This window comes from Pseudonaja textilis, chromosome Z, assembly GCF_049901715.1.
Source record: "Pseudonaja textilis isolate UNSWEBS1 chromosome Z, rPseTex1.2, whole genome shotgun sequence".
Taxonomy (NCBI): domain Eukaryota; kingdom Metazoa; phylum Chordata; class Lepidosauria; order Squamata; family Elapidae; genus Pseudonaja; species Pseudonaja textilis.
The window spans coordinates 113,419,950-113,492,038 of record NC_142008.1 but is presented as its reverse complement, the minus strand read 5'-3'; the positions used below and the strand labels follow the sequence as shown (position 1 = coordinate 113,492,038).

Below are 72,089 nucleotides of genomic sequence, written 5' to 3'. Positions count from 1 at the left end.
TTTGACATCCGAAAGATGCAAAGCAAAGGGAGAAAATCTTGAAGGCTGACATTCGGCCCTCCTGCAAATGAGACGTTAGTCCTATAAAAGATAAAAATGGAAGGTAACAGAAAATATACATGTAACACCATAATACTATTTTTTAGGGTTAATCAGGATATTTAGTACGAAATGCCTTGATGAGCTTAGGAGCTCTAACATCCTTCTCATTCACCCATTCAGACTGGGAAGGAGGAAAATGTTTCCAAACAATCAAATATTGGAGTTGACCCCTTTGTTTTCAAGAATCCAAAATTTCTTTAATTTCAAAATGTTGTTCACCTTCAATTAGCAATGGCACAGGGGGATCAACCTGAGTTGGTCTCAAGTCGGAGGTATGTTCAGGTTTTAATAAACTAACATGGAAAACAGGGTGGATCCATTGGAGGGTTTTAGGTAATTTCAGTTGGACTGCCACAGGGTTCACAATTCGTTCAATTGGGAAAGGTCCAACATATTTAGGTCCAAGCTTTTTTGACTTTTGTGTGGTCTGCAAATATCTGGTGGATAAAAAGATCTTGTCACCAACTTGCCTCTTCCGGTTTGTCAGGCTTCGGAGGCAGCAGGAATTTGCGTTTGTGCATGATCCCTGCTGTGCTCACTGCTGGAGTGCCTTCAATCCAACTGGATTAGGAGGCTATAGTTATCCTGTAGGGATAACTGAAGAGAGGGGAGATCCAGGCAGGGTTCAGGGGATATCGCACCCCCCCCTTCCCAGCTGGCTTAACTCCCTTTTCCAAAGGTGGTGGAGCAACGGTCAGCAATGGCCGTCACAAAGAGCCTCTCAGCCGGACAAGTTGTGTGCAGGAGGAAGTGAAGACAGAGAAAGCTTTTGGCTGAACCGGGATAACAATTAACATCTGAATACCCTGGAACTTTGGCTCTTTAAGTGATATATTGTTTCCCAAAAGATCATTAAGCTGCGGTGGAAAGTAAAGGGAAAGTTTTTTTCTCCTCACTTTCCTTCCCACAGAGACAGCAGATGGAAATCAGAAATACCCGCTTTGGCAGCAGAAGGTACTAACTTTCAAAACTGAAGCCAAGGGGACATTAGATTTCTAAACACTGATATTTAAAAATTAAAATCTTTTTGCTTTAAGTGGGAAGGAAGAGAAGTAAATGATTTATACTAACGTTTGTTGAAAGAGACTGCTTGGAGTTTTATAAGATTAGAGATTAAATCGCAATAAAACTTCCAAAAAATACCTTGGAATTGTGTAATTGAATTCTGCCCCAGGAAGAGAAAGTAGAAGAAAGTGAAACAGACTGTGCTGATTGAGCTGATTTTGATTGCTTGATGACTTTGGGACCTTAACTATCTTTTGAAAGACTAAGAAAACATTTGGATTGTTTAAAAAAAATTTTTTTTCTTTCACAATGGTATCTGTTGAAGAACTGAAAATGCAATTTGAAAAATTAAGAGAAGAGGAAGAAGAAGGCAAGGGTTCTTTTGGATCTATCCTTTGCTTTTTAGAAATGGCAATTTCTACTTATCAGGAAATGCAACAAGAAAAAGGCTGGGATGATGAAGAAGAAGCCATCTTTAATGGACATATGATTTTAAAAAAGGGTAAAAAGGAGAAGAAAGTGAAGAATTTAAGTTCTAATAAAACAACCAAGAAAGGGAAAAGTAAGGTGAAAAATCGATATAATGATAGAAAGCAACAGAAAAGAGGAATACAACAGAGAGGGGAGACTAAAAAGCTGGAGATTGAGAGACGGGGGTAAAAAGGTTAGATTTGACAAGGAAGGAAGGGAAAAAGTGAAGAAAAGTTATAAAGGCTTAAAACAAGATGTCAATAAACAATTTTTTTTCAGAGATAAAGGGTAAAACATAATCTAAAAAGAGATTCTGCAAAAGTACACAAGATTGTATTTTAGTATTTGTATTTGAAATATGTGTTAATAGAATACTGTAGGGAATGTGTAATTAATGTGTAATTAGTTTAATTAACTAATTTGTTATGGAACATTATTTTTAATATACTATAAGATCATTATGTTTTATATTTTAAAATGTTATGTAGAATGTACTAAGCAGAATCAGAATAGAAACTATGTATTATTTTAAGTGTTAAATTTGGGGGGGAAATAGAAAGGTGTCATACTTCAACCAGTCACTACAGGAAAAAGTTTGTGTTAAAGAGAAAGATAAATGGATAACTGAAAAAGAACGGACAAAAGATACAAGTATAATGATTTAAATTGAGATTAAATAAGTAAAATAGAATTCAGAGAGTGAAAAGAGGGGAGAAGATATATGGAAAATATAGAATTTTAAATAAGATATGAAATAGTATATAAGGTGAGCATGAATTTGATTTATGTCTGTACAAAAAGTTATAACCTGGGGTTAAGCCGCTTTCTAAAAAGAAGTTTTATGTTTTTATGTTATGTGTTTTGTTAGTTTATGTTTGTTTATTGAGGAGTAATGATGTTGGATAAGAACATATGAAATAGTAATAATATGAAATATAGTAATATGAAATACATGAAAGTATAAGTTTAATGAATAAAATTGAACAGAAATAAAGGAAGAAACAGTGAGAAGTTGGAAAACAGTAATAAGATATGAAGTTGAATATATAAGATGCATATTAAATTGTGTGTGGAAACGTGATAATTTAGAACTATGTTGTACTTAAATTAGATGTCTTATTTGTTTTGTTAAGCAGTTTTTAGAAAAGATGTTCTATGTTCTTATGTCTTATGTTTTGTTTGTCTATGTATTCTCTTTGAAAAGTAATAAAATTTGTTAAAAAAAAAGATCTTGTCACCAACTTGATATGGTTTTTGTGGACTTCTCTTTTTATCTGCAAATTTTTTATGGGTTTGATGAGCATCATCTAATGCTTTACGGGTAACCGGCCAGGTAAGATGGAGCTGTGTTATCCATTCATCTAATGACTGAATGTTAGGTTTCTCCTGTGGAAGCTTGGGTATGGGTACAAAGTCTTGTCCTGAAGCCACTTTAAATGGAGTAAACCCAGTACTACTATGTACTGAATTGTTATATGCCACCTCAGTGAATGGCAATAGGTCAGCCCAATATTGCTGATAATTTCTATAACATAAAATATACTGTTCCAATACTGAGTTAGTTCTCTCACAAGCCCCACTGGTTTGTGGGTGGTGGATGGAGCTTAAGCCCTGGGCAGAGCACAATAACTTCAGGAACTCCTTCCAAAAGTTTGAGGTAAACTGGACACTCCTGTCTGAGATTATGTGTTCAGGAACCCCATGTAACCTGTAGATATGTAAAATAAACAGTTTAGCCAATGTTTTCACAGATGGGATCTTTGGACAAGGTATGAAATGTGCCTGTTTGGAAAACAAATTGGTTACTACCCAAATAACTGTATTCCCCCCACTTTCAAGTAATTCCACTATAAAATCCACAGAAATTTCCTTCCATGGAGCAGTTGGTCTAGCCACATTTTGTAGTAAGCCTGCTGGTTTACCAGGAGGCCATTTGGCTGAGGCACAGATAGGACAGCTAGCCACATAAGTCTCAATGTCCTTTTTCAAGGTAGGCCACCAAAATTGCCTTTTAACCAAGTGTAAGGTCTTCATGAATCCAAAATGTCCAGCAGCTTTAGAGTCATGAGCTTGCTATAATATTTGGTTTCTCAGCTTTGCTGGCACATATAATTTGGCCTCCACCCATGCCAATCCATCTCTAACCGTACAGTTATTTGAGTGAGCAAGGAACCAATCATCAAGTTTTAGAGCTTCTTTTAATTGTGCAGTTAAATCGTTTGACAAATCAACTTCCTTCTTTTTCTGGGCTCTAGTAACCACTGGAGCTGCCAACTGTTTGGTTGGGACAATAGGCCACACCACTTCTTGGAGAGCACTATTATATTGAGGTAATCTAGATAAAGCATCCGCCATGAAGTTCTTCCCCCCTGGAATGTACTTCAATGAAAAATTAAAGCACTTAAAGTACTGCACGCAGCGAACTTGCTTGGGAGACAGCTTCCAAGGTGTTTTCAAAGCCTCCAAATTTTTATGATCCATCCACACCTCAAATGGGTGTTTTGCGCCTTCTAAGAAATGCCTCCAGGTTAACAGAGCCCAACAAATTGCAAAAGCTTCTTTTTCCCAGATGGCCCATCTTCTTTCGGTTTCAGTTAGTTTACAGGAAGTATATGCACATGGTTGCAGAGTCCCCATCTCGTTTGCTTGTAGTAACATTGTCCCAACTGCTATGTCACTTGCATCGGCTTGGATTACAAAAGGAGCATCCATGTCCAGGTGCTTGATTACTGGTTCAGCAGCAAATAGTCATTTCAGTTTCTCAAAAGTGGCTTGACATTCCATGGACCACTCCAGTGGTTTACTAGACTTCGGTTTCACCTCCCCTTTGGTTTTTAGGAGATTTGTGATAGGCATTGCAATCTTCACAAAAGCAGGGATAAATTGATGGTAAAAATTAGCAAATCCCAAGAAACTTTGAAGTTGTTTCTTGGTGTGGGGAAGGGCCCATTCCAAAATGGCACGAACTTTCCCCAGCTCCATTTCTATGCCATCATGTGATATGCAACAGCCTAAATAGTCAATTTTTCCCTGGTGGAATCCATACTTGGACAACTTTGCATACAGCTCAGCAGCTCGAAGTTTTTCCAGAACTGACCACACTAGTTTCACATGTTCATCACAAGTCTCCGTGTAGATAAGAATATCAAGATAAACCAACACCCCTTTGTATAAATGTTCATGCAACACCTGATTTATCATTTGCATGAATACTGCAGGTGCACCCTGTAGGCCAAATGGAAGAACGTTGAATTTTAACAGCCCATTGGGCAGCTAAAAGCAGTTTTCCATTCATCCCCTTCCTTAATTCGAACTCGGTAGTATGCTTCTCTGAGGTCGAGTTTCGTAAAAAATTTCCCTTTGGCCAAGTGGGCCAACATATCCTTCATCAAGAGGAGGGGGTACACGTTCTCCACCAAAATAGTGTTGAGGTTTCTATAGTCCACATATAAATGAAGAGAGCCATCTTTCTTCTCACAGAACAATACTGGGGCTGCTACTCGGGGTCTAGGAGGTTGGATGAAACCATGTTCCAAATTTTTATTGATAAATGACTGCAGCTCTTCTAGCTCCTGCGGTGTCATCGAGTACAGGTTTGGTTTTGGGAGTTTCACTTATGGCAAAATGTCAATGATGCAATCTGTTGAGCGATGGGAGGAAAGCTCATCCAAGGCCTTTTCACTGAACACCTCCTTTAAGTCCCAATATTCCTCTGGAATTTTCTCCTCCCCCCTCAGACTCTCAGTGCCAGTGGAGGCAAGCTCAGTGGGATTTTTGAGTTTTGGTTGAGATTGCCCCTCCCCTTCTGGGCGTTAGTCAGTATGTATGTGCAATGATCCCTTCCTCCAATCGACGTAGTGGTTCCATTTCTGGAGCCAGGGCAAACCCAGTATGAGGGGGTGCTCTATCCCAGGAGCCACAATAAAACACAAAGTCTCTCTATGCTTCCCCATCGTCATTTCTATTGGTTCCATTATGAAATGTGCAGAGCCACCCCCAGCTACTGATCCATCCAGTTGGCAAAAGGCTATGGGCGTTTTTAAAGTCTTTAGCCTTAAGCTAAAGCCTTTAGCCGTTTTTTACTACCTCTGAGCTGATTACGCACCTTATGCACCCAGAGTCTAACAAGGTCAACATTTCCCCTTTGGCTCCCAACGTGGGTACCCTTAATCTCACTGGAATGGTCATAGGGCCCTTGTTTGGATTTACCAGTGAGTCATCTTCCAATTCGGATTCACTCTTTTCCGAAGAGGTTGGAGTTCCCAGCTCCTCTCCTTTCAGAGGGGCGATCTCTCAACCTCCTCTGCTTTAAGTGCCATTTCATGAGGCTTTGCTGGGGGGGTTCAGGTTTTCTTCCTCCTCCTGGTGCCCCCTTTGGCTCTAGCTTGGCACAGCAGTCTGCAGCCCAATGACCTTCTTTCCCACTTCGGAAGCATGCAGTGGTCTTGGGTTTTGCTGCCATTCCTCCCTTTTGAGGTTTTAAGGTTTCTTGAGGGCTGGTGGGGGAGGACTTGCTCCAACCAAGACCCCCCATAGCATCTGTTTTGGGTCAGATCAATTTCCACCTCTGCTGCCAGCATGTACCACAGCTACAGCTCACTTGTGCCTCTTCTAGCAATACAGCTTTGATATACATCTTCATTCAACCCATCTTTTAAAGCTTCTATCAGGGCTCACTGGGGCCAGCCTCGAATATGACACGCCAGCTCTCTAAATTCCTGGGTGTAGTCAACCACTGATCTCCACCCCTGATTTATGGTCTTCATCCTAATTCTCGCCTTATGTTCAGCAAGTGGGTCTTCAAACCTGGCCCACAGTGCAGTCATGAACAGGTTATAATTCATCAGCTGGGGGGCATTATCATTATGCAAAGTCACCATCCGCTTTGCAGCTGTTCCCTCCAGAGCACTTGTAACATTTCTAAATTTGGCTGCTTCTGAGGAAAAATCCTCTCCATATTCCTCCATATGGCTCCAGACTTGTGCCAGGAAGAATCCTAACTCCTTGTGATGCCCCCCATATTTTACTTCCAACGAAGGTACCTTTGGAATTCTATGCTGTCTGGAAATTCTCCCCCCCCCCCACTGGGGGCCCCTGGGCTGCTGCTGCCTGTTGCACCAGCCCAGGTTGATTTATGGGGGTAGCTGCTCTGATTCTTCTGGCTGGGGCTGCCTCCCCCTCCTCTCCCTCATACCTTTGATCAATTTGAGGTTCTCCGATAGCTTCATTTAAAAGATGAATGGCTTGAGTTAGTAAAAAATTCTTTCTTTCCTTCTCTTGCCATGGCTCTTCTCTTCCACACCAATGGGTGGTGGTCACTCCTGGAGGAGGCTTTTCCTCAGGATCCTTCCAGCCGACTCCCAGGGACCATTTTAGTTTTACAGCTGGTTTTTTTGCCAAGATTTAATTCTGCTAACAAGTCAGCTTCCCCTGCTGCAGGGAATCTTGTGCTCCAGTCACCCCCAGATCTTCTTGGTTGCTGGCTGGATTTGACATTGTGTTCAGACCCCCTCGGAAATTTTTTTATTAATTCTTTGGGTGGGCTGGTAAATGGAGATTCAGAATAATGTCAGCTGGTGCTCCATTCAAAATCCAAGAAAGAAATACTTAGACTCCATTAATTAGAGAAAAGATATCTTTTACTGGAAATCAAGTGGTAGCAACAAAAGAATTCTGAATCTGAGAAAATGGGCATGTAAATCACATATATTAAAAATTGTGTATATCATTATGTGGGCATATCCAGGTGATGATGAGGCCTCTGTCCGTTGACCTTGACATATTTTGATAAAGAGTTGCAGCTGCGCATAGCATAGTATAGAAGACTAAGCAAGAATCATGCCCCCCAGCTTATACAGTTCTGTTTTGTAACACCTCCCACTCACTTCCCATAACCATATCCCCCCTCCTCCCCCCGTTACTTATGACAGCCAAAAGATGCAAAGCAAAGGGAGAAAATCTTGAAGGCTGACAGTTTCACTAAACCTGCCAAATCTAGGTTGGCTGCCTCAGTGCTATTCAAAGAAAAGAAAGATGGCGGCTTGATATTATGTGTAGAATTTAGAGGCGTGATCATCATGTGCATCAAAAACATGTACCCTCTCTCCCTCATGAAAGACTTATTAAACCACCTATCAAAAGGCGAGGTCTTCACCAAACTAGATCTGAGAGAAGCTTACTACCAAGTCCGCATAAAAGAGGGAGACGAATGGAAAAATCCCTTTAACTGCCCTTTGGGTAGTTTCCAATTCCGAGTCATGCCTTTTGGACTCCAAGGGTCCCCTGCAGTATTTATGCAACTCATCAATGAAGTGCTACATCCGCACCTGTACTAGGGGGTCCTCATCTACCTGAATGACATCCTTATATTCAGCGAAACCATCGAGGAAAACTTTAAATTGGTCAGACAAGTCCTGAAAAAACTTTTAGCTGCCAAATTATATGTAAAATTGTCAAAATGCGAATTCCACAAGGAGTTGCTGGATTACCTAGGCTAGCAAATATCCAACCAGGGAATTGAGATAGACCCTGGTAAAGTGAAAGCTGTGCTGGACTGGCAACCCCCCAAAACACAGCAACTTCAGAGTTTTTTGGGTTTTGCCAATTTCTATAGACAATTCATTCCTTCTGTAGGAAGTTAGCACTCACCCCTCTCCTAGAAAATTGAAATATCCTAGGAAATATTAAAAAGGCAGAATATTTCCCCTAAAAAGTGTAGAAACTCAGAAGCATTAACTCACCTCAGAAGCAGAAGCTCATCCCCACCTTTGTTAATGGGTGGGCCATTAAGGCCTGGGCCAGAATACTTTACATAACAAAGATCTCCAGGTAAAGCTATAGCAATTGCTCAAAAGCCCTTTCAGTGCATCATCATCCAGCAAGGCTCAACCAAGCCTGGAACTCAGGACAGCCTACAGAGTTGCCCCCACATGGCCTCATGGGAGTCTGACAACCAATCAAAATACAAGCTCCAATTCAAATCCCAACAAAGATTATAAAACCCAGGCACACTCAGTACCTCAGCCCTTTCTTTATCTCTTCCTTCACCTTGAAGTATGTGATAATCCTTCCTTTTCACTCTGGAGCTCCAGGCCATGTGGTCCTGTCCACCATTAAACCTTCCAAACAGCCTTCATGTTTCCAGTGTCTTTTTCCCACGTGGAACTGAACCCAGAAGGATATTTCTTCCAACACTTCTTTTGCTGAGGTTGCCCTCCTTTTGACAGAGTTATTAAAAATGGGGCCTTCACCCATGAAACCAAAGCCCAGCCACCCCTTGCTTGGACAATGGACTTTCAGAAAGCTATTGAAACCTGAAAATGTCTCTTTGCAGCTGACCCCATTCTCCAGCACCCAGACCTGACCAGACTCTTTATAGTCCAAGCTGATGCTAGTGATGTGGCAGTAGCGGCCATTCTTCTCCAAAAGGACTCTCAAAACCAACTGATGTCTTGTGCTTATGTATCCAAAAAGATGCAGAGAAAAGATGGGCAGTCTGGGAGAAAGAAGCATTTGCAGTACGATGGGATTTGTTGACTTGGAGGCATTTCCTTGAAGGGGTGAAGGAGCCATTTGAGGTGTGAACTGATCAAAAGAACCTCGAAGCTCTAAAGACACGTCAGAGGCTATCACCTAAACAAGTCTGCTGGGCTCAATATTTCAAGCGGTTCAACTTCAACATGAAATATATCCCCAGAGGGAAAAACATATTGGTGGATGCCCTGTCCAGAAAACCCCAATTTGACAGTCACCGAGAGGAAATAGTGCAGGCTCTGATATCAGCTCAATCGGCAGGCCAAGTAACCACTCGAGGCCAAGCCAACTGCAACCCCAGACGCCTAGAAGACAAACTGACAACCGAGTTGAAAGCAGCCTTGTTGACCAATCCCTGGTTCCTGGAGCATCAAACTGAATTGACAATGAATGCGGGACTGGCTTGGAAGGGGACTAAACTTTATGTACCCACAAATCTAAGACTAATGGAACTAAAGCATAGCCATGACTTGTGGTTGGAGGGACACTTCAGTTTCTAAAAGCCCTACATTTAGTCGGAAGACAGTTCTGATGGCCCAAAATGAAATCTGACATTGAGGACTATGTGAAAAGCTGCTCAATTTGTGTCATGATGAAACACAGAACTGGAAAAACCCCTGGCCTCCTCCAACAAGTAGCTGAACCAACACAGCCATGGGAAGAAATTTCAATGGACTTTATCATAGAATTACTTGAGAGTAGAGGGAATACAATCATTTGGACTTTTATAGACTTATACTCTAAGCAGGCCCACTAAGCCTACAAAGGACTCCCATTGCAAAAAAAAAGCTTGCAAAACTGTTTGTGAAGCATACCTATAGGTTACACGGAGTACCTCATAGAATAATCTCAGATAGAGGGGTACAATTTACCACCAATTTCTGGAGGGAGTTTTTAAGATCTATTGGGTCATCCCAAGGATTATCCTCAGTGTTCCATCCTGCATGCAACATAGCAGTGGAGAGGGCCAACACCATGGTGGAACAATACATCAGATGTTATGTAAATTATCAACAAGAAAACTGGGTAGACTTATTACCATTTGCAAAGGTTGTTTATAATAATGCAATACATAGCCGCATAGGGTTGACTCCATTCCAAATCAACACTGGCATGGAATTTGTCCCTATGCCAGAATTACCTAGAGAACCCCCCACATCCATGTCTGTAACAGAACGGATGAACTCATTAAAGAAAGGTTGGGAGGATATGAAAAAAGCTTTGACTGAAGTTGCAAAGGATTACAAAAATCAAGCAGACAAACATAGATCACTCCAACCACCATTTAAAGTAGGAGACAAAGTATATTTGTCAACAAAATATTTTAGATTGAAACTTCCTAGTAAGAAGTTGGGGCCTAAGTTCTTAGGTCCATTTCCACTATCAAAAATAATCAACCCAGTCAGGTCCAATGGAGTCTTCCCCAATTATTGAGAAAAATACACCCAGTGTTCCATAGTAGTTTATTAAAACCAGCTGTTACATTTATGATAATACCAATACCAATTGCTCCCCCTAAACCTTTAATCGTACAGAGTGAGACACATTATGAAATCAAGAAAACTCTCAATTCTAGATTACACTGAGGACAGTTATAATACTTGGTATTATGGAAGAGTTACTCTGTATAAGATGTTACTTGGGTAAAAAGTTGGGTTGTACATGCAGATAGATTGGTTAACCAATTCCATGAGGAATTCCCCAACAAACCAAAGGGTCCCCTTGGAGGGGGGAGAGAGGGTTAAGGACATTGCATTGACCCCAGGTTGTGTTTCGTTTCTTATTTTCTTATAGGAGATGAACTTTTCAAGGGGGGACACCTGTCAGCTATGGAATTCATTGCTGCTGCATAGCTGGAGAAAGTGGGAGGGGATGATGTAAATTGAGTAGCTCTTAGTAGACAAAATATAATATATATATAACTTTTGATAGTTCAAGGTTACAGAGTGTGCGCAGAAAGAATTAGAAATTACTTTGGGATTGGTTCATGTGATGTGATGATGAGGGAAAAGGGGATGGTTTGGGAAAAGGGGTAGGTTGGGACATTGTGGGGAAACTTTTAGTTTCAGAATTCCATAGAATGTGCCAGGTGCTATTCTAATAAACGTACTTTGATATGATGTGTGTCTTGGAGTTACTGACAGGAATGGATTTTCCCTGGAACGCTGACAATTGTCTTTCTGGGCATGGCAAACGATCACCCATATCTGTAGAAATGAAGGAATGAGCAGATAAATGAACACATTACTATTATTACAATGTAGAAGATACTCTAGTAATGAAGACATATGTGATATTGAAAGAAATAAGAATATAGCACAATGGGCCCTGGTTAATGGTTTGATTGGACTAAGTATTAGAGATTTATAAACTATAGTAAGGGCACTAATACAACACCTTTGTAATGTAGTCAGTGAAACTCTATGTAATTTAACTTAATTAGGATTCACGCTTTGATTAATCTACCAAATATTAGAACTAATAGAAGATAGGACCAAACTATGTTTTTATTGTTTTACTTCTCTATATATCTCAACATATTAAAAGAAGGTAGCATATGAAGCCATAGATTTTAGGTGAAACATACATGGTGATTTTTTTAAAGATAGGCTTTCATCTCAGTGGTTAAAAAATGAATTCCTAGATCATTGTAAATATATAAAACAGCTCATTGTAATATAAAACATGGGCATAATATCTCAAGTTATCAGTTTCAAACTAACAGAAAAGTGCAGATCCTGGGAACAGGAAAGTTTCTACAAGAAATTAATTTTACAGAGTCTATTTTAAAGTGGAAATCAGTCCATATTTTCACTGTTTATTTACAGAACTGTAATTCAACTGTCTATCCTATAAATGGACGAGATGCAAATTTATGACAATTAGAATATTCATTCAATTGGATAGAACAGCACATCAGGCTTTTAGTGAGGAAGTTAAGGCAGGACTACAAAGACAATGCTGGTTTCAAGAAAACAACTAGACAGTATTTCATGACCTTAATTTCTTTTTTGACCTATTGATAAACTTCATTTAGTATGCAAAGTTTATGCCTTCTATTTGGTATTTATCAGGGCTTTATCAACATTCATTGGCTGTATGTCTTAAGCAGTGGTGGAATTCACCTTTTTTAACCACCAGTTCTACGGGAGTGGCTTGATGGGCACACTTTGTGTGCGCACAGATAGTTTGCAACTGACCTTCTCCTGCAATCCTTCACTCTCCCTCTATCTTCAACAGCTGACGTACAGCAATCTGCTGTGCCGTGTGAAGCAGCTGAGCTTCAAAATCAGGAAATAAAGGTCAGTATAGAGCCAGGGTGGGTGGGTGGGTTTAGCAGCTGATCATCAGAGAGAACCAATTCACTCACAGATGATCCTCAGAGCTACCGGTTCAGCTGAACTGGGATGAACTGGTAGAATACCACCACTGGTCTTAAGGCTAAGATGACAAGGTTCACTGTTTCTGAGAAGGTAATTAGGAGGAGACAAAATATTTTCCTTAATTACACTCATCCCAATCATTGTTATATTATCTGTGAATTTATTCCATGTAAGTTTTCATGGAATGGTTAATATTTTTGAACTGAAGAAATCTTATCTTTCTGACTTGTAATCTTCCCTTCTGGACACGGAGAGCACCCATAGCAGCAAAATGGTTTTTCTTCTGTTTTGGCCCTACTAAAATCAGAATGACAATTGTCATTACACAGGGACAAAGGTCTTTTCTGAGAGGAGGAGACCAAGAATTAAAACAAACCAATTTGGTAGTTAGAGGCATTGCTCTTATTGAAACACATACACATATTCTATTTGCATTACCTGAGGGACGCTTAGAATGACCCATAATATTGATTACTTCTACATGGTGCATAGATGTAATGGCAAACTTTTACAAGGTTCTGTGCATCATGGAAATAAGGAAAGATATCTACTAAGCAATGTATTCTATGCAACAGACAGGAATTTTGAATCAATTTAATTCATATGTTAGCAATAGCCTCATTCTTCTTAATAGCAAGCTCAGCTCCTAGACAATAGGGTGGAAGTATTTCAATATTGTCCTCCAGGATTATTTTGTATCAACTTAGCCTAAACCTTGTTCACTTATGAAGCTATTCCAGTTCTCAATAAGTGGTGTAATCACATACCACACTTTAGAGCAATTTCAATTCAAAATATGACTTCCATTTTTAAACAGAGCTATTGATGTTACAGTTGAAACAATAGGTCAGCTCCCAGAATACAGAGAGTCCTTGACTTAATGACAATTTGAAGTTATAATAGATTTAAAGCATTCACTAAGTAGTATACATTATCAGCATCTTGTCTCCAACAATCTAGACCTTTATTTATTGACTTCAGAAGGATGGGATGCTGAATCAAACTTGAGTCCTGTCAGTATCAAACTCCTGGATATGGGCAGTCAGCTGAAAAAGAAGACATAACACAAAACCCCGAACATCCAATAGCTACAAACCACATCTCTACTCAACTACCACAACCCAATCCACAAAAAAATCACAAATCCAACAAATAATGATATCCCAATCCTCATCAGAGAAGCTGTCGACTGTGAACAGAGGCATTCCAACACCATCTTATTTGTTTTTTAATTTTCTTTTCTTTTTTTTGAAAACAATTTTATTGGTTTTTAAAGACAAACAAAAACAAACAAAACATAAAAACATCCAGCTTTCTTTCATGAATATACAAGCAGTATGTCAGTTGGTTTACTATTTTTTTGTGCATCCATTTTGTAGTCTCACTTACAATTACATTACATGATAACTCATATTATCAATCAAAAATTAAATACCCTAGTATCACTATTAAACAATCATTTGACTGTAATTTTATTCATTCATACTTTGCGAGATAACCATAATTTACTTAATTTTATAACAATTCATATAATCCTACCAAATCTATCCTAAAAACATTTTATAAATATGATATATATATAAAAAAAGAAATATATCTTTATATATTCATTATTTTCTGAAATTCTAGATATTCTATTATTGTGTTTTATCATCTAACCATTGATATAAAAAAGTCCCAAATTTTATAAAATTGTTTATCCTCTTGTTCTCTAATTTCAAATGTCAATCTACTCATTTCAGCACATTCCAATATTTTCTTAATGATTTCCTGCTGCAATGGTATTTTCTCTCATTTTTCCAATTTTTAGCAAATACAATCCTAGCCGCTCTTAATACATTTACAATCAGGTATTTCAAGTCTTTGCTATATGTATCAGGTAAAATTCCCAATAAAAATATATCTGGTTTCAAATCTATATGTTTTTTTGTCATTTTTTTCCAACCACATATGGATTTTAGTTCAGTATTTTCTAGCGTCCGCACAGATCCATCACATATGGTAATATGAGCCAGGTATCTGATGACATTTCCAAGATTTTTCGGATTTGTTCTTGAACATTCTTGCTATTCTTGTCGGGGGGAAATGCCATCTGTAACACCATCTTATTTGGTCTAGAGGAAATCAGTGACAATGATGACATCACAATTGTCCACAACATCATCAATGACTATCAAGCATCAACCATCTCTCCTGATGAAATACTTGACATTTCCCGCATCAGCCCAGAATTCAAAAACAGTGACGGCTCGGTGGCCCCACGCTTATGCAGGATCATTTGCAAAATGAATCAAGTAAACGTACATTCATTTATACTATAAATTCACTCGCCAAAAGCGACACCAACCATAAGAACCTCTGTTCTTGCCCTGACCTAATCTTACAGCAATGTGTATGATCCCGTGAGTTGCACTCTGAGCTCAAAAGACTCCATGAACAAGGAAATACTAACCCATACATTGACTACTGCACAGAATGTATCAAAAGCAAGACCTTCAACTTACATACCCATTAACCATCACCCCAATATCCAACATTAGGCCTTTTACTTCCTCCAGACCCACTACTACATATCTAAAATGCAAACTACTCAACACAAGAAGCCTCGCAAACAAAATGCATGAATTCCTCATCTTATTAAGCACAACCACATTTGACATTATACTTGTCTGTAAGGCATGGTTAAATGCATCTTTTCCAGATTCCATTGCCACAGTCAGTGAATATCACATTTATCGGTCAGATCACAAAATCCGTAGAGGAGGTGGTGTTGCTATCTTCTACAAAAAATCCCTAAATCTAAAAAAGATTCAAATTACACAGGAACTTGCTCTCCCAGAGACCATCGTCTGTGAACTGTCCTCAAATGCCACAATCCACTTCTTATTATGCTACAGAGCCTCAGATTATGACATAGTTCATGAAAACAAGCTAACTTCACTGTTAATGTGGGCTACCTCTTGCCCTCACCCTCTTATTTTCCTTGGTGACTTCAATCTACCTCTTATAAATTGGACCCTAAATGAATGTACATCCAAACCCATGTATGCAACCCTGTACAATGCTGTTACTACACTGGGACTGGATCAATTAGTAATTAACAACACTAGACTCAATAACTGCCTTGACCTTATCTTCTGCAGCAGCTCAAACTCAATATATAGCCTACAAATGCAAGAACCCTTTTCAAACAGTGACCACAGTATGATCGACTTTTGTCTCAATTTATACCCTCACAAAGAGGATCCGAATGATGGATCCCCAAAATACAACTTCAAAAAAGCCAACTGTGACCTCAAAGATGCTGACTTATCATCTCTTGATTGGAATATTCTGTTCTCTAGCTTTAATACTACAGAAGACCATTATAATACATTCTTGTTTGAACTTGAAAGAGTCATTAAACTATATGTACCATTAGTAACCCCCCAAAACAAAAAAAATTACCCATAACAATAAGGAAACTTCAATTAAAAAAAAGATCGCAATGGCATAAAAACAAAACTAGCTACTAGCAAACTTTAAAAACCAATAAACACCCTATTCTGACAGATAAAGGCAGAATGCACAAATTACCACTGCAAGCAAGAGGAAAACCTCCTACCATACAAAATCCACCTGCACCTTCTACAATTTTGTTAACACCAAACTTAAAGAATCAAGAACCATCCCACTCCTAAAAGGACCAAATGGGAAAGACTGCAACAATGAAGCTGTTAAGGCCAATCTCTTCAACACATTCTTCAGTTCAGTCTTTGTAAACAGCAATGGTTCATGCCCCACATTTCCTAGCTGTACCACAACTAACTGTAATGACTCACTACATATTGACTTTATAGAAGATAACATAGAAAAGGCACTATGAAACCTAAAACCATCCCTATCTATTGGCCCCGATGGAGACTTCCAGTGACAAAGTATGGACAAGTGGAGATACTGAAGCTCACTCGGAGTTTTATGCTACCTTTTCTTGCTGTTAGAGTGACCCTCAGGGGTGCACATAACCTATAGAAAAACATGCCAGTGTGGGGAGATTCAAGTTGCAGTGTGGAGAAGGCAACTCTCATTGCAACACAGAGAGACCCTGTAGAGACCAACAAACAAGAGACCACCATCCAGTAATGGCGGTCCTGAAGTCTGGATTGATACCTACAAGAGGAAGCAAGTGAGTGACAGACTGTGGTGAACAAGGAGTGTGAGTGAAGGAATCTGCGATCTTGACAGAGCGTTGAACATTGGAGAAATCTAGTAGATGACAACAAAATCAGTCAGAGTGAAGCCCGAAAGCAGTGGCTAAAAAGTGGATACAAGTGGTGGTGAAAGCGAAAGGGCTCATGAGACGGAAGAGGGTAAGGATGCGAGCAATCGGACTGAGAAGATAAAAAGCTGGAGAGACTTGTGTAATTGACAACAACGGGGAAAAAAAGAGGAATGAGTTTAGCTCTTGGAAAGTGTGAGTGATTTGGTTTGCGGACTCTTGGGAAGATTGGATTAACAAACCTGAGATGGGGGAAGATCAGAAGTGAGGAAGTAAACCGCCTTACCATATTTCTATGGATGATCTTTTACAACTTATTGGAGTTTTTTAGACTATTGGCTTGGAGGTGTAATAAGTGGAGAAGATTTGTTAATTGAAGAGACCATATGAAATTTGAAAGATTGAACTGCAAGAATCTTGAATGAAAGGAGGAATGGCTATACCGGAGGGTGCAGTGAGACTGTGAAACTAGAGACATTACTCAGCAAGGCTGTGCTTCTGGTGTGTTTCATGATGGAACTTTCTGACTTTAGAGATGAAGAACAGTTACATTAAGATATTTTATGTTCTGTAGCCTCTGCTGTTTGGACTAATAATTTTCTGATACCAACTTTCTATTTATTTCTAGGTATTCGACTGTGGTAAATGTGATCTATTTCTGATTTAGTTGATATATTAGTAATATTGAAGTTTATATTTTGCTGTAATATATAGGGGAAACAAGGGGAATGATAATTAATTAACTAAGTATTGATATTTGATTATATGTGTTGATTATATTAGATTAAAAATTAATTGTGATTAATTGTGATTACTATAGTCTAAATAATTAATTGTTGTATAGTAAGGTCAACATATCACTACTTAGACTTGTAAACACTTAAAATACTATTTCATAATATTGATATTTAGATTAAGAGTTCCATAGTGTTTATAGATATATGGATTAGTACTATTTAGAGCTTAAGTAGTGGGAACTTGCTATAAATACTAAGATTTATAAATTTAGGTATTTGATTTTTAATTTAACTCTGAAATTGTTTTGGATAATATTTATACTTATAAGAGTGATTAGTTCACTAATATACTAAGGAAATCATGAATTAATCATCTAGAGTAGTGGCTACTCCTATCTGATATTTTTGAATAGCGAATGCTAATTTGAGATAACGTATTTAGTATAATACAAAAACAGAAACAAATCCTTCAAGAAATGACTTCTACAACTAACACAACACTTAAATCTGGGAAGAAGACTACTCCAGCATCAAAAATGTGGTGGCATCACCCTCAATGATGGCACAAAAGACAATTGAGAAAACATTGTCTGGAGAGAAACAACCATCTATCATGAATGCCAATATCCAGTTGACTCTTCTCACCTTACAAGAATCTCTGTTGAAACTCCAAGAAATAATGATAAAAAACCATACTGAGACAAGAGCTGATATGAATGAATTAAAAGAAGAGATGGGGAATTTAAAGGTGGAAATGAAATTAGACATTTCCAAGTTGGATCAAAAAATTGGAACAATCCAGCAAGCACTAGAGAGAAATGAATAAAGGAGGTTGAGAAAAGGATGGAACAAATTGAAAAGAATCTGGAAATGGTTGGTGAAGAACTAAGAAACATGAGCAAAGAAATGGATGACTCCCTGGTCTATCTGGAAGTGGATAAGGCCACAGCATGTTTGAGATTCCAGAATATAGTGGAATCAAAAGAAAAGGATTTGGAACAAGTGATAGCAGGAATATTAGCAGAACTGTTGGAAAAAGACAAGGATGATATCCTGAAAGAGTTGGACGAAGTCTATAGAGTGAGTACAAATTATGCAAGATGTCATAAATGCCCAAAAGAGGTTCACATAATATTTGCCAGGTCCAGGATTTTATATACAAAATATCTAGAGAAGAAACAATTACATATAAAGGTAAAGAAGTCTTGGTGCTTAAACAAATCCCAAGAAGAGTGAGAGAGCAAGAGCGAGACTATAAATTTTTGGTGGCCCAATTAAATCAAAAAGGCATTGTATTTAGATGGCTAATCCCAGAAGGGATGTTAATCTCATGGGAAGAAAGGAAAATTAGAGTAGACTCCAGGGAAAAAGCCCAAGAATTCTATGAATGACTGGTAGGCCCGGAAGAACTGAGTAGTAAAGATGAACTAGAATCAAATTCACAAGACAACCAGGATTACCAAAAGAACAGAGATAGGAATCCCAGGAATTCAAAAAATATACAACAACAACAAGAGAGAGAAGAACCAAGGACACGTTACCAGTTACAAAGAGAGACAGGAGTAACTACAAGACAAGGAGCAAGAATCAATTAGATAACGGATGAGGAAAAGAAAATATTATCAATTAACATAAATGGCCTGAATTCTAGGATAAAAAGGAAAAGAATACTAATTTAACTAATTAAACAAAATGCAAATATGTTTACAAGAAACCCATATAAGGAAGTTAGATGAAAAATATTTAGGATGCCTCAAGCTAGGGAATCTGTATACGTCACCAGCAGACTTGGGAAAAAGAAAGGAATAGCAGTATATGTGAAAGAGGATATGAAAGCAGACCTAATTTGGACAGATTCTAATGGAAGAATTCTGGTTTTACAAATTTGGGTTAACTCAACCCCAATTCTATTAGTACTAATTTATGCTCCTAACAATAACCAAAAACAATTTTTTAAACAATTACATGAAAAAATAGTGGGATTAGAAAAAAGGAATATTGGTATTTTAGGGGACTTCAATGCCATTGTGGATCATCAAAAAGACTACAGTAGTGGGTGGGGTGGGGAGACGAAAAAGAGAGAATTAGAGGAAATGATGACTGAACTAAATTTGATAGATATGTGGAGAAAATTAAACCTGGAGAAAAAGCAATTTACATTTTACTCCAACCCACACCAATCATGGACATAAATTGATATGGTGTGGATGAATGGTGAGCTAGCAAATGAGTTAAAAGAGATTGAAATTTTACCTAATGAATGGGCAGATCATAATCCAATTCAGATAGTGTGGAAAGGTAGGAAAAAGCCAAGGAAAAGGTGGACGCTAAATACACAACTAATTAAAGAAAAAGAGTTTATGAATAGACTTAAGGAGGAATTAGACTACTTTTTAAAAGAAAATAATGAGGCAACCACGAAGCAGAATATTTGGGATACAATGAAGGCAGTAATAAGGGGCACAATGATACCATATACTCCCAGGTGAAATAAAGAAAACTGCGCCCAACAAAATAAATTAAAACAAAGAATTAAAGAATTAGAAACTCAGCTACGAAATACTCCAAAGGATTGTAGATTGCAAAACCACTTGATAGTAACCAAACATAAATTGAACTTAATTGAACAGGAAGGAATGATTACAAAGCTGAATATACCTAGACAGATATTCTTTGAACAGGCTAATAAACCAGGAACATAGCTGTCCTACAAACTCAAAAAAGAAAAACAGAAAAGATTAATTTAACAATTAATAGATGGAAATAAAGATTCCCAACAGGGAATAGAACAGAAAAAAGAAATTGCATGTAATATTTTGAAGACCTTTATAAAAAGGAGGAGGTAAAGGAGGATATGATAAGAAACTATTTGGGTGTAACAAAAGGCAAAGTAATTGGGGATGAGCTGAAAGAAATGCTAATTAAAGTTATTACATGGTCTGAACTGAAAACAGCAATAGAAAATAAAAAGCAACAACAAAAACAACAACAAAACTCCAGGACCTGATGGGATCCCAGGGGAACTCTATAAGGCAATAGGAAAACAAATAGGACCCTCATGGTGGAAGTATATAACGAGGTTTTACTTGCAGCTAAAATATCAGATTCATGGAGCATTGATTTAGCTGATTCCGAAGGAAGATTCAGATCCACGACTCATACAAAACTGTAGACCAATTTCTTTGTTAAATACTGATTATAAAATATTTGCTACAATTATATCAAATAGACTAAAAAAAAATATTGAATGAATATATACATAAAGATCAAAATGGATTTCTCCCCAAGAAACAAATTAGGAACAATTTAAGAATAGTGTTAAATGTTTTGGAACAATACAAAGCCCATCCAGAAAAACAAATAGCCCTAGTATTCTTGGATGCACAAAAGGCCTTTGACAATTTAAATTGGCAATTCCTAATCCAACAAGTCTACAGTATGAATCTAGGCACTAAATTTGAAAACATCGTTATTATGCCTCACAGAAGGCGAATATTATAATTAATGGAGAGTACATGCACTCAATAATAATAGAGAAAGGAGTTAGGCAGGGATGTCCATTATCTTCCCTGCTCTTCATACTATCTTTGGAAACACTGCTTACACGAATTAGACAGAACCCGGGAATAAAGGGGATAAAAATTAAGAAAGAAGAATACAAACTGCAGTCATTCGTGGATGGTATGGTATTTTTCATAGAGGACCCAATTGAAGTAGGTCAAGAACTGCTGAAAAAGTTAGATCAGTTTGGGAAAGTCGCAGGGCTTAAAATTAACAGGGAAAAAATGAAATTAATAATCAGAACTGGAAAAGGCAATGGGATTACAGGTGGTAAAAAAAAAATACCTAGGAATATGGTTAACAGCTCATTGTAAAATTCTGATGGAAAATAACTATAACAAATTACTACAACAGGTTAAAAAAAGATCTAGGGTTATGGGTTAAATTGCAAATCTCCCTATTAGGGAGGATCACCACTATTAAAATGACCATTCTCCCTAAATTTATTTATTTGTTCCAGACAATACCAATAAAAATACATAAAAACTACTTTGTGGAACTCAATAGGATAATCACAAAATTTATTTGGCAAGGGAAAAAACCAAGGATAAATTTAAAAGCAATGCAAGATATGAAGAGCGGGGGGGATATGAAACTCCCAAATTGGGAATTATACCATAGAGCAGCCTTCTTATTATGGCTGAAAGAGTGGGTAAACTTATTGAATAAAAGAATACTATTTCTAGAAGGCCATGATTTACAGAGGGGGTGGCATGCATTTTTATGGGACGTGGGGAAAACCAAACAGAATTACTTCCACAGACACATAATTAGAGACTCTTTATTGGCTAATTGGAATAAAATAAAGAAAAAGCATTATCTAAAAATCCCAATTTGGCTCTCAACAATGGAGGTGATGATACACCTGAATAATTTGGATCTTAACAAGATGATAAAATACAAAGACCTGCTCAATGCACAAGGAACTATTGGCCCTGATGAATTATGTGCATACTTCTTAAAAAAGCTCTCCTCTGTCATAGCGGAGCCCCTAAGCATTATATATGAGATATCATTCAGAACCAGCTCCTTACCAAACCTATGGTCCTTAGCTACGGTCATCCCTATCTTCAAAACAGGTGACCCCAGCCTGGTTGAAAACTACAGACAATCTCACTGAGTTGTGTCATGTGCAAGTCATGTAATCAATCATTAACCAACTCATTACCCTCCACTTAGAGTCAAACAACTTACTCTCCAAAAAATAATTTGGTATCAGGAAAAAATTGTCCTGCAATCTACAACTCCTACACTGCAACAACATATGGACTACTGTACTTGACCAGGGCAAAGCTATAGATGCAATTTACACAGACTTCTGCAAAGCCTTTGATTCAGTGATACACGACAAACTATTGTTAAAATTAAACTCTTACAGGATTTCTGGATCCCTCCATAAGTGGATTACTGCATTCCTGTCAAACAGACAACAAATAAGATGGCGTTGGACATTTCCATTGAGCGCAAATGGAAACGTCCAAACGTCATCTTATTTGGTCTAGAGGACATCAATGACAATGATGACATCACAACTGTCCACAGCATCATCAATGATTATCAAGCATCAACCATCTCCCCTGATGAAATTCTTGACATTTCCCGCAAAGGGTTTTCCCGCATTGGCCCAGGGATCAAAAACAGAGACGGCTCTGTGGACCCACGCTTCTGCAGAGTCATTTGCAAAAATGAATCAAAAAAATGTAAATTCATTTATACTATAAATTCACTTGCCAAAAGGAACACCAATCATAAGAACCTCCATTCTCTCCCTGACCTAACCATATAGCAATGTGCCCACTCCCGTGTAATCTGCACAGAACTCAAAAGCCACCTAGACAATCGAGAGAAGGACCTGTACATTAACTATCATGCTGACTGTATCAAAAGTAAGTCACACAAGCCGCAACTCAGCTTTAATCTTCAACCATAACCCTACTCCAACCAATCCAACATCATGCCCCTAACTACCTCAATTCCAATTAAAACTGGCCCTAAATGCAAGCTGCTCAATGCAAGAAGCTTTGTAAATAAAATACCTGAATTTCTCCTCTTACTAAATATGGCTAAATTTGACATCTTATTTGACCGTGAAACATGGCTCAATGCATCTTTCCCTGACTCAATTACCACAGTAAGAGACTGTCATGTTTACCAATCAGATCATGAAATTCATAGAGGAGGTGGTGTTGCTATCTTCTATAAAAAGTCCTTACATCTAAAAAACATCCAAGTTACCCAGGAGCTTGCTCTTCCTGAGACCATCATCTGTGAACTGTCCTTAAATATCACATTTCGATTCTTACTATGTTACAGAGCACCTGATTCTGACATCGAACATGTAAACAAGCTAAATTCACTACTAACATGGGCAACATCCTGCCCACACGCTTTTATCTTTCTTGGTGACTTCAATCTATCTCATATTAACTGGACCTTAAATGAATGTACAACTGAATCCACACATGCAACTTTCTACAATGCTGTTACAAATCTGGGACTGGAACAACTAGTAACCAACAATACTAGACTTAACAACTGCCTCGATCTCATCTTCTGCAATAGTTTGAATTTAATTTATGAAATACAAACTAAAGAACCCTTTTCCAACAGTGACCACAACATGATTGACTTTTGTCTCAACATATGTCCACACAAAATACAAAAATCATCATAATGGTGGGATATCCATTTATAACTTCAAAAAAGGCAACTATGATCTTATAAACAATGATCTCTCATATCCTTGATTGGCAATTTCTATTCACTGGATGCAATATTGTAGAAGACCATTACAAGATATTTTTACTTGAAGTCAAAAGGGTCATCAAACAATAAGTACCAATAACAATTCCCAAAACAAAATCAAAGACAAAAAAACAGATTACCCATAACAATAAGGAAACTTCAATCCAAAAAGAGATCACTCTGGTGGAAAAACAAATCTGGTCACATTGTCAAATTCAAAAGCCGATATTAAAAAATTATGCCATTGGATAAAGACTGAATGCACCAATTATCACATTAAACAAGAGGAAAACTTTCTACACACCAATTCCACCCGCGCTTTTTACAATTTTGTAAACAACAAACTAAAAGACTCAAGGTCCATCCCACCCCTAAAAGGACCTAATGGTAAAGACTGCAATGATGACACCATTAAAGCCAACCTCTTTAACACATTCTTTGGCTCAGTATTTGTAAACAGCAATGGAGCATGCCCAGTATTTCCTTGTTGAACCACAGACAACTACAATGATCTAATACATATCAATTTTACAAAAGACAATGTTGAAAAAGCACTGCGCAATCTAAACCATCTCTATTATTGGACCGGATGGAATATGTGCCTACTCCTTGCCAAAACTATGGTCACAAGCCACAGTCATCCCCATCTTCAAAAAGGGAGACCCCAGCCTAGTTGAAAATTACAGACCAATGTCCTTATGCTGCATCACCTGTAAAGTCATGGAATCAATTATTAACCAATCCATTATCCTCCACTTAGAGACAAACAACCTACTCTCTAATAAACTATTTGGTTTCAGAAAAAATCTATCCTCTAATAGGCAACTCTTACACTGCAAAAACATATGGACTACACAACTCGATCAGGGCAAAACAATAGACGCAATCTACATAGACTTCTGTAGAGCCTTTGATTCAGTGGTTCACGACAAACTGCTCCTAAAATTAAAATCTTATAGTATCTCTGGACAACTGCATAACTGGATAGAAGCATTCCTGTCAAACAGACAACAAATGGTCAAAAGTGGGAGTGTCCTATCAAATTCTGTACCTGTCAATAGTGGTATCCTCCAAGGCAGTGTTCTAGAACCAACTCTTTCATACTCTACATAAACGACCTCTGTGATCATATCAAGAGCAATGGCATTCTCTTCGCTGATGATGTAAAGCTATTCAACACCACCAACAACACCGCTACCCTTCAAAAAGACCTTGACTATGTGTCAGAATGGTCAAACAAATGGCAACTTCAAATCTCAACAAATAAATGCTCTGTCTTACATATTGGCCAATAAAATCAGAAAATAAAATACTAGCTGAATAGTCAAGACCTTGTTGGTGATCCAAGCTCTGTAAAGGACCTTGGAATATTCATCTCTAATGATCTAAGTGCTAGAGCCCACTGTAATTACATAGCCAAAAAGACATTAAGAGTTGTTAACCTAATCCTACATAGCTTTTTCTCTGGTAATATCACACTGCTAACTAGAGCATACAAAACATTTGCTAGACCAATACTCGAATACAGCTCATCAGTCTGGAAACCACATTACATATCTGATATTAACACAGTTGAGAAAGTCCAGAAATATTTCACAAGAAGAGTTCTCCACTCCTCTACTCATTGTAGAATACCTTCTGCCACCCGATTTGAAATTCTAGACCTAGAAAATCTAGAACTACGCCGCCTTCGGTCTGATCTAAGTATAGTATATAAATCATACATTGCAATGTCCTGTCTGTCAATGAATACTTCAGCGTCAATCATAACAACACAAAAGCAAACAATAGATACAAACTCAAGGTTAATCGCACCAAACTTGATTGCAGGAAATACGACATCAGCAACAGAGTGGTCAATGTCTGGAATACTCTACTTGACTCTGTGGTTTCTTCCCCAAGCCCCCAAAACTTTAACTTTACACTGTCTACTATTGACCTCACTCCTTTCCTAAGAGGTCTGTAGGGGGCATGCTTAAGCACACCAATGTGCCTACCATCCCTGTCCTATTGTTTCTTTTATTTTTCTTAGATGTACCCATTTCATGTATTCATATTGTATGTATATACTTATATCTATTATCTTGTAAGCGATTGACAAATCAAAATAAATTTAAAAATAAATAGTGAAAATAGGGAGTACAATATCAAACCCTGCTCCAGTTAACAGCAGTGTCCCCCAAGGCAGCGTTCTAAGACCCACACTCTTTATGTAAATGACCTTTGCAATCACCTTATAAGCAACTGCATACTCTTTTCAGATGACATAAAACAATTCAACACCACTGACAATGCTACTATCCTTCAAAGTGACGTTGATTATGTGTCTGAATGGTCAAACATCTGGCAACTCCAAATCTCAACCAACAAATGTTCTGTTCTACACATTGGTAAAAAAAAAAAAATCAGTACACCAAATACAAACTAGGCAAATATTACCTCGTTGATGATCCTCACTCTGTCAAGGACCTTGGAGTTTTCATATCAAATGACCTAAGCACCAGAGCTCACTGTAACAGCATTGCCAAAAAGTCATTAAGAGTTGTAAATCTAGTCTTAAAAAGCTTCTCCTCCAGAAATATCTAATCGTTAACAAATGCATACAAAACTTTTGCCAGACCAATATTCGAATACAGCTCATCAGTCTGGAATCCACACTGCATATCAGACATTAATCCAACTGAGCGAGTCCAGAAGTATTTCACGAGAAGAGTACTACAATCCTCTGCTCGCAACAGAATACCCTATATCACCAGGCTTGAGATTTTGGGCATGGACAACCTTGAACTACACAGCCTACGGTTAGTCTCAAGTGTATCACACAAAATTATTTGCTACAATGTCATACCAGTCAATTACTATTTCAGCTTCAACCACAACAATACAAGAGCACACAACAGATACAAACTCAATGTAAACTGCTTCAAACTTGATTGCAGAAAGTACGACTTCAGCAACAGAATGGTCAATGCCTGGAATGCACTACCTGACTCTTTTGTTGCATCCTCTAACTCCCACTCCTTTAACTTCAAATTAACCACTATTGACCTCACCCCATTCCTAAGAGGTCTATAAGGGATGTGCGTAAGTGCACCATCGTGCCTACCGTCCCTGCCCTAATGTCCCCATTTATTCATACCTATTTCCTGTATTCTTACTCATGTTTATTCTTTTATCTATTATCTTGTAAGTGATTGACTAATCAAATAAATAAATAAATAAAATAATGCATTATAACCACTGTGCCACCATATATCTGGTTACATTGTATATTATATACCTCCCAGAGCCCCTTTCTGAGGGAGTTGGATGGTTAAGAAATATGAAGTATAAATAAATATATATTCTGGATCCCACGATCCAATTTTTTAGAATATTTTGGTGAAAAAGACCTAAGCAGCATAACACTTTTCTTCTGAAGTTCTTTAGAATGGAGTCAAGATGCTGTCAACTAATTTCATATTAAACTATAGAGCACATTCCACTTCAAAATGCAAGTACAATAACTGAATAAATCTGTACTACTTCAGTAGATGAAAAAGTAACATTTTCTGAATATTCACAATATAGCTTAAGCCATTCCCAAATCTGTATAAAATGTATACGTGGGCCATCCAATGGGGTCTTCATGAATGTTGAGTGATTTGGAAGAGAAGAGTTTGGGTCTATCCATTCAACTTTGATTTTTGTAAATGTTTTATTTGAATATGTGACCCTGTTGAAAATATCAAATGCAGCAATTATATACCCTTTATCATCAAAGGAAACATTTTCTCCAGCATGGTTTTTGAAGGAAGTATTTCTTATAAACTTGTGGAACTAAATTAGATGGAAGGTAGAGAGGAAATGATTCTAGGGGAACATTCATAATAATCCTAGCATAAGTTAAAACTAAGATGATTTTTGAGAGGGAAAATCTACTAAAGATTATAAGAAGGAGAAATCATTCAAATCAGTTGCCTGGGCAGAGTAGCTTGGTATACATATTTGGGAGACTAATTACTTTTAATGTACTAGAAACTGTTATGTTCAAGTGTGTTGGATGTCTTTCTTTCTTATGGTTTGAAACTTGCAACCAGAATGAGCTATTTCCATTCAATTTTGCCAGTTGAAATTTTATAATTAAAAAATAATAACATGTTGATAGAGAATGTTCTACCATGTTAACTGAAACACATTGAAAATTGAAAAAATAGCTAAACCAAATATTATATGTATACATATTTCATCTGTTCTTAACATTGTAGATGTTCATTACATGTTCAGCAACTACAAGCGTAAATGGGAAGAGTAAAAAGGACAGGATCTAGTTCAGGGGTCGCCAACCATTTGGACCTCAGGGACCACTAACTCATAATTTTAAATCCCAGGAACCACTAACCAGTTCTGTGGGCATGGGCTAATTTGTGGGTGTAGCTTGGTGGTCATATGACTGGCTGGGCATAGCTTGTATGTAAATATTATAAATATTTGAACTTTTTATAAAAAAAGAGCAACTTTTACCCAAAATCAGGCAAAGCAGGCAGGCAGATTGAGTTTCTCACAGAATCACAAATTCATTCAGAAATCTATCTATCTGCCATCAGCTAGCTCAGTCTGTCACACAAAATTTGCTAGCAAGCAAACTCACAAAATTAACTCACAACACACCATATATGTAAATATTGATATTTTTTTTTATTAAAAAAGAGCAACGTTTACCCAAAACCAGGCAAAGCAGGCAGGGCAGAATGAGTTGCTCACAGAATCCTTCAGTGATCTATCTATCTGCCATCGGCTACCTGAGTCTGTCATATCAAATTTGCTTGCTGTGAGTCTGCACTGAATAATAGAACCTTCAGTCCTAAGGGAGGTTCAGCTGTGCTTAAAAACAGAGCTGAAGATCTAAAGATTAACTGGAAAGCAAGAAATCCAACCATTTCCTGCTTCCTAGCTAATCTAAATCTCCCAGCACAGCAGAACAGCTGATGGTCAGGGGGAAAAAAGGAAAAATAGCAACTTAGCAGGCAAGTTTGCTGGGTAAGGAGTGAGTTGGAAGGGGGGGGGGTTCTGTGGGCCATGTGGGCGGCACAGCCTTATGTTGCAGCCTGGATTAATTGCTTTGGGGGGGGTGCTCTGGAGTGACATTTCTCTGTGGCCCACCAAAATTTTCTCACGGCCCACCATGGGCCACAGCCCACCAGTTGGCAACCACTGATCTAGTTCATTTAAGTTTTTAAAATATAATGTGTAATTTATGTAATTTTCCTCATTACATTTCCTCATTAACCTTGATATTTATGAGGTATAAGAAGAACATCAATATTGATTGTTTTATATTCTTTCTTGGTGCTTCTGGGTAACATCTTATTCCCAAACTCTATTGTTGCCATAAAATTGAACAATCTACTCTGTCTCCTTCTACAATGCTTTGGAAGATACCTGTCAGGCTTTTTCAAGTAGATATTCTTGTCTTATGTTTTTTTATCTTTGCCCTCTCTTTTGCCTTGGATAAAAATATGGCATACAAAGCTTATGCCACAATGTAAACTGCATTGTAAATACTATAACTGTGGCCAGACATCCTGGTATCAAACAGGGTTCCAGATAAATTCTCCAATTTTTCCATCCCAGTGCAGATCTTCTCATCTCTCTTTTCCTGAGTGGAATTTGAGAAATCACAATTGAAAGCATCTTTCCAGAAGATTCTAATAAAGCCATCTCTATTTTCTGACAGAGGGTTTCTTTCCTTCTGAAATTTCTGAAATCCTCTGGGATAGTTTGTTTGAACAGCAAGTGACAGAGCTCCATGGATGTCCCAATCTCTGGTAAAACTGGAAGATGCAAAATCCATCTGGGCTGTTATAATACATGCTTGGCTTTTAATTGTTAGATTGTAAAATGTGAAAAGTGGGAAAGTATTCTTAATTGTGTATATTTCACCTTGTATAATAACAGTATTGGCAGTACTTCCTGTGACAATACATGAAGTTGTAAACCATTCCATTGCAATTCCAGCCACATCGCCTGAAAAAGACATTTTAAGCATTGTTTCTGTGAAATCAACACAGATACCCTTTGTCATGCCCCTGGTGGAGATTGACTCTAAGGAAGAGGTGGAACAGCCAACAGGGAGTGGGAGTGTGGCTCCAGAGGTAGTGGAGGAGGCTGGGGAAGGGCAGAGGCTGGCTGAGCAGTCAGAGGAAAATCCAGGCCCATCCCCTATCTATCTTAGGTCATGCAGGGAGGAGAGGATCAGGGAAAAGCGAGCTCTACTCAAGAGGACATTACCATGATCCTCCTCATGGCTTGCAAGTGGGAGCTATGTATATAAGTTTGCAACTGCACAGTTAGAATTTGCAGGAGTCAATTTTAGTGTTCACCTTGAAAGAGGTTTATCTTTGCTGGCGTTCTTCCCATGGACTTTTCTCAGTTATTTCCCTGGAGTTTATGATTAGTTATCTTGGCTTGCTTTGGAACACTCATCAATGCGGTTTGTTTTAGTTTTCTGTTCACCTCATTATTTACTTTTGTGACTTTAAATTGTGCCTAATAAAACAGTGAAGTTAAGTTGAAGGCCTTACCGGATTTTAATATATATTTTGGGTTTGGGGTTATTTTGAGGGACTACGGGTCATCAAACCCTTCTGATAATAAAAAGGAAGTACATGCTGTACAAATATATCTCCATTGTCATCATCAGAAACAACCATACCAATCCAGGTCCATTTGAAATGTAGTAGCAATTCAAGAATGCGCAAATAGTGATGGGTCACATTAGGAAACATTTGGTGAAAAAATCTTCTTTGGTTTTGTCATTTATTATTGGAGAAGACCCATATAATATCTTGACCCCCCAGAAAATGTGGTCAGACACAATCAAAATGAATCTTTCAAACTTTTATTAGAAAGACAGACCACTAGAACCATTTTCATTATTTTTTCTGTTCCTGTTTTCATTTTATATACATTTTTCTGAACATTTAAACATTTCTTATTTCAAATCTCAAAGCAATATATTTTTCTAGACCATCATTATTTCAGGAAATATTATGAGTTCTTACAACATTTTGCTATTGAATATCATCAACTGCAATGTTTACACATAAAGTACATTTGGACTTTCCAAAGGTGGTTGTTGTTTTTAAAAAAATCTATTCTCTGTCATGATATATGGAAGGTTTGTTGCAAAATACAAATAGTCCTTCTTTAACAAGATTAAATTATGATGGACCATCCCAAAAGGTCCCTATAACTAAGTTCTGGAATTTGATGGTTTCACCTGTTCTATAGTGACATGACTGCATTTCCAGCATTGGGCAGCCAATTCATCTTTAAAACTGATTTTAGCATTCTTCAACCATAGGACACAATTTTCTTCCTGGAAACTAGATAGTCACATACATGCCTCAACTTACCTAAGTCCTGACTTATGACAGAAATTCCAGAATTCATACAGTCATAAGTTGAGACCTACCTGTATTCTAATTTATTATATGTACAAAAAATGTGCCAACTTTTTCAGCATCGAACTATAGATTGATCAACTACTTTCTCAGTACTTCATATATACATCGCCTATCAAACTAATAAGATTCCTATTTTCTAATTCTCACTTGCAAAGTACTTACAAAAATATAATGAATAGGAAATTTCATATCTTCTTTTTATCTGTGGAATCTTGTAGGTGCTCAAGATGTTTGTCATGTGGACATAGACTTCAGAGGTAGGGCCCCTAATGACTCCCACAATCTTATTCTGAATATCACATCTGTGGTTAGGGATGAACTTGTCCTGAGTAGACAGAAGTTCCATTGAGGCTAGATAGGTCCATCTTGCCAAAAAGTAGCTATTTAAGATATGGAAGCCCAAACTGATATTGGGTAAGACTTGGGTATGCTCATTAAGTTCCTTTACAGCAAATACCAAGGCTAGAATATCCTAGTAATTCTGAGTGAACATCCTATGTTATGAGCAATAGATTCCAAGTTACTACATTTTTCAGATCCTATTACTAATTCTATCATGATGTTGTCATTTTCATAATTGGTCTCTTGAAAATAGGAGACTTATTGACTTCCAGCTGGGCGCTGCATTGATGCAGAGCTGAGGAGCAGATCACTGGTCTGAAAGGATCTGATTTTCACTGTTTGGTGGCTTCCAGGAGCATGTTGGACCTCGGAGGGGTAGATAGATGAAAGGGGAAGACCTGGAGATCTCAGGGAGGTGCCACGATCCCAGAGACTACAAGAGAAGCCCCCAAAAACCAGCAGCAGAAGAGGGAGATCATACAGATCGGAACCAAAGATGTGGCAACCCAACAGCTTAAAGAAGAAGGAAGGAAGCAAAGAGTGGAGAACACCAAATTGAGTAATGAAAAGGTGAAATTAAAGAAGATTTCAAGAATACTGATTTATACTACAGAGGGAAATTGAAAATTAAAACTCCAAACTGAACAGTGTAGCAAAGTGGCAGAAATATCGGAAGGAATACTAACTAAAGAAATGGCAGTAATTCGTGCTGATTAATGGAGTGCTGAAAACAGAGGAGCTGAAGGGTGAGACAACAGTGTTTACTTTTATCTTGGGAGTTGAAAAGTGGGTTATATAATTATATTTTTTGGCGTTTGACATTTGAGAACTGTGGGAAGAAAGAGAAAGAGAAAATGACAGTGACGGTGTCCAAGTGAGACAGAGATTTCAGAAGAACAGCTGAGAATAAAAACTTGAAAGGAGAACAATTGAGACTTTGAAAGATTTAATAAAAGGATTGAGGAAAGAAACTTTATAATTGCAATATTTGTCTGATAACTGTGATAATGAAAAAAGGAAGAAATAAGATAACTAAGATGTATAAGTGGACTGTGTGGAGAAAAAGAATAAAGGAGCAAGAAGAAGAAGCCAAAACAGAAAGGAGAAATGAAACGATGAAAGTGACTGTGCAAATTTAAAGAGGACATTTTGAACTCAAACTAAGAACTGTAATAAGGTATTTATCAAAAAAGAAGGAGGAGGAGGAGGAGGAGGAGGAGGAGGAGGAGGAGGAGGAGGAGGAGGAGGAGGAGGAGGAGAAGAAGAAGAAGAAGAAGAAGAAGAAGAAGAAGAAGAAGAAGAAGAAGAAGAAGAAGAAGAAGAAGAAGAAGAAGAAGAAGAAGAAGAAGAAGAAGAAGAAGAAGAAGATGATCATCACCCATGGACATCACTCAACTGGTCAAACATAGATGTAATTAAATAATATTGATAAAACATAATCTTAATAGATATATATGTGTTAGAATATTGAGCTAAGAATACTGGTTAATAATTTTTGAATAACTGGACAATTGAAAGTATGTTGTATAAATATAGAACTCAGACCTTTAAATAATAATCATATAGTAAGAAATTTAGATATTTTTATTCAGAGATAAGCATATAATTAAGAATTCTAAAGAAATAGATTAATTGATATTTATATATAGATAAGAATTTAATTACTGTAATGAATTGGCTGCTTTAAATTAATTAATTAAGCATATAAGACTGTTGATTCTGTGAATAAATATATTTGTATTTGATTAATATCGAATTCTCTTAAGTATTATAATAGTTGAATAAGTTCAATAAGAAAAAATAGAAATAAGAGCTGATTGTGAATTTCCATAATAGAATTTTGGTAATTAATAATATAATAATATATGTATTAATATTACTATTGAACTGAAAAGGAGAGGAAAATAGTGCTCTACTAGGGATAGTTGATGGTAGTTTGGAAAGAGCTGCTACAGATAATTAAAATGGCGTCAACATCATTTACAAATGTAAAATCAGGAAAGAAAACTACAACAACGATGTCTTCACCTATGGGGCAGAGATATATAGAAGCAATGCTGTTGGCAGAAAAAAACTAGTTCAGCTCAAAGCCTGCAGACAGTACAAACAATGCTCACTATGATGCAGGAAATGATGACAAAAACCCACGAATTGATAGCGAGGAACCATGAAGACCTGAAAACAGAGATGAGAACTGAAATAGGAGAAGTGAAAAATGAAATACAAAATTTGAATAGTAAGATTGGAAAGATGCAGGAAGAAGTGATAAAAAATGAACAGAAATTAAATTTAGTAGAGGCAAGAACAGAGATGGTGGAGAAGAAATTAGAGGATTCGGAACAAAATTGGAAAGTGCTTTCCTGCGAACTCTGGGATTTGATGGTACACATGGAATTAAAGAAGGCATCATTTCATCTTAGGTTCCAAAATGTGGTGCAAGACAGAAAGGAAGATTTATGTGCAATTATGACAAATCTGATAGCGGCGGCTTTACAGAAACCCAAACTGGAAATTGAAAATGATGTAGTCAAGGTCTACAGAGTATATACACACTATGCGAGATGGCATAGACCACCTCAAGAGGTTCATAATCGATTTGCGAGGAAGACAACACAAGACCTGCTCTATAGTAAGACCAGAGATGAACCACTTGTATACAAAAATCATGAAGTGGTTACACTGAAATAAATACCCAGGAGAGTTAGAGAGCAGACAAGGGGCTACCAGTTTTTATCAACTCAACTTATTAGAAATGGTATTCCATTTAGGTGGCTCACCCCAGAGGGGCTTTTAGTTTCATGGCAGGACAAAAAATACAAAATTGATACAATTGAAAAAGCACAGGAATTTTGTGAACGACCTCTAGGACCCAAGGAATAACAAGAAAGTAGAGACAACTTAAATACGAGAAGCCAAGAGGAACAACTCTCCGGAGAAAAAGACTCTGATTCACACTCTGAACCCCAAAATCTTAGAGAAGAAGGGTAAGGCAACAGACTAAGAAGAAGAGAGCCTAGAACAAGGAATGAAATGAGAAATGCCTCACACAGTCAGTGACACTGATAGAGAAATCACTTTATTTTCAGTCAATATCAATGGTTTCAGTCAATATCAATATCAATTTATCATCAAAAAGAAAACAGATATTTGAGAAACTCAAAAAACAAAATGCTGGCATAACTTGTATCCAAGAAGTGCATATTCCAGACAATCAAGCAGAACTCTTAAAGAATATAAATTTGGGTAAAATGTATTCGGCGCTTGCAAACAAAAAAAAAGGGGGGGGTATTGTAGTATATGTAAAGGATTGGTTGCAACAAATATACAAAGATCAAGAAAAGAGAATGTTCTTTATAGAAATAAATGCAAACCAGAAAAATATGTTATTAGTCACAATATATGCCCCAAATACAAACCAAAAAGACTTTTATAACAGGCACCATAAGATAATAGAATTTGAGTATGCTAATGTATGCATTGTAGGGGACTACAATGCAGTCCTAGACAAAGATAAAGATTATAGAACTTCCACAAAAAAAAAAAAAAAAAAGGAAAGGAGAATACTCCCCTCGTCTTTTAATAATATGGTAAGAGAACTTAACTTGAAAGATGTGTGGAGAGAATTAAATCCAAAGAAAAAACAATATCCTTTTTTTCCAAATCCCCACCACTCTTGGTCCAGAATAGATCAGATATGGATGGACCCTGGGTTAATGAAGAATATTGAAAGCACCGAGATTTTGCCAAGCCTATGGGCTGACCATAATCCCTTTCAAATTAAATAAAAAGGAAAGAGAAAAATTGGAAGATGGACATTTAACAATACCACATTAAGAGATAAAGAATACATTGAAATGATAAAGAAAGAATTGAACATATTTTTTGAAATAAACAAAACAGAACATACCTCCCTACAGAATCTTTGGGATACAGCCAAAGCCTATGTGAGAGGTCTAACTATTGCTTACAATAGTAAAAAGAATAAAGAAAAAAGATAGCAACAAAATGTATGGAGGAAGAAACTGAAAGATTTGGAAACAAGGAGACAAAAGGACCCGAACAATGCAAACATTAAAAACGAAATAGATCTGGTAAAACATGTACAGGAAGATCTGGCCTGAAAAATTAAATTAGCAAAACAAAATTATTTTGAAAATGCAAATAAGCCAGGGAGGTGGTTAGCCCATAAAATTAAAAAAAGAACAAGAAAAGAGAACGATCGTAGCTCTCCAAGATCAGGAAGGGAAATTATGCATGCAGACCCAAGAAAAGAAGAAATTGCTAAGGAGTTTTTTATGAAATTGTACAAACAGGAAGAAATACCAGAAGAATCTATTGATCAATATTTGAATGAAAAGAACTTTCCCTGAAATTACTGATGAAGAGAAACAAAATTTGAATAATAAAATATCTATAGAAGAAATTAGGAAGGCAATCGGAACACAAAAAGCAAATAAGACCCCTGGCCCAGATGGAATATCTTTGGAATTCTATAAGGAATTCCAAGAAACAATATTGGTGGACTTGTACAATGAAGCCCTGGAGAATGCTAACATACCTAAATCATGGATAGAAGCATATATTACCCTTATTTATAAAGAATAATCAGACCCACATAAATTCAAAACTATAGACCAATATCACTTTTAAATGTAGATTACAAAATAATGGTCACAATATTGGTGGAAAGATTAAAGAGAGTGTTAAGTAGAATTATCCACACTGATCAGAATGGCTTCCTCCTCCATAGGCAAATAAAAACAAATACAAGAACCATTATGGATATATTAGAATATTATGAAATATACTCAACCAAGACAATGGCATTGATATTTTTAGATTCCCAGAAGCCATTTGACAACCTGAATTGGAACTTCCTTATTAAACAACTGATAGGCATGAAATTTGGTGAAAATTTTATAGGATTCATTAAGACAATTTAAAACATGCAAACTGCAAAAATATTAATAAATGGGGAAAATACACATACCATAAAGATAAATAAGGGAGTAAGACACAGCTGCCCACTAGCTCCTCTATTGTATATATTGGCAGAAGAGACTCTCTTAGTACAAATTAGGCAAAACCAAGAGATTAGAGGACTAAAAATTAAAAAAGAGCAATATAAACTCCAGGCACTCACTGATGATATGGCATTTATATTAGAAGAACCCTTAGAAATGAGCCCTATACTTCTAAGAGAAAGAGAAGAATATGGAAAGGTGGCAGGGTTAAAAATTAACAAAGAAAAAACAAAACTGTTAACAAAAAATTGTACAAAGGGGCAGAAGGAAGAACTAGCAGATAAATTAGGTATGCAAATTATTTTATGTAAATAAAGTAAAATACCTAGGGATCTGGTTGACTGCTAGATGTTCGTCGATTAAAAAAAATAACTATGATGAGTTAATAACGCAAATAGTTAAATATTTAGATAATTGGGTCAAATTGCAGTTATCACTATTGGGACATATTTCAATAGTAAAAATAAATATTTTGCCAAAATTGTTGTTCTTGTTTCAGACAGTGCCAATCAAGTTGGAAAATATTTTTTTTTGCAGAATTAAACAAATGTATATCTAAATTTATATGGCAGAGAAAAAAACCCAGAGAGAAATATAAATTATTACAGGATGCCAAGAAAAAAGGAAGATTTGGCCTTCCAGATTTTGAATTATATTATGATGCTGCTATAGTAAATTGGCTTAAGGATTGGGTTAAATTAGAAAATAGAAGGTTATTAGTATTAGAAGGTTTTGATCTCCAACTCGGCTAGCACGCCTTCATGTGGGATGGAAAATCTAAACAACATTCATATTTCCAAAGGCACCATGTAAGAAAATGTGTTGTTCAATATCTGGGGAAGATTCAAAAAAACCACTACCCAAAGGTTCCACTGTGGCTATCTACATTGGAAGCAGTTACACATCCAAATGTATTGGATTATGAAAATATTGTCAGGTATAAAGATTTATTATATGACACTGGAGAACTTAAAAATAGGAACCAAATATAAATTCAAGGAAAGGAGAGAGCATGGTGGCCCTTTGCACAAATACAAACCCATTGTAAAAAAGATAGAGAACAATTTGGCTTTAATATGACTCCACAAGAATTAGATAAAATATGGCTAGGAGAGGAAAAGAAAACAATTAGTAAAACATATAAATATCTTTTGGACTACAAATTAAAAGAAGAAACAGTCACAGAACCTACGATAATTTGGGCTAAAAATGTGGGTCATAGTGGGGGTTTTTTTGGAAACAAATTTTATTAATTTTTACAACACAATACACAGACAAAGCATAGAATGTAATAACATAAGAGATCTTTTCTGAGAAAATCAATAAAACATCTTATTTAAAGACAGAATAATTCCAAATTATCACATTTCCATACAAGCACAAATTTAATATATATATTTACTTTATCTGCTCAGCTTCATGTCTTATCCCAGCTTCTCTTTGTTTCTCCCTTTCCTTCTATTATTCAAATTATATTTCTTTTACTTTAGATTGTATACATTCTTTATATCCATCTGTCTTATTTACAATTTCATTATTCTCTTCCAACAGTCTTCTTACATTCTTCTAAGATTTTATTAATTCAAACATGGACATACAAAACACAAAACATAAATGCCTAAAACTTCTTTTGGAAAGCGGCTTACCCCGGGTTACCTCTTTTTATACAGACATAAATCAAGTTCATGCTCACTCAATACACTAACTCATATCTTAATTAACATTCTGTATTTTCTATACATTTTCTCTCCTCTATTCACTCCCATAATTCTATTATATTTATTTCATCTCATTTTAAATAATTATACTTATATCTTTTGTCTGTTTTCTTCAATTATCTATTTATCTTTTCTTTCCAATACAATATTTCTCCTGTAATCACTGGTTGAAGCATGACAACTTTTATCTTTCCCCTAAATTTAATACTTAAAATAATACATACTTTCCATACTGATTCTGCTTAATGCAAAGTAAAATAATAGAACAAAAATAAAGAAGAGCTTGAGTTTATAATATGATCAAAACAGCATTCCACAGAAAATTAAACTCTATTATTTACTCTTAAACATTTTATATATTCCCTTTAGTACATTATTGACTCATATAATATTTCAGTTTTCTAACTTGATTTCAAATGCTAATATCTACAATACAATCTTATGTATTTTTTCAGAATCATATTTTTTTTTAAGTTAAATTTTACCCTTTGTCTCTGAAAAAAGCCTTTTTTTTTATCTTGTTTTAAACCTTTATGGCTTCTCTTTCCTTTTTCCCTTCCTTTCTTATCAATTCTGATCTTTTTGATCTTTTTGCCCCTCCATCTCTCAAATTCCACTTTTTGAATCTTCCCTCTCTCTCGTGTTTCTCTTTTCTGTTGCTTTCTGGCATTGTATCGATTTTCCATCTTATTTTTCCCTTTCTTGGTTGCTTTTTTAAGTTCTAAATTCTCCATTTTTTTTCCCCCCTTGTTCTTTTCAGCTATGATTTTTTGTCCATTAAAAATGGCTTCTCCTTCTTCATCCCCATCCTCTTGTTCTTGTATTTCTTGGTATGTAGAAATCGCCATTTCCAAAAAACAAAAGATAGATCCAAGAGAGCCCTTACCTTCCTGTTTCTCTTGTTGTAGCTTTTGAAATTCTATTTGTAATTCTTGCACAGATAATGCCATTATTATTATTATTATTATTATTATTATTATTATTATTATTATTATTATTATTATTATTATTATTTGAAAGAGCAACCCAAATGTTTTTAGTCGTTCAAGGAATAGTCCCCCCAAAATCCCAAAGTCAGAAAGTCACAAAACAACACCCCCTCCTCCTGGGGTGAGATTCAATTAGACAATTTCAAAATGATTTTTTAGAAGCCTTATTGTCATTAATTTCTAGTCTTAAAAACTTCAAGCAGTCGTCTTCAATAGAGTCTTAGAATAAGTTTTTTACCTCTTCCTTCCCACTTATAGCAATAAGCTTTGATTTTTAGTTCCAATGTTCCAAAATCTTTTATCCCCTTGGCTTTAATTTTTAGGTTTGTTTACCTTCTTTGCCCAAGCAGGATTTCCAGATTTCCGTCTGCTATTCCATAGGGAAGGAGAGTGAGAAGAAATAACTTTCCCTTTCACAGCTTTCTCGCCGCTTGCAGAGTCTTTCTGGGAAACAATGTAGCAATAAAAAAGGCAAATCTCCAGGTTTTAAAAGCTCCTCTTTGTCCGGTTCAGCCAGAAAAAAAAAAAAAAAACGTTCACCTTCTTCCTCCTGCATGATCTTATCCAGCTGCAGGCTTCTTTGTGGGTCATAGTATTGAATTAGATAAGTGGGAACACATTTGGCAAACAAATTACAAATTAACCATGTTAGTCTCCTATAAAGAAAACTTATATAAAATGGTTCATCGCTGGCACCTACCTCCTGCAAGACTGTCTAAGATGTTCCCCGACCTATCACCCAACTGTTGGAAATGTAACTATGCACAAGGAACATATTTTCACATGTGGTGGACTTGCCCATGTGCTCAGATGTTTTGGAGAAATATTAGAAATAGGATTTTAAATAAGATTATCATCAATGTTGCGTTCGGAAAAGACTGAGCTGAAGTCTCCACTCCAGTCTGTGTTTCCAGTGGGAACATGGACCGTTCCTATTGGCTGATGCTGTGGACAGCTGATTATAAAAGGGAGCTGTCAAACAGCATCAGCTGTTGCCCACCAGCTGGCTGCCTTGTTAGCGTGGCAGCCACAGCAATCCTTTATTGTTTCAATAAAGTTAAAAGCTGAAGTTCCTCTGCATTCACCTCAGTTATTCCGCCACTCCACAACACTGGCAACGAGGGCAGGATACATATAAGAGGCAACCAAGCAAAGAATTGCTGAATGAAGTCACTACAAAAAAGCCAAAGCCACTACTGAGCTGTATGTCACTTTAAGAGCTTACTGTCACTCTTCGGGAGCACGAATTTCAACTTTCCTTAGAAGATCTGGCACCGCTGAGTCAAGATGACTTCAAACCCTGCGTTCCCACTTTTCAGACTGACAGCAGAAACTTGGGAGTCCTACAGAAACTGATCTGACTGTTTCCTAGATGCCATAGACCTCACTGACATTACCGACCATAGGAAAAATCCTACTTTTTAAGTTTTTGCAGAGCCACAGTGTTTGACACTGCTACGGCATTGTTGGCTCCACGTTCAATTAAGACTGTTCCATGGGAAGAATTGCAGGAAATTCTTTCTAACCACTATTCCCCTAAGCCCTCCCGAATTGCCAGGCGTCGTGCTTTTAGAAGATGGATTCAGGCTGAGGGAGAGACTATTAGTGGGTACATGGCAGCCCTACGAACAGCTGCCTTGCACTGTGGATTTAGAGACTATCTGGAGGACATGTTATTAGACCAACTAGTTTGTGGAGTCAGGGATTTAAGGCTACAAAGGTATCTATTGGCTAAAGGGGATTTAACCCTTAAATTAGCAACTGAAGAATCTCAAGCTGCTGAACTGTCAGCACTTTCAGCAGCAGAAATTCAGGGAAATCCAATTAGCCAGAGCAGCTCAGCCATCCATTATGATGAAGTCTCCACAGAGGAAGGCTTTGAAGAGGCTAGTGATGTAAATCGCCTCAGGCAGCCCAAAATCAGTCAAAGGGAAAATAAGTCAATCCCCAATCAATCTCCATGGTCTCAGCCCAACTGTCTAAGCTGTGGGGGAAATCACCTCAGGGCATCCTGCAAGTTCAGGAATGCCATTTGTCTAAAATGCCAGAGAAAGGGTCATTTAGCCAGGATCTGTCAAGCAGGAAAGACTTTTGCCCAACCTCAGAAACCTCAGACAACTCAGCATTTCCAAAAACAAATTGAAGACTGTTTCATCTGCTATCAAGCCAAGCTGACTAACAAAGGCTCTAACAAAATCAGTGTTTTTGTTTCTGTACAAGGGAAACCTTGCAGGATGGAGGGAGACAGTGGCTCAGCACTGTCCATCATCTCGTGGAGCACATTGAAACAACTGCTTCCCAGAATGGCTAAGAAGAGGCTTCAAGGCTGCAACTTAACCCTACGTGACTACCAAGGCAGAACCATCCCAGTCATCGGAAAAGGCAAGTTTTTTATTCAATTTCAAAAGTTTAAAGGTCACTTGCCTTTAGTGGTAGTGGGTGGTGCCCTCCTGAGCCTGCTGGGGTTAGACTGGTTCCCTACCCTTGGCCTCCATATAAGCGGAATCCACTCTATTGCAAATTCAGAGGTGGATACCTTGTTTAATGACTATGCTGATGTGTTCAGTGAGGCCCTGGGTTGTTACTCGGGAACCCCAATATCTTTTAACTTGGACCCTCTAGCAGTCCCAATCCGTTTAAAGCCTCGAAGGGTACCTTTTGCAATCCACCCCAAACTAGACATGGAGCGAGACAAATTAATTAAACAGGGCATACTAGAGCCTGTGGACTTCTCAAAATGGGAAACCCCAATAGTGACATCCCTGAAGAAAGGTGGCAGCTTAAGAATCTGCGCAGATTACAAGAGCTCTTTGAATAAATATTTACAAATCAGCGCTTATCCAGTCCCAGTTATCCAGCACCTGCTGCATTCTTTTGAGCCAGGAACCATTTTCACAAAACTAGACATGTCACAGGCCTATCAACAGTTCCCTGTTGATGACACAGCCACTGAACTACAAACTATTGTAACACACAGGGGTGCTTTTAAATGTAGGCGTGTTGAGGTAATTCCCCGTTAGGAGAATGAGCACATACAGGGAGACGTATTTGAGAGTAGTGTTTGAATAATACACATACAGCACACAGATACACTGTACAGTAAATGTAGGTTTTTACTTCCAGAAATGTTAAGCAAAGTCCAAACAAGCAATCCAAAGTCATTCACAGGTAAATCAGTCAGTTTTTCAAGCCAGGGATAATCCAATAACAAATTCCAGTGTCAAAAACAGTTCAGTATCAGACTTACATCAAATCCAGTAATATCATTTAATTAGGAAAAATGGAGGAATGGCAATACTTTCCAACAGAAGGAAACAGAGATACACTCACACTCTCTTCTGAGACTCAGACTAAACCCAGGTTTCTGGCTCCATCTTATGGCCGTTTGAAAAACCACACCCAATTGCAGTTTTTGCAATCTCTTAAAGATACGGTTTTAAAATGTTTATCCTGGTTTATATATTTCTAACCCAAATACCTGTTAGGTGACTTACATTCCTAACAAGGCGCCTCCAATTTGGTGTTAGTGTGGCCCCAGGAATTTTCCAATCATTAATGGAAAGACTACTTCAAGGATTGCCCGGCGTAATACCTTATTTCGATGACATTTTAATATCTGCCCCTGACAAGCCTCAGTTACTGAAAAGAATCAAAGGAGTCCTCAATTGTTTCAGAAAGTATGGTCTCAAATTTAAAAAAAAAGAGAAATGCACTATTGCCACCCCACAGGTTGAATTTTTGGGGTACAGAATTGATGCCTCTGGTATTCACCCAATTGAATCCAAAGTAAGGGCTATTCATGAGGCACCCACACCAACTAACAAAACTGAACTCCAGGCTTTTTAAGGACTTCTAAACTTGCTTATTGAGTTTACATTCATATTATATTCTAATCAACATTATATATCATATTATATCATCATTACAATGTCATTAGGTTTTTGTTTCAAATTCCAGCTATCCCTCAAAGCAAATCCCAACTCTTACTTGATTATATTCATATTATAACTTATTCAGAATGATGTATTACCTTACATCATTATTACAGTATCCTTAATTTCTTACTCTACTTTCTAACCATTCATAAAATAAACCAGAAACTTGTAATATTCCCTTTCTTTTTGCTCTCTAATTGCTAATGTTAACCTATTCATTTCCAGTATTTTCTTAATCACCTCCTCCTCCATCGGAATTTTCTCATTTTTTCAATTTTGAGCAAATACAATTCTAGCTGCTGTTAATACATAAATCATCAAATATATTATATCTTTGATATAGTTTTCAGGCAAAATCCCAATAAAAATATCTCAGGCTTTAAATCTATATGTTGTTTTCCAACCATGTGTGTATTTTAGGCTAATATCTTTTGGCTTCTGCACACGTCCACCACATATGGTAGTATGATCCAGGTATCTGATAACACTTCCAACATGAAATGGTGGATATATCTCAGCAGAAAAAAGAAGCTACTCTGAAAAGTTAAGGAACCAGTTCTCAACAAATGAACCAGCAAACATGTGGAAAACTCTTTAAAACATCACCAGCTACACCAAACCTCCTTCCTAGACAGAAGGAAATCAAAAACTAGCAGATGACCTGAATGGGTTTTATTGCAGGTTTGAAAGGAAACTACAGCCACCTATTCCACAACCCCATCTCAAACACAACAACAACAGCCAAAGCGTCCACAACTGACCCCAATCCATTGAGTTCACAACCTCTGGTGATCACAGAAAAAGGAGTGCAAGTTCTATTTCACAGACAAAAGCCTGGAAAAGCACAAGGCCCAGAGAAGATGACTCCTTTTTGCTTAATAATCTGTGCTGACCAATTGGCTCCATCTTTACACAAATCTTCAATAAATCACTAGAGATGTGTTATGTTCCTTCTTGCTTCAAACACTCTACTATCATCCCAGTGCCAAAGAAGCCCTCCATCAGAGAACTGAATGACTACAGACCAGTTGCTCTAACATCTGTAGTTATGAAAACCATTGAAAGGCTAGTACTTTCCCATCTGAAAATCATCACAGATCCACTATTAGATCCCATGCAATTTGCACACCAAGCAAATAGATCAGCAGATGATGCTGTTAATATGGCTCCTACAACACCTTGAATCTCCAAATACAAGGGTCCTTTTTGTAGACTTTAGTTCAGCATTCAACACTATCATTCCAGACATTCTTCTAACTAAACTAAACCAGCTAGTAGTACCTTAACACACTTGTAAGTGGATCATAAGCTTCCTAACATATAGGAAGAAGCAGGTGAAGCTAGGCAGAATCACATCTGATACCTGTACAATTAGCATAGCCCCCACCCCCCAGGTTGTGTATTCTCACCACTTCTTTTCTCCCTATGTACCAATGACTGCATCTCAAAAAATCCATCTGTTAAAATACTGAATACAGATGATTCAACAGTGATTGATCTCATTCGAGAAAACAACAAATCTGGACACAAATGGGAGGTTGAACAACTTGCTTTGTGGTGCAACCAGAATAATCTGGAACTAAACACACTCAAAACATTAGAATTGATGGTAGACTTTAGGAGAAAACCACCCATACTACCACTTCTTACAATACTGGACAACACAATATCAACAGTAGAGACCTTCAAATTTCTAGGTTCTATCATATATCAAGACTTAAAATGGATACCTAACATCAAAAACATCATCAAAAAAGCATAACAAAGAATGTTCTTTGTGCGCCAACTCAGAAAGCTCAAACTGCCCAATGAGCTGCTGATACAGTTAAACAGAGCAATTATTGAGTCTTTCATTTGCACCTCTATAACTGTCTGGTTTGGTTCTGCAACCCAACAAGAGGGATACAGATTTTAGAGGATAATTAGGAATTGCAGGAAAAAAAAAAAAACTACCAGCCTGTCTTTCACTGAGAACCTGTATACTGCATGAGTCAAAAAGACATTTACAGACCCCTCACATCATGGACAAAAACTGTTTCAACTCCTACCCTCAAAATGATGCTATAACACCAGAACAACTGGACACAAGAACAATTTTTTCCCAAAGGCTATCACTCTGCTAAACAAATCATTTCCTAAACACTGTCCACATATTTTCTGCATTACTATTACTATTAATCTTCTCATCGTTCCTATCATCCATCTCCTTCCACTTACGACTGTATGACTGTAACCTTGTTGCATGTATTCTAACGATTTTTACTGACAGTGTCCAAGTATGACTTTTTCACTTATTGTACCCTATGACTATTATTAAATGTTGTACTTTATGATTCTTGACTCTTGATGAATTTATATTTTCTTTTATGTACACTGACACCATATGCACCAAGACAAATTCCTTCTGTGTCCAATCACACTTGGCCAATAAAGAATTCTGTTCTATTTGGGATAATAATTTGTTTGTCCAATTTGTTTGGGGGACAAATGTAGGAGAAATTGACAAGTGCCTAAAGCAATCAGAAATAATTCCTACAACTTGCAATGGTTTCATTTTGCACTAGTTCCAATATCTGAGTGGTCTTCAGAGAATATAACTTACACTGAACCAATCATGGAATTATATTTCTTCTTTCTTACCTCTCATTAATTGTTTTTTAGTATTCAAATCAGGTCTCAATAGAATGACAAAACATTTGGGGGAAAATATGCAGCCTAGTAGTCCTAAACTAGATGACAATATGGAAAAGATTTCCACAGCTACCATGTATTTCCCTTTGGTGCTCAGATAGGTTGGAAAAAAGGACAACCAGACACTGCAAAAACACAACAGGCTGAAGAAAATGAACTTGGTCTCATTAAAACTGTCTGGTAAATGCCGACCTTGAAAAGCCACACAGAAACCAACAATGGCAAGGAAAGCAGATATAACAAGACACAGTAAAACATGACAGTAGAGCCTTCATTGCACCCTAGAATTATTTCATCTGCCACTAAATTCATATCAGCATCTGGATATGGGGGTGAGGTTATAATCCAAACAGTGCAAACAATGACTTGAACAAGGGAACAAGAAACAACAATGAAATTATCTAATGGTTTGCTAAGCCACCTCCTCATTTTGGATCCTGGCACTGAAGCCATGAAAGCTAAAATCACAATGATGGTTTTGGCCAACACACAAGAAATAGCTACTGAAAAGATGGTCCCAAAAGCAGTTTGTCGCAAAAGGCAACTCACCTTTTCAGGTTTTCCAATGAATAATAAATTGCAAAGGAATGAGAATACAATGGAAATGAGGAGAAGGTAGGTGATGCTCTGGTTGTTGGCCTTGACTATAGGAGTGTCCTGATATTTGATGAAGATCCCAAGCACCACGGTGGCAGCACAGGCAAAGACAATTGCAGTAGTGGCCAAACTTGTCCCTAATGGGTCTTCATAAGAGAGGAAAACTATCTGCTTTGGGAGGCATGAATCATGGTTGTTGTTGGAATACTGTCCTTCTGGGCATGGCAAACAATCATCCATGTCTGTGAAAATGAGTGAATGAAAGAACAAATAGATGAATACATTGCTCTTATTATAATGTAGAAGTTAAAGTATTAGAATAGAATAGAATAGAATAGAATAGAATAGAATAGAATAGAATAGAATAGAATAGAATAGAATAGAATAGAATAGAATACTCTATTGGCTAAGTTCATTCATTAGTGCTGCCAAAAATACAAAGGACTGGATCAGTAATGCTGAGATTCAAGTCAGATACATCATTGCCACCAATGGCAGGAGCAATAGGAAGTGTACTGGGTGTAGAACAGGTAGTTGCTACTGTGGGATTCAGGTTAATCTCCTCTTTTTTAAAGGCTTCTTTCTCTTTCTGAAATTTTCGTATCATAGCAGCCAATGAAAAAGAATCCTTGTATATTTTTTTCTTCTTCTTTTCAGATTTGTGTGAATTTAATGTTATTACCCCCAAATGCTTAGTAACTTTAATTTTCTGAGGCTTTTTCTCCTTCTCTGTCTCTTCCTCTTTTTGCTTTTGTTTCTTCATGCTACAGTCATCACCATCTTTTAGTTTACCTAACTTAGATGGTTTATGCTTTCTGCTTTCTGTAAAATCCTCCTCTTCAGAATCAGATGCTTGGTGGAATTGCAGAATTCCAGCATTAATGTAGAAGCCTCCACATATAGTAGTCAGGGATGCAGGAACTAATTTATCATAAGCTTCTGAATTATTGATGAAAGGATAAGTATTCAAGTGTGATTGGACACACAAGGAATTTGTCTTGGTGTAAATACTCTCAATATACATAAAAGAAAAGATACATTCGTCAAGAGTTGAGAATCAAAAGGTACGACAATTAATGATAGTCATAGGGTACAATAAGCAATCAAATCATACTAGAAAACAGTCAATATAAATCATAAGGATACAAGCAACAAAGTAACACTCCTACAGTCACAAGTGGGAGGGGATGTGTCATAAGGAGTGATGACAAGATTAACAGTAATAGTAGTGCAGACTTTCTAATTAATGAAATTTAGCAAAATGTGCTATGGTTAATGCTTCAATAGAAAGTTCTCTGGGAGTTAAAAAGTTATTATCTAGGAGGAAGGCACTAATGAACCATGTCTGTAATATAGTCAATGACAGGCCATACATCTGAAGTTAAACTAAGTTTTTGAATTATATTTTTTTTCTTTGATTAATTCAAAATGTTAAAACAAAGCAAAATATAAAGTATAGGCAAAATGTGTATGGTAAAATGATCCCACACCTGAAAGGACCTAATGGTAAAGACCGCAACGATGACACTATTAAAGCCAACCTCTTTAACACATTCTTTGGCTCAGTATTTGTAAATAGCAATGGATCATGCCCAGTATTTCCTAGTCGAACCACAAAAAACTACAATGATCTAATACATATCAATTTTATAGAAGATAATGTTGAAAAAGCACAACACAATCTAAAACCATCTCTATTATTGGACCGGATGGAATATGTGCCTACTTCTTAAAAAAGCTATCCACTGCCGTAGCCGAACCTCTAAGCATAATCTTTGAAAAATCTTTCAGGACCAGCTCCTTGCCAAAACTATGGTCACAAGCCATGGTAATCCCCATCTTCAGAAAGGAGAACCCAGCCTAGTTGAAAATTACAGACCAATCTCTCTATGCTGTGTCACCTGTAAAGTCATGGAATCAATTATTAACCAATGCATTATCCTCCACTTAGAAACAAACAACCTACTCTCTAATAAACAATTTGGTTTCAGGAAAATACTATCATGTAATCTGCAACTTTTACACTGCAAAAACATATGGACTACACAACTCGATCAGGGCAAAACAATAGACGCAATCTACATAGACTTCTGTAAAGCCTTTTATTCAGTGGTACACGACAAACTACTCCTAAAACTATAATCTTGGTATCTCTGGACACCTGCATAACTGGATAGAAGCATTCCTGTCAAACATACAACAAATGGTCAAAATTAGGAGCATCCTATCAAATTCTGTACTGTCAACAGTGGTGTCCCCCAAGGCAGTGTTCTAGGACCTACTCTTTTCATATTCTACATAAATGACCTCTGCGATCATATCAAGAGCAACTGCATTCTCTTCGCTGATGATGTAAAGCTATTCAACACCACAGACAATACTGCTACCATTCAAAAATACCTTGACTATGTATTAGAATGATCAAACAAATGGCAAATTCAAATCTCAACAAATGCTCTGTCCTACATATTGGCAAAAAATATATATCAGAAAATAAAATACAGGCTGAATAGTCAAGACTTTGTTGATGATCCAAACTCTGTCAAGGATCTTGGAGTACTCATCTCTTATGATCTAAGTGCTAGAGCCCACTGTAACTATATAGCCAAAAAGGCATTAAGAGTTGTTAACCTAATCTTATGTAGCTTTTTCTCTGGTAATATTACACTAATCACTAGAGCATACTCGTTGCAGAATACCTTATGCCACCAGACTCGAAATTCTAGACCTAGAAAACCTACAACTATGCCGCCTTTGGTCCGATCTAAGTATAGTATATAAAATCATACATTGCAATGTCCTACATGTTAATGAATACTTCAGCTTCAACCACAACAACACAAGAGCAAAGAATAGATACAAACTCAAGCTTAATCGCACCAAACTTGATTGCAGGAAATACGACTTCAGCAACAGAGTGGTCAATGTATGCAATACTCCACCTGACCCCAAACCCCAAAAACTTTAATCTTAGACTGTCTACTATTGAACTCACCCCTTGTCTAAGAGATCTGTAGGGGGCGTGCATAAGCTTACCAATGTGCCTACTGTCCCTGTCCTATTGTTACTTTTATTTTTTTTATTTTTCTTATATTTATCCATGTATTCATAATTATGTTTTTACTTATAGCTATTATCTTGTAAGCAATTGACAAAAATAAATAGATAATAAATAAATAAATGGAAAAAAATTAGATGCCAGTTTTTCATCTCAAAGTTTGGATATTGAATTTGTAGCTCATCATAAATATTCATTATCCTTTTTCAAAATAGCAGACACAAACAGATTCTGGGGGAAGGCAAGTTATTAGAACAGGGGTCAGGGAACTTTTTTACCTCTTACCCCCCCAAAAATTTATAAACGCAGACGTTACCCCTCCTGGCCTCTCCCCTCCCCCCGGCCACCTCAGGCTGCTGACACATAATTTGGAGGTCGAGGCGGGAGGAGGTGCCCTCCCGCGGCTGGGAAGAAGGCGGGATAGCTCGCTCCAGGGAATGAAATGTCACCAGGCTTCCCGAGGGCTTCTGGGAATTTTCTCGGGGCCAAGGCGGCAGTTGCAGGTGCCTCTTCGCTTCCTGTGTGCCTGGCAGTGATGAGAGGCTTCGGGAGGGAGCCGGGCTGGCTGGCTAGTTGGCAGGCAGGCAGGGCCTGGGGGCGAGGAAGCGGGAAGGAGGATGATATTTGGGAGCCACGGTGACACAAACTGCGCATGCTGAAAGCGTGCGGTCATCGCAGCACGGGGAAAGCGTCCCTTTTCCCAAAATGCTCTGCCCTATGCCAGAAGCTCGCCTTCCCCTAAAAACGGCGGCGCGGCTCTTGCAGAATCTAGCCTGGAGTCATTTCCGACCCAGGAAACAAGGGTGGGGTGGAGGGGATAAATTTGCCTCAAGGGTGTTTTAATAACTGCTGCTATGCCGATAGTTCCGCCATTGGCCAGCGCAACCTCCTCATTACCCCCAGATTTTCACTTTTACCCCATTTGGGGTAATTTACCCCTGTTCCCTGACCACTGTATTAGAAGAAATTAATCTCACAGGTTTTCTAAGGAGTTTGTTTAAAATTGGAGATTAGCCCACAATTGCTCATTTACAGTACAGCAGCTACAGTAGTTTGACTAATCTAAAAATGGAGTAGAGGCAAAACATTAAAATTAAATTGATGCACATTAGAACATTCATGTAATTTCAAAGAGCCAGCAAAGTTTTTGATCAGATAGAGTAGCACATCAGGTCTTTAGTGAGAAAGTTAGAGCAGAACTACAAATGGAATGCTGGTCTTAAGAGAAGTCAACAGTATTTCATGAACAGTTTCTTTGTAGAGTTGATGTTAAATTTCCTTAAATTTCCAGAATCTGTGTCTTCCCCTTGGGTTTTATTCTGTGGCAGTTAATTGGAGAAGGGATAAAATACCTTTCTACATTTTACTCATCCCAAACATTTTTGTAAAATCTCCTATAATACAACACATAGAGTACTACATAACATTCTGAAATTATTCCATATAGGTTTTAATGGGTTAATATCTATAAACTGAATATACATTACCTTTCTGATTTGTAACCTTCCCTTCCGGACATGAAAAGCAGCCATAGCAGCAAAATGGGTTTCCTTCTATTTTAACCTTGTTTGAACGAGAAAGACAATAGTCATTACACAAGGATTGGGGTCTTTTCTGAATGAAGGAGATGAAAAATAAAGAAATCAGTTTGGTAGCACTGCCATGTGATGGGGCATTCCTTTTATTAAAACATTAATTCATATTTTCTATATGTATTGTTTGAGAATGAGGTATTGTGAGATGACTACTATGATCAGAGCTCAAACTGCACAAGGAGCTGCTGATAAAGTTCTACAGAGGAATTATTGAGTCAGTCCTCTGCACCTCTATAACTGTCTGATTTGGTTCTGCAACCCAACATGACAGACACAGACTTCAGAGGAAAATTAGAACTGCAGAAAAAACATTTACTACCAACCTGCCTTCCATTGAGGACCTGTATACTGCACAAGTCAAAAAGAGGGCTGTGAAAATATTTACAGACCCCTCACATCCTGGACATAAACAGTTTCAACATCTATCCTCAAAACTAGGCTATAGAGCACTGCACAGCAGAACAACTAGACACAAGAACAGATTTTCCCCGAATGCCATCACTCTGCTAAATAAATAATTCCCTCAACACTGTCGAACTATTTCCTGCATTACTATTACTATTCATCTTCCCACCATTCCTATCACCCATCTCCTCCCAATTGTGACTGTATGACTGTAACTTTGTTGCTTGTATCCATATGATGAATGTTGACTGTTTCCTAGTATGATTTTATTGTTTATTTGTACACTATATTTATATTAAATGTTGTACTTTATGATTCTTTATCTTTTCTTTTCTTTTTATGTACACTGAGAGCATATGCGCCAAGACAAATTCCTTGTGTGTCTAATCACACTTGGCCAATAAAGAATTGATTCATTGATTCATCCTCACTGCCTACATGGTGCGGAGATGTCATGACAAGCATTTCCAGATAGTATTCATCTTGGATCTGCACACTAAACAAAGAGCAACAAACAGATTCAATTTACCCTCGCATATTGGTCATTTATCCAATATAATGGCCTCATTCTACTTAATATTAAATTCACCTCCTCAACAATAGCATTGACATATTTTGCTAATGTCCTTCCAGTGTTTTTTTTTTTCTCACAACGTAGCCTAAGTCTTGGAGTTTTCATTTTGGCAAGTCTTTCATTTCTCAATAAGCCTTGTAATCCGATATCACTTTTTAAAGCAATTTAATTCAAAAGAGAATGACCCTTTGAATATTTAGGATGTGGTTTAAGTTACCCTCAATCCTATGCAAAATAATGTGTGTATACATTTAACTCTTGTAGAGCACACTATAGAATCCTTTAGAATGTCAATCTCTTTGGCTGAGAAATACCTGAACGGAATAACACTTTTGTTCTAAAGTTATTCAAAAGGTTGTCAAGATACTGCCATATAATTGTACACTAAAGTATACAGCAGATCAGATTCAAAACACGTATACTATCAACATAAGGCTACACTGTTTCAATAGATGTACAACTCTGTATTTTTTAAAATATTCAGAAATATAGATTAAGCTATGTCCAAATCTGTACAAAATTTATACCTGGTTAAATCTTGTGGGCCATACAATGGAGTCCTCATGAATGTTGAGCCATTTAGAAGAGGCAGTACTTGGGTCAACCCATCCAATTTTGACTTTTGTAAATGTATTGTTTTCATATGTGACCCAGTTGAAAATATCAAATCCAGCAATTATGTGTCCATTGTCATCAAAAGAAATATTTTCTCTGTCACTGTTTTTTAAAAAGTATTTCTTATGAACCCATGAAGCTACATTTAAGAGAAGATGGAGAGGAAATGAGGCCAGGAAGAATCTTCATAATAATTCTAACACAATTTGAAACTAAGATACAGGAGTAGTGATGATGGTACCTAGTTTGAATAATGAAAAACATGCAAGAAAACAAGGAAGGTTAGAGAGCACCAAGAACTCCCCATTTCAACCCTGAGCTATAAATTTTCTAAATTTATTTATAAGATGAATAATTTTGAAGGGGAAAATGCAGAAATAAGAGGAGGAGGAGAAGGTAACATTCAAGTCAATTGCCTGGACAAGACCTGAAAATTTGGGAAAGAATTTTGGAAAGGAAATTGCTTTAATATATGAGAAATTGTTCTCACTTTGTGTGTGTGTGTCTCTGTGTATGTGTATATGTATGTGTGTGTGTGTGTGTGTGTGTGTGTGTGTGTGTGTTTTCTTAAGTTTTCGCGGGTACTTACATGTATGGTATTCAGCTTTGTTCGGGTATTTTCCCACATCATTATAGTTATGCTTTTAAAGTTGTAGCAACGTTTTGGCAGAATCTCATCTGCCATCATCAGGCTTCTGTATAGTATTCGTCTGTGAGTCAGACTTTCACAGCCATTTCTGTTTTAAATTTGGTGCTAGCTTACTGCTGTGCCAGAATGGTTTTTTCTTCATCCTGATTGGTTCGGAGTCTTGGTCTCTGTTTAATGGTCTGAGAGTCTTGGTTTGTGTTTTACCAATAAAAAAAGCTGAATACCATACATACATACATATAGATATACATACACACACACACACACTCACACACACACATATGGTATTCGGCTTTGTTTGGGTATTTTCTCACATCATTATAGTTGTGCTTTTAAAGTTACAGCAACGTTTCGGCAGAATCTCATCTGCCATCATCAGGCTTCTGTATAATGTTCATCTGTGGGTCAGGCTTTTATAGTGGTTTCAGATTTAAATTTGGGGCAGCCTATTGCTGTGCCAGAATGTTTTTTTCTTCACCCTGATTGGTTGGGATTCTTGGTCTGTGTTTATTGGTCTTGGAGTTTGCTGTGTTCTGCTTGATTGGTGTTTCTAATATCTCCTGTCTATTATGAGACATAATAGAGAGCCAGAAGACGAACAGACCTATGGAACAGCTGTCCTGCCCTACATAAGAGGTACTACAGACAAAATTAGTAAGATACTGCACAGACATCACATCAAGACTACCTTCAAAACAGACAGAAAAATAGCAGCCATCCTTAGAAACCCCAAAGATAAAATTGACGTGGAAAACCAAGGCATATACGAAGTCCCTTGTGCATCATGCCTGGCCACATACATTGGACAGACCAATAGAAGAATAAGTACCCACCTGGATGAACACAAAAATGCAGTCAAAAAGCTGGAACACACTTCCTCACTAGTCCAACACATGGAAGCCACAGGTCATAGTATCAACTTCAATGGCACCAAAACCCTAGCCACTATAGAAAACCCCAGCCACAGAATCATCAGAGAAGCCAAAGAGATTGAAAAAGACCAGAAAGCATGAATAGAAGAGATGATTCCACCAGACTGTCAATTATTTGAAGCCTGCACTCACAAACAAAAATTCCACACCACAAGCCAGGCAAACACCTGGGCACAGACAGATCCCCCTGATACCTCCAGCTCAAACACACCCCAACCAGGCACCCAGATGGAAACCTAGCTTCCTAACTAATGATAGCCGTCCATTTACCCAGAGCCAAGCTGCACTAAAGGCCTCCAATAAAGTAACACAATGTTGCCAGCCAATCAAGAGACAAAAAGAGCCAAAAAACAGACAGGAGATATTAGAAACACCAATCAAGCAGAACACAGCAAACCCAAGACCAATAAACACAGACCAAGACTCCCAACCAATCAGGGTGAAGAAAAACCATTCTGGCACAGCAATAGGCTGCCCCAAATTTAAATCTGAAACCACTATAAAAGCCTGACTCACAGATGAACATATACAGAAGCCTGATGATGGCAGATGAGATTCTGCTGAAACGTGCTACAACTTTAAAAGCACAACTGGGAAAATACGTGGGAAAATATCCGAACAAAGCCGAATGCCATACATGTAAGCACCCGCAAAAACTTAAGAAAACATATGTGTGTGTGTGTGTGTGTGTGTTTTCTGAGGTTCTCACGGGTATTTGTATGTGGATCTTTGGTTATACGGGTTTTCTCCTGCAAAATTGGAAGTATCTAGGCAACGTTTTGATGAAGTCTCATTCATCATCTTCAGGCTTGTGTCTTCAGCTCTGTGCTTCTCAGAGTAATGTGAGCTTGCAGCTGCTTCTTCCTTTTAACTGCTAGTGGGGGTGCAACTTGATTGGGTTGGGGTGTGTTCTGATTGGTTGGGGGCCTGGCTGTGCTCTGATTGGCTGAGGGGTTGGCTGTGCTCTGATTGGCTGGGGTGTGTTCTGATCAGGTGGGGGCTTGGTTGTGCTCAGGTTAGTCTTAGTTGCTGGGGGATTTGAGCTGGTAGCTGTGATCCTGCTGTTTGGCTTCACATTCGTGTTCATGCCGCATCTTCATGGTGGGCATCAGTTCACTTCATGTATGGGTCGGAGGGGTTTGAAGCGGGTAGTGATGCAGCTGTGGTGCGGCCTCTGGTCTGTGGTCATGTCTCATCTTCTGTGTGGGTGTGAGTCTGCTTTCTACGTGGAAGTGTGGTGGTAGCATCTTGTGTGGCTCTCGTGGGTGTGGGTCTGGTGTCATTCTTCATGTTAGGTACTCGTCTGTTCATGAGGGCAGGTTTCCAAATGGCTGGTAGGTGGGAGGTGTCATTATACGGGAGAAAACCCGTATAACCAAAGATCCAAATAAATAAATAAATAAATAAATATAGTCCCTTTTTAATCTGTCCTATTATTTCCTTCCCCTTTTTCCTGTTATATTAGTTTATATTTTAATGTTTAACTCAGTAATGTAATAAAGGTATTATAAAATCCTTACATATTAAAGGTAGAAAATGTTTGCATTGTGTTTACAGTTAAAGAAACAATATGTATTAATCCTGCAGTGCCAAAGAGTTTGAAGAAGGTATGGATTTATATAACAGCAGTTACAGTCAAATTACGCTACAGTCACTGCCTCAAGCAAAAACATAAAAGCACAAATTATTATTACAAAATAGCAGGATCAATACCTAAATAATATTCTCTAATTTAGAATTGTAAATGAGGCAGAAATTATTATGGTTAGGTCAGGGTTAGAAGGTAGACATCTTCAAACTTCCCTAGTTCACTCAGGGAGTTTGGCTGTTGGTCACATTAAATGTACTATTTTCTGTGTTTACTTCATTACATACATTATATACTTAAAAATAAAAAATATATTATATGCAAAAAAAGAAACAGTACATATGAATACACACTCAAAACATAGAAATATGCAGAAATATGTAACACCTTACATATTTCATCTCTTCTTAACATTCTGAATATATAATACATACTGAGAAGCTATATTTAAAAAAGAAAAGGGAAAAACATGAAGAAAATTTTGTCTTTCTTTAATTATTCAAATATACTTTAATTTTTGAAGTTTTCCCCAGATGATTGCCCTCATTATGTCTCAAGATGTATGATAAAAATAGATTTATGAGTGAAGAGAAGAACTGCATTTTTGCCTCTTTTATATTTATTTACAAACACTTAAGTGGGTAATAATTTGTCCCAATATTCTATGTTGCAATATCTAATTGTCTTCTAAAAAGAGCTCTAGTACATTCTTGGAAGATACCTGCCAGGGTTCTCCAAGTAGAAATTGTTGTCCTGTGGTTTTTATCTTTGCTCTATCTTTCAATTTGGAGGTAGTTATGGCATACAAAGCATGTGCCATTATGTAAACTGCATTGTAGATGCTGTAACTGTGGCCAGACATACTTGTGTCAAATAGAGTTCTAGGTAGATTATCCATTTTTTCTTCCCCGGTGCAGATATTCTCATCCTTCTCTTCTAGGTTGGAATTTGAAAAATCACAATTAAAAACATCTTTCCAGAAGATTCTAATAAACCCATTTCTTTTTTCTGAAGCAGGATCTCTTTCCCTCAGAAATTGTTGGAATCCTTTAGGGCGGTTTGTATGAACAGCAAATGATAGAGCACCATGGAGGAAATGTATGTCCCAATCTCTTGCTATACCAGGAGATGTAAAATCCATCTGGGCTGTCATAATCCACACTCTACTTTCAATTGTTACTTCATAAAATTTTGAAAAGTGGAAAATTGTTCTTAAGACACTAATTGTTTGCATTTCACCTTGAATGACAACAGTATTGGCACTACTTCCTGTGACAATACGTGAGGTTGCAAACCATTCCATTGCTGTTTCAGCAATGTCACCTGAAAAAGATATTTTTGGGAATGCTTCTAAGAAGTCCACACAGACACCCTTCTGAGAGTACAAGGGAAGTATATCCTGTACAAACACATCTCCATTGTCATCATCAAAAACAATTACACCAATCCAGGTCCACTTGAAATGCAGTAGCAACTCAAGTATGCACAAATACTGATGGGTCCCACTTGGAAACATCTGGTGAAAAAAATCTTTGGTTTTGTCATTTATTAATGGAGAAGTTCCATATAAAATCTTTCGGGGAAAAAGCCATAGGAAGGGAGCAGAGAGAGTGGAAATGAATTTTCTCATTCTTTTATTGGAAAGGCAATTAGATCTAGTTTCATTCTTTTTTCTTATGGGCTTTTCTGACCATTTAAATATTTCTTATGACAAATCTTAACTAATAGATTTATGTCCACAGCTATTTCAGGAAATGATATATGTTCTTAAAACATTTTGTTATTCAACAGCATCAATTGCAATCTTTTCACATACAAGACTTTGCACAGCTTTTTTTTTTCAAAGTCCCTCTAACCAACTTTCTTGGCAAATATAGAATGTATGGTGACAGATTGATGTATTATTGCAAAAAACAGGTAGTCCTTGCTTAAGAAGGCTAAATTACAATGGAACCCCCTCCACCCAAGAAGTACTTAGAACTCTGTTGTGGAATTATAATGGTGTCACCCCACCCCACCCCACTGTAGACACATTCTGTGCATCTGGAAACCAACCATCAGTCTTTACATGTGATTGTAGTGGTTTGCGATCACATTGACACAATTTATCATATTTTTTGCTGGAAAATGACTGGTCACATATATGCCTTAACTTACACCTTACATGACAGAAATTCCAAAATCCATTACAATCAAAAGTGAGGACTACCCATATTCTATTTTTTAATAAATACAACAAAGTGTGCCAGCTTTTTCAAACCTAATTACATACTTTTTACAATGCTTCATAAATACATCCTCTAGCAAATTAGTAAATTATGATGTTCTATCTCTCATTTACAAAAGTATCTTAAACCTAGCAAACCTGGATTATTATTATTTTACCTGTGGAATCTTATAGGTGCTCAATATATTGGTCATGTGGAGGCAGACTTCAGAGGTGGGTCCCCCAATGACTCCCACAATCTTATTCCAAACATCACATTTGTAGTTTGGGGTGAATTTGTCCTGACTGGATAGAAGTTCCATTGAGGCTAGATAGGTCCACTTTGCCAGAAAATAGCTGTTTAAGATATGGAATCCAAAACTGACATTGGGTAAGAGTTGGGTATTTTCATTGAGTTCTTTCACAGCAAAAATCAAAGCCAGGATATGCTGATAATTCTGAGTGAACATCCTAGGTTATGAACAACAGGTTCCAGGTTGTCACATTCTTTATATCTTATTACTAATTCTATCCTGACACGGTCATTCTCTTAATTGTTCCCTTGAAAATAGGAGATGTATTGTACGGATGCATTGTATGGAATAAGTTTGAAACTTTTTTTTTCACATTTACAATAAATAAATAAATTCACCATAAAAATGTAAGAAAGTGTTTCATAAATTAAAAAACATGAAATGACACTATTGCGTGCCTCCAAGAAACATATGTAAAAAACTCTACACAAGTTTCCGTTAGAGCAATAAAATTGGGACAAGAATATGTAACTGCTCTACAAAGGAAAATCATGAAATATTAATTTACAGCTGAAACCTATGTGAGACAATTTGGATTAATCTAAAAAGAGCAAAGAGGATATAGGGAAAATTAGCAGATTTATTTTTTAAAGGGAGGTCATAAATAAAATACATTATCTTTATTTGCTTTCTTTTCTGTTTTTTACCTTTTTTCTTTGATTTTATTAAATTTGCTTTCCCAACTTTTTCCCTTTTAATATATACTGTACATAGTTGTAGGGATATCTGTATATTATGTGTCTATATATTATATTATAATTATATACAAAACTACATGCAAAAATAGATGATAGGTAGATAGTGATAGATAAATAGATAGGTTCATCATAGATGGTATAGATAAATAGATGACCAATACAGTAGATAACAATTTTCTTTCAGAGGAGCATTTTCCCCTTAGAAATTTTAGTAGCTTCCCTTTTCTCAGTTTTTCAGAATACAATGTATATCTATATTATAAAATCACTTATAGCTGATATGATTATGTCTTAAATTCACAATAGTAGATAATCATTGTTGGATACTATCATATATTTCATAATTTGCAATATTCAATAAAAATAGGCAAATTTAATATTTTATTACATTGTGTTAAATAAAATTTGCCATCCCTTTCTTTTCTTCTCATTCCAAAGTGCAAGCTTTAGAGAAAAAACTTCTATGATATAAGCAGCACAAAATCTGTCTAGACCCATAGAAGATTTTCAGCCTAAATACTTACAAAAGGTCATCAAATGTTTCCTCAGAAGGTGGCTTCTGGAAAGTTACTGGACTTGAAAAAATGTAGACTTGAGAGGTAATACTAGCAATGATAAAATCCCCAGGCTGGTAATACTTGTGGACAATAGGCAGAGGTGCCTTAATAGGACACTTAGACAGAGGAATCTTTCTGTGGCCATAAAGTACAACTGCTAGGATTATCATCAATGCCAAAAATAACATCATTGAGAATTTTTCTGCTTTATTCCAAATAGTGTGACCCACTCATTGATTTTTTTAATACCACATGGCAAGTCTCGGTTGATTGAAAGCCAGAACCATATAAATCAACTACCAATAATCCTAGCAGTGTAGTTCTGCCTGTCTACTCTCTCATGAAAGGGAATGTGACATAATTGTTCATATCAATATAACATGTGATATTAGTATACTTGACTGTTCACTTATCCTCCTATCCTGAGGGAATTTTCATGAACCAGGAAGTCATCATGCAGCATCAAATTGTAGTTATTTCATAATTACAGTGTGATGGGGGAATATTTACCAATTTTGAATTCTATGTTCTCTCAAAACTTCAACATGTTGAAGTTTATGGCACCTGATCTGGCATCTTCCCAATCAATTTCTTTGAAATAATTCTGTGTAGCAGTCCCTCCCCTTTGTGATGACTTTTAACCATCCTATTTTGGATGTCCCAACTCTGATTTTTGTATGCATGCATCTGTCTCTTTCTAGTGTTTGTTTGTGTATGTGTGTGTTTGTGCACTCAGGATCTCCTGTTTGAGCATGGGGTTGGACTAGAAGTTCTCCAAGATATCTTCAACACTGTTGTTCTGTTATTTATTTCCCAATCCCAGAAATCTTAAATTTGATCTTTTCATCATTCAACAAAACTTCTATGTCTTTCCAGTCTTTCAAATGTTTTTGGTTTTTTTTTTTAATCTAACCAGACTGACCATCTTTTCCACTTCTACAAATTCAGTTATTTTTATAGTTGAATCTTCCACTATAGGCATTATAGAACAAATTAACAATGAGAGACATTTGTAAGCTATGGATTATCTTTAGTCATAATAATTGGCTAATGATTTGATAAGTATATCCCTCAATTCTCAACTTCTTTTTCACAGGTAGTGCCTGTGCATCCAAAGACAACACTTCTACAATATGGATGGCAAATCCCAATAAAGAAATGCAAAGCTGTCTTGCTTGGGAAAAGTCTACCACTCAATTCTGAGTAAAAGGCAGTTTTACTCAGAACATTCTGTGATGATACTTTTAATGCCAACTACCAGCAAACAATACCATCTGCCTACTATATTTCAGTTCCTTGGGAATAACTCAATAGATGGAGAAAAATGCCAAGTCCAGGCTAAACATCCTTCTGGTTAGTCAACACACCATAATAATAGCAACTTTAGAAGATTCACAGGAGAGGAGAGAAATGTTAATGGGAAAATTAAATAATTTTGGTATAGTAGCAGGTTTTAAGATCAATAATCAGAAGAGGAAGACATTAACAAAACATATGAAAAAAATTCAGATAGAACGGATGCCAAAATAATTTTAAGCTTGAGAAAAAAATTAATTTTTTATGAAGTGTTAGCTATTTCAAAATTAGGTTAAGAATGGGGATAAAATTAAGAAAGACATGTTAAGAATGAAAATATTCTTAAGAATGAAAAAAAGTTGAAGAATACTTAGTAGAATAGATTTAAATCAAAGATTGAAATTTTTTTCCAGGTGAACACAAATGAAATAGTATGTAAATATACTACAGAATGTTGTATATGTTTGCTTATAAACTGAAAAATAAGCTCAAAGATTTGAAAGAGTCTAAATCAAAGTACATAATATTGGATTACAATTTTCAATTATTTCTTTCCAGATAAACAATCTGAAGAAACAAAGGATAGAATGTTATGTTTTTCTGTAGGTTTGTCTTCTTGTTCAGGTGAGGCCTCAACACAATGATGCAACATTTAGTGGAAAAAATACAAACCAGTAACCCAACACTAGAAGTAATAATAGAGAAGATCTCCACAGCAACTATACACTTTCCCTTGGTGCTCAGATACATTGGAACAAAGGACAACCAGAAGACCAACATGCTGAAAGTAATAAACTTGGCTTCAGTGAAAGCATCAGGCAATTTTCTTGTTAGAAAAGCCATCATGAAGCTGATAATCACAAGGAAACCTGTATAGCCCAAGATACAGTAGAACATGAAAATTGAACCTTCATTACATTGCAGAAAGATTATTTCTGCCCCTGAGTTTGTGTCACCACCTGGAAATGGGGGAAAAGTTGTCACCCACCTAGTGCAGATAATTCCTTGAATTAAGGTGCAACCCAACTCAATGAAAATGGCTAATCTTCTTCCCACCCATCTGGTCATCTCAGACCCAGGCTTAGTGGCCATGACCAACAATGATGGTTTTGGCCAACCCACAAGAAATGGCCACAAAGAAGATGATACCGAAGACAGTCTGACGAAGAAGACACATCATTTTGTCAGGTTTTCCAAGGAATAAAAAAGAACAAAGAAAAGACAAGAAGAGAGCAATAAGGAGAGCATAGGTGAGATTACAGTTGTTGGCTTTGGCTATGGGAGTGTCCTAATGCTTAATAACAATCCAAAGGATTCCAGCTGTGGTCGAAGAAAAGAAAAGAGCAGAACTGGCCAAAATGATCCCCAAAGTTTCTTCATACATCAAAAATGTTGCAATCTTTGGAAGACACAAATCCTGCTTCACATTTGCATACTGATCTTCTGGATACTGAAAACAATCATCCATATCTAGAAAACAACTTAGCAACTTAGAAATTGCATTGAAAGAATCAAACCTGATCACTATTTTTTAAGAAAAAAAGAACTGATTTTCTGAGATGTGGAAATCAAAGACACTTGTAAATATCCCATTTGAAACCCTTTCGTTCCAAGACTCACTTCTTGGTATGACTGTTGAAATTCATTCCATAAACTGAATGCTGATCAATCTGCTACATTTTATATTTATGCTATACTACATTTTATTACATCCATTTGTTAAAGGGAGCATCTAGTCTAGAGCATCAGTCTAAACTTTTCATTTCTGTTCTGACTCACAATTTTCTAGGATACAAATGCAAGAACTCCCCAACCTGGTTGGAAATCTTCCCACGTGGACATCATAGACAGTCAACAAAATGGCTTTCTTTCTATCTTGTGCCTGGCATGATTTGAATGGCACTTTCTATTACACAAAGGCAGAGGTTGGACCTTTTCATGAAAGAAAAAGAAAAACCTTTGTTTTTGACCATTGTTTCTTAATAGTAATACATTACTAAGGAGTGTCATTGCTTTTCCTTCATTATATTTAGCTTCTGTTTTAATTTATTCACAAGTGAGAAGGATTACTTCAGCTGGAGATAGTGCTCAGCGATACAACATTCAGCACTATGTAGCATTAAATTGTGAATAAAAAGTAGGAAGGTATGTTGCAAAGCTCAATAAACCATTATTTCCTTTGATTTTTCATCAAAATCCAAAATGATTTCAATATCCTTGGCACAACCTTCATTTTCCATATCTAGATGGCTCTTGCTGAATAGGAAAACTCACTGTTTTATTTCAATATGGCAAAAAGCATCAATTCTACTTGTTAAATACTCCCATCTCCCTATTCATAAATCTAACATAGAAGGCATCCAAGACTTCACCAGATAGAGAAACATTGTAATAGTCCACAGATTTGTTGGGAGAATTTTTAGGAATTTTGAAATATTTGTAATATTTTGCATCTGAATCTAATTTCTGTGTGGAATTTTGAGTCTAAGAAAACTTGAGGGATATCAGAAAGTTATTTGTCTAAAAGCCAAAGTGAAACTGGCCATGCCTGGTTAAACCTCCTTGGCCATACAATATCCTTCTTTTCAATGGTGAACAATGCTTTCTGGGAATCCATTGGATCTATTCTTCCAACTCTGATTCTCAGAAAAGATAGATTGGGGAATGTGATCCAATTCATAATATCAAAACCAGTCTCCAATTCACCATTATGGTTGAAAGAATTTTTTTGTTCAGCACTATTATTAAATGAGATCCTTCTCATAAATTGGTTAAGTTACATTGGAAAAGAAGCAGGAAGAAAGAGAGAGAAAGAGTGTGCGTTCAGATAGCCAAAAGTGATAATATTCATAAATCCTTTCAAAGATATCTATAATATTTTTTCATACCATAAGGAAAGTTAGTAGGCAATGCAATAATAGTAAATAATTTTGTAAACCATCACTAAATGAAGTGTCCTGTAGAGCACAAAGAGAAAATAAAGCAACCAAAATGTAACTTGGATCAAAATACCAAAAATAAAATACAAAATAAAATAATTTTAGTACATTTGGAAAGTATTGCTACAACTGATTGATAGACTGATAGACTGATTATCAATGTCTCACGTTGCCTTTCAGAAATTCTTCAGTCAGAGAGCACTGGTTATCAAAGTCAGTGCCCTAAGGTAATATCTCTAAAAACCTGATAGATTATATTTTCCATTTTCTTTTGAGTATGGAAAGGGCAGATTGATAATCCATGGAAATATTTTTTTTTTCTCCATGAAAACAAAGAAGAAATCTGATATCTACAACATGTCTTGAACCTGTGATTAAACTGCAGCCAACAAATGAAATTTGTGCTGTAGGAAACATGAAGGGATATGGAGACCTTTCCCAATAGAAAAATATACATCATAAAGCCAAATAAATAACATAAAATGAAAGGCACAACAGATTTCACACTCTTTGCAGATGCAGGCAATATGCAGATATTATAATAAATTATAATTTATTATTTCTTTTATTTACATACTACTTTTGTTTGCTGCCCATCTCTCTGCAAGCAACAAATAATGATATTATTTGGACTACAACTGGAGAGAAGATGACATGTAACAAAACGAACATGCCTAGATATATTCCTCTTGGAAAAAATCATTAAATTTAGATTTAGGATCACAGTTTCAGATATTGTGAGAAGCCAGTAACTGATTTCCTCAAGGTTTACCTTCCACAGCTTTTCATCCAGATGTTTCCATTCAACTTCATGCCCCCTAGCTTTGTATTCAGTTATTGATGAATGGAAGTCATGCAAAGCATGTGCCACCACATGGATGGAGTTGTAGATGCTATAGCTGTGGCCAATCATGTCCATTTCAAACATAGATGTAGGAAGAGCTTCCAGTTTCTCCTTTCCAATGCAGGGAATCACATTTTTCTCCTCCATTACAGAGATGGAGAAGGAACATTCAAAGGCATTTTCCCAGAACAGCTTGATAAAAGTATTTTCTTTTTCTAAGATGGGGTCCTTCCTCTGAACAAATTCCTGGAATCCTGACACTTTCTCTGAGTGAATTGCAAAAGACAGAGTGCCACGGAGGAAGATTAAGTCACCATTCCTTAGAAAGGGAAATGAGGTGAAACCCACCTGGGTTGTCAGAAAACAGAGTTTATCTTTTTGGCATAATGGTAAATCTTCAGATTTCAAGTTGGCGGAAAGAAGTCTCAGAATTATAATTGTGTGAATTTGGTCAGGAAAGAGTACTACATTGACTGTGCTTTTCATAACCATCAGGTACATTTCAAGTCCCAATTCTACCAACTAAGCAATCCTATTTGAATGATCAATGATTGGAAATATTTCAACAAAGGCTGAGCAGATCCCCTTCTGGGCTAATGTGGGAACCACATTTCGTACAAACCCCACTGTCATATTTTGCAGTCAATATGCCAATCCACATCCATCCAAAGTGCAGTAAAAAAGTAGTAGGAAAATTTCCTTATATTGATGGTTTATATTTGGGGAAATTTGTAGATATGAAGCAGCCTTTCTTCTGTTATTACCTTCAATAGAGGAACTTAAAAAGAAAAATACAGGCAAATAAGCAACAAGGTACTTATTGTCTTCTTTTTTAAGGTGGCATAATATTATTTACCCATTTGACCTACAACATAGTTATTAAGGTTCAACACATATTTCTTATTTTGGTTACACCTCTACTTCGCATATATATTCAGAGTATCTCATGTGGAATTTTTAAGTCATCAATCCAAAGGCTGAGTTATATCAGCAAATATGACTTAAGATACATTTTAAAATGTGCTACTGGTTTGAGTTTTATGGAAATGAAGCATTGAGTTTATACAGTATTACTGAAACAATACTTTTAACATCCTCTTGCTTGCTTTCCACTTTTATATTGCAACAATATAAAGAGACAATATGCAATATACAACAATTTCTCCACAGTACATCAGACACTGGTGTAATATTCCATTACAATTAATCTAATTTCTCCATCACTGTTGCCCCAATTCCTGCCACATTCTATAACTATAGTAACTTTTCCCCAATTAATCCTGCATTCTTTTGTTTTCAGTCAAACCATTAAAGGGAACTGGAACTGATAAACTGATGAATTGCCATGTAAAACACTGTTTTTCTGCTCCTAGTTCTGAGAATAAATTTTTATGTGCCATTTTTCTTTATCTATCTATCTATCTATCTATCTATCTATCTATCTATCTATCTATATATCTATATCTATATAGATATAGATATAGATATAGATGTTATGTCCCACCTTCCAAAATAAACAGATAAGGCTGAAAGCAGCAGTCCTCGCAAATAAAGGCAGCAAACAGGAATCTTCACTGATAACAGCTGTAGATAGCCTCCACAAGACAGTCCAAGTTAATAGTTCCAACGAAATAAATCCCAGTCCCAACAAGATATTTCAGGTTTAAATCCTCCAAGCCAAAATCTTCGGTTCTCCTTGCAAACAAACACTTTGTTCCGGACAAAGTGCAAAGTCATCTCTCTCCCTTTATAGAGCAGCAGCTAATTAGTCTAATTACTGATCTGCCCTCCTCCTGTGCTCCCGTTGGTTTCTTCTCATAAGGAGACGCCTGCTTCTGACATCCACCCAGCAATCATCTAAATTATTATCTTCACCTGAAGTCTCCATAAGTTCCTCATTGTCAGCCGTTCCCGGCTGATAACCTGATTGAGAAGCAGAGGAGGTTGAAGGTTCAGGCCGGTCCTGCAAATCAAATGTGTCCTCCCTTGTAACATTCATCTCCTCCTCTTCATTGAAATCACTAAAACTTGCTGATTCATACAAGTCTTCCTCGCTGGAGCTTTCATTCAAAAAACCTGTAGCTGATGCCGGAATCACAACACTATCCCTCACCGCAGGGCCCTTCCCCCGGGTCTGACGATCCGGATGCGGTTTCGAAGGGAAGCGTGCATGAAAGTCTCGAAGCAGATCCGGAGCATGAAATGTAGACGCATCCGTCCAGGAACAAACCTCCGAATCATCTACTCTCCTCCCGACCAAGTACTGGAATCGACCCTTGAGCCAACGGGAATCAAGGACGCTGACCATCGTATCGTCAACAGCAGCCTCCTCAGGGGGCGATGATAACGGAATCGTTCCAGCAGAGTCACGTAGACGACAATCAGAAGAATCAGGAATCAAGAGAGATTGATGAAAGACGGGGTGAATACGCATGGAACGCGGCAAAGTGAGGCGGTATGCCACGGGATTAACAACTGCCTCAATCGGGAACAGACCAATAAACCAATGATCAAGTTTCCTAATAGGGCGATCGACCTTCAGATGTTTTGTAGATAGCCACACTTTATCACCCACAGCTAACAGAGGCGTTGCCTGACGGGACCGGTCTGCAAACCGCTTATAATCTTCTTTTGCCTTGTTCAATTGTTGCATCAGTAGACGGCGAACTGCGTGTAGTTCTTCCAAAAACTCTCGGGTCTCAGGAACCGGGGAATCCATCATAGTTAATGGGAAGAAACGCGGGTGATAACCCATATTTGCAAAAAATGGCGTGACACGAGTGGAGGTGTGCTGCGAGTTGTTAAACGCGAATTCTGCTAATGGGAGATATTTCGCCCAATCGTTTTGTCGCAAATTTACAAAACACCTCAAATATTGAGTAAGAATCCCAATCACCTTCTCTGTCCCGCCATCAGTTTCTGGATGGTGCGCTGACGCTAAACATACTTTCACTTGCAAAGCCGCCATTAACTGTTTCCAAAATTGCGCCGTAAACTGGACCCCACGATCAGAAACCACTCTATCCGGCAGTCCATGTAGACGAAAGATATGCTACAAAAATAACTGAGCCGTAGTGCGGGACAATGGCAATTTCCGACAGGGAATGAAATGGGCCATTTTAGTCAGCATATCCACTACCACAAGCACTGTTGTGAACCCCGACGAAGATGGTAAATGTGTCAGAAAGTCCATGGAGATCCCTCCCCATGGCCTACTTGGAGTCGGCAAGGGTTGCAAAAGTCCAGGGGGTGCACCTGATGCCGCTTTCGCTTGCCTACATTGAACGCAAGAAGCGACGTAAGAGGACACATCATGACGAACTCGAGGCCACCAAAAAGTCCGGGTGACCAAATGCAAGGTTTTGTGAAAGCCAAAATGACCAGCGGCAGGGTTATCATGACATTGTGTCATGATGAGAGCCCTCAACGGTCTGGTAGGCACATATAATAAACCCCGATGTCGAAGCAGTTCGTCTTCAAAAGACCATGGAGAATTAGGGCCAACGTCCCCCCGTCTCTGCTGCGTCCACACATCCAAATGTTGCGCCTCTCGTAGTCGGGCCCGCAAATCTACCGGTTCCTGCAGTACGGCTAGAGATTCCGGTGGTAACACCGTCCGTAAAGGAAGAGGATCTTCAGCACAAGTATACTCCGGTTTCCGAGATAACGCATCCACCCTCCGGTTCTGTCCACTTGGAATGTAAGTAACAGAGAAATTGAATCTGGCAAAAAATAACGACCAACGAATCTGCCGTTGATTCAATTTCCTAGCCGTGGTCAAATGCTCCAGGTTTCGATGATCCATCCGAACCTCCACCTTGTGCTGAGCCCCCTCCAAATGATGTCTCCAAGTCTCAAAAGCAGCCTTAATGGCTAACAACTCCTTTTCCCAGATGGTATAGTTGCGCTCCGAAGCTGTAAGCTTCCTAGAATAGTATGCACAAGGAAACAGAAGTGCGCCATCCTCCGAAGCTTGTAACAGCACTGCTCCGATAGCGACATTAGAAGCATCTGTCTCGACCACAAATGGACGATCCGGATCAGGATGCTTCAATATCGGTTCGGTTACGAATGCTTTTTTCAAAGTGTCAAAAGCCTGTTGTTGTGGAGGCCCCCACACAAATGGAACCTTCTTACGGAGAAGCTGAGTTATGGGGTCCATTATTTTTGCAAAACCTGGAATAAAAGTCCGATAGTAGTTGGCGAATCCCAAAAGTCATTGTACATCTTTGACCCGACGAGGAGCTTCCCAACTACACAATGCCTCAACCTTTTTGGGGTCCATAGCAATGCCCACGGGAGAAATGATGTGTCCCAAGAATTCTATTGACGACTGAAAAAAGAAACACTTTTCCAATTTAGCATAAAGTTTATGCTCCCGAAGACGCTGAAGCACTTGACGAACCTGCTGAAGATGTTGCTCTCTGGATCTTGAATAAATCAAAATGTCGTCCAAATATATGACAACAAACTTATCCAGCATGTCTCGAAAAATATCGTTCATCAAATGTTGAAATACAGCAGGAGCGTTGGTCAAACCAAATGGCATGACGGTGTACTCGAAATGACCATAACGAGTGCCAAAAGCTGTCTTCCACTCGTCTCCCTTACGCATCCGAACCAGATTGTAAGCTCCATGTAAGTCAAGTTTCGTGAAAATAGTAGCTTCCCGTAACCGCTCCATCAATTCGGGAATGAGCGGTAAAGGATAGCTATTTCTCACGGTGATAGCGTTCAAGCGTCTATAGTCACAACAGAGACAAAGTTCTCCCGACTTCTTCTTGACAAAGAGAACGGGTGCCGAAAGAGGGGACGACGAAGGTCGAATAAATCCCCGAGCTAGATTTTTATCTAAAAACTCTCGAAGTGCAACTAATTTGGGCTCGGACAAAGAATACAACCTCCCCTTTGGCAATGGAGCACCCGGTATCAAATCCACGGGACAATCGTAAACACGATGTGGTGGTAATTGGTCTGCCTCCTGTTCACTGAAAACATCGGAGAAATCCGACAGCTCTGAAGGAATCGAGACAGCAGAAGCGACAATGTGTTGGCCTGCGCAGACATGCCTCAGGTGGTCCACACATTGCAGGCTTGGAAAAGAAACAGCATTCTGCGCCCAAGCCACCAACGGATCGTGTAAGCGCAACCAGGATACTTCGAGCACCAAAGGAAGATGGAGGTTCGAGGTGACATAAAAACTTATCGCCTCCTCATGATCCCCAATACGCATGTGCAATGGTTGGGTGGCAAAGCGAATAGGTCCCGACTTGAGTTCACGCCCATCTACGGTTTCCACCTGCATGGGGGGAGTCACAGACACTAAAGGAATTTTGAAATGTTTCACAAAATCATAGTCCATAAAGCTTGTCGTAGCCCCTGAATCCACCAGTGCCACGGCAGGAATTCCCTCCTTCCGGGATTGCAAGAATATACGAGTGTCCAAAAGTAAATGTCGAGGAGGGCCAGAATTTACTTCGGCAATTTGGGATGAGAGTGGAAATTGTGCCCGACCTAGGGTTTCCCCGAAGTCGGGCCTACCCTGTTTCCCGACGGGCCAGCAATGGTTTCTGGTACAGGTCCACGAGTCCCCTTCCGAGTGCAGGAATTTACAAAATGTCCCGAACCCCCGCAATAAAGGCACAAACCTTCCTGAAACCTTCTCGAACGTTCTTGCACCGTTAAGCGAGGGCGGAGTGCGCCTATCTCCATCGGCTCCTCTGCTGGGATCCTGGATTGGTAAACCCTCATAGGCGGGATGCGTGCACAGAAAACACAGATGGTTCCGCAACGGTCCGTTTACACCCACGTTGTTGTAAGCGAGCTTCAATACGTAAGCATTGAGTAATCAATGTGTCCAAAGTCGAAGCACGCTCTGCATGGATTAATTCATCCTCGATAATGTCAGACAAGCCTTCCTGAAATGCTGCCATATGAGCTGGTTCGTTCCAGGTAGAGTCCATACACAACAAACGGAATTCTGCAACGTATTCTTGCAAGGGACGTTTGCCCTGAGTAATATCCTTCAACTTTCTGTCCACAATTTGTGATTTAATCGGGTTCTCAAACATTATGTTCATCTGTTGAAGAAACCCCTGGAAATTGTCCAATAATGGGCTATCCTGTACTAATAAGGGAGTAGCCCATTTGGCAGCCTGCCCGGTTAACAAGCTAATAATAAACCCCACTTTAGCCCGGTCAGTTGGAAAATCTTCAGGCCTCACAGAAAAATACAGTTGGCACTGACCCAAAAATGTTGAAAACATGTCCGTTTGCCCAGAAAATTTTTCTGGCATAGCTACCGGGTTTTTCCTCACAGGGGGTGCAGGGGGGGCTCCAGCTGCAGCTGAAACAGTTTTGAGAATTGGTAACAAACGTTAACAATTGAGTTACCTGATTCTGAAGGGACACGTTGCTCTGAAGTAATTGATTAATTTGTAACTGCTGCTGCTCCACCAATTGTTGCATTTGAGTTAAATCCATCGTTGCAAAGATGGTCTGTTAGGTCCGGAACAAAAATGTTATGTCCCACCTTCCAAAATAAACAGATAAGGCTGAAAGCTGCAGTCCTCGCAAATAAAGGCAGCAAACAGGAATCTTCACTGATAACAGCTGTAGATAGCCTCCACAAGATAGTCCAAGTTAATAGTTCCAACGAAATAAATCCCAGTCCCAACAAGATATTTCAGGTTTAAATCCTCCAAGCCAAAATCTTCGGTTCTCCTTGCAAACAAACACTTTGTTCCGGACAAAGTGCAAAGTCATCTCTCTCCCTTTATAGAGCAGCAGCTAATTAGTCTAATTACTGATCTGCCCTCCTCCTGTGCTCCCGTTGGTTTCTTCTCGTAAGGAGACGCCTGCTTCTGACATCCACCCAGCAATCATCTAAATTATTATCTTCACCTGAAGTCTCCATAAGTTCCTCATTGTCAGCCGTTCCCGGCTGATAACCTGATTGAGAAGCAGAGGAGGTTGAAGGTTCAGGCCGGTCCTGCAAATCAAATGTGTCCTCCCTTGTAACATTCGTCTCCTCCTCTTCATTGAAATCACTAAAACTTGCTGATTCATACAAGTCCTCCTCGCTGGAGCTTTCATTCAAAAAACCTGTAGCTGATGCCGGAATCACAACATATAGATATAGATATAGATATAGATATAGATATAGATATAGATATAGATATAGATATATAAAAAATAAAACATAATGGAAGGACATCTCTGGATCATCCAGATTATTCCTTGAAAAGTGAGACCAAATGCATATGTATTTGAATCCATTT

General features: G+C 37.6%; 1 pseudogene; it reads right to left on the bottom strand.

Moving 5' to 3' along the window:
- Window positions 1-45,824: 45,824 nt before the first annotated feature.
- Window positions 45,825-46,779, bottom strand: LOC148124285 (vomeronasal type-2 receptor 26-like; annotated as a pseudogene).
- Window positions 46,780-72,089: the final 25,310 nt, after the last annotated feature.